Source organism: Cornus florida, unplaced genomic scaffold (genome assembly GCF_030987335.1).
Source record: "Cornus florida cultivar Cherokee Brave unplaced genomic scaffold, ASM3098733v1 CherokeeBrave_3.0.0_Hap2_Chr06, whole genome shotgun sequence".
Classification (NCBI taxonomy): domain Eukaryota; kingdom Viridiplantae; phylum Streptophyta; class Magnoliopsida; order Cornales; family Cornaceae; genus Cornus; species Cornus florida.
Window position 1 is genome coordinate 96,688,261 of NW_026775576.1, and position 60,948 is coordinate 96,749,208.

The 60,948-nt window shown below is 33.0% G+C and overlaps 6 protein-coding genes across 13 annotated transcripts; 4 read left to right on the forward strand and 2 right to left on the reverse strand.

Annotated features, from left to right (window-relative positions):
- Positions 1-7,539: 7,539 nt before the first annotated feature.
- On the forward strand, positions 7,540-10,611 carry LOC132314668 (type I inositol polyphosphate 5-phosphatase 8-like). Its single transcript, XM_059813500.1, has 7 exons — positions 7,540-7,553; positions 8,394-8,498; positions 8,898-9,351; positions 9,462-9,661; positions 9,781-9,892; positions 10,028-10,176; positions 10,395-10,611. Exons 2-7 carry the CDS (start codon positions 8,395-8,397, stop codon positions 10,609-10,611), a joined length of 1,236 nt encoding a protein of 411 aa, XP_059669483.1. The 5' UTR covers positions 7,540-7,553; position 8,394.
- Positions 10,612-11,945: 1,334 nt separating this feature from the next.
- On the forward strand, positions 11,946-23,783 carry LOC132313134 (uncharacterized). 6 transcript variants are annotated; one of them, XM_059811803.1, is made up of 9 exons: positions 11,949-12,085; positions 12,400-12,457; positions 12,530-12,584; positions 12,679-12,748; positions 13,629-15,134; positions 15,213-15,281; positions 15,372-15,570; positions 15,725-15,816; positions 23,455-23,783. In XM_059811803.1, exons 4-8 carry the CDS (start codon positions 12,746-12,748, stop codon positions 15,793-15,795), a joined length of 1,848 nt encoding a protein of 615 aa, XP_059667786.1. In that variant the 5' UTR covers positions 11,949-12,085; positions 12,400-12,457; positions 12,530-12,584; positions 12,679-12,745; the 3' UTR covers positions 15,796-15,816; positions 23,455-23,783. The 6 variants fall into 6 exon arrangements, with proteins under 6 accessions (XP_059667785.1, XP_059667783.1, XP_059667787.1 ...); XM_059811802.1 differs by lacking the exon at positions 12,400-12,457 and having other exon boundaries at positions 11,946-12,085; XM_059811801.1 differs by having other exon boundaries at positions 12,530-12,748.
- Positions 23,784-25,632: 1,849 nt separating this feature from the next.
- LOC132313135 (ras-related protein RABE1c-like) lies at positions 25,633-32,582 on the reverse strand. Of its 3 annotated transcripts, none has more exons than XM_059811807.1 (9): positions 32,423-32,582; positions 32,166-32,299; positions 28,592-28,664; positions 28,390-28,490; positions 27,705-27,770; positions 27,305-27,402; positions 27,135-27,197; positions 26,957-27,049; positions 25,633-25,918 (listed from the first exon to the last, which is right to left on the reverse strand). In XM_059811807.1, exons 2-9 carry the CDS (start codon positions 32,236-32,238, stop codon positions 25,838-25,840), a joined length of 648 nt encoding a protein of 215 aa, XP_059667790.1. In that variant the 5' UTR covers positions 32,239-32,299; positions 32,423-32,582; the 3' UTR covers positions 25,633-25,837. The 3 variants fall into 3 exon arrangements, with proteins under 3 accessions (XP_059667790.1, XP_059667791.1, XP_059667789.1); XM_059811808.1 differs by having other exon boundaries at positions 32,166-32,281; positions 32,423-32,578; XM_059811806.1 differs by having other exon boundaries at positions 32,166-32,575.
- Positions 32,583-41,561: 8,979 nt separating this feature from the next.
- On the forward strand, positions 41,562-49,140 carry LOC132313136 (soluble inorganic pyrophosphatase 4). Its single transcript, XM_059811809.1, has 10 exons — positions 41,562-41,699; positions 41,853-41,894; positions 45,169-45,316; positions 45,415-45,443; positions 46,661-46,726; positions 46,815-46,922; positions 48,015-48,080; positions 48,156-48,276; positions 48,397-48,478; positions 48,832-49,140. Exons 3-10 carry the CDS (start codon positions 45,178-45,180, stop codon positions 48,872-48,874), a joined length of 654 nt encoding a protein of 217 aa, XP_059667792.1. The 5' UTR covers positions 41,562-41,699; positions 41,853-41,894; positions 45,169-45,177; the 3' UTR covers positions 48,875-49,140.
- A 1,296-nt stretch (positions 49,141-50,436) lies between these two features.
- LOC132315049 (small ribosomal subunit protein uS8-like) lies at positions 50,437-53,090 on the reverse strand. The gene is made up of 3 exons (XM_059813810.1): positions 52,359-53,090; positions 50,984-51,196; positions 50,437-50,830 (listed from the first exon to the last, which is right to left on the reverse strand). Exons 2-3 carry the CDS (start codon positions 51,167-51,169, stop codon positions 50,732-50,734), a joined length of 285 nt encoding a protein of 94 aa, XP_059669793.1. The 5' UTR covers positions 51,170-51,196; positions 52,359-53,090; the 3' UTR covers positions 50,437-50,731.
- Positions 53,091-55,554: 2,464 nt separating this feature from the next.
- On the forward strand, positions 55,555-59,886 carry LOC132313137 (uncharacterized). Its single transcript, XM_059811810.1, has 2 exons — positions 55,555-56,228; positions 59,565-59,886. The coding sequence occupies exons 1-2, from the start codon at positions 55,648-55,650 to the stop codon at positions 59,569-59,571; spliced, it is 588 nt and encodes a 195-aa protein (XP_059667793.1). The 5' UTR covers positions 55,555-55,647; the 3' UTR covers positions 59,572-59,886.
- Positions 59,887-60,948: the final 1,062 nt, after the last annotated feature.

Genomic DNA, 60,948 nt, shown 5'->3' on the forward strand with positions numbered 1-60,948 from the left:
ATATCAATTCTTTTTATAGTTTTGTACCCTTAGTTTTATTGAATTGAGATACCACTCTCACATCCTCTTGATATAATCATATAACAATTGAGTTTACATGACATCAATTTTCATTGATAAATGATATCCGCGTTTCATTTTTCTTTAATTTCATTTTACTAGCTCTTTTTATTAGAAGAATATGACACAATTTTCCTTCAAAGAGCCATTTTTATATCCTTTTGCATTTTAAAATTATGAGAATTTTATATTTCATTTCTCTTATGTTATATTGTATCTAATATTATAATACATTTTAAAGTGTGAAAAATAATAATAATAATAATAAATCTTCTCAAAGGCTAATAAGGCTCCTAATTAATTTGTCACATCCTTTGCTTCATTCAGTAGTAAAGAAAAAAAAAATGAATGGAAGAGAAAGAAGAATGAATGGATGAGATCTCTTCAAAGAAGAGATTGTATATTTTACTCTTTTTTGTTCGGTTAGATAGAAAAGAAGATAATAAGTTCACAATTTATTATATTTATTATGAGAGATTAAATTATTTTTACCATTATGTCTAATAATATCTATAATATTATAATTCATAATTCATAAAGAATGATACTTAATTTAAAACTTTTATACCCCTCCGCCCATTTTGAAGTAATGAAAATTTGTAAAGAATGAAGAATAACACATCCCTACTTTTATGTTTTCTTTTCACACATCTTCTTTCTTTCTTTCCTTCCTCTTTTCTTTCCGCACATCTTTTTTCGTACTAAACAAAACATTACTCTCTTTTCAAAAAATAAAAATCAATCATAAATGTGATTGGAGCTGCCATTTAATTACACGCCCCCAAAACAAACATTCCAAACCAGATTAGTTGGTTGGACTAAAAAGGTAAAATTAAATTGGCAATAGTTATAGTTGAGGAATATTAGCCTGCCTAAGAAAGTGATCTGTACCACCTAATTCAGACATCTCTCATAAACCAAACAATCAATAATTGTCACTTAGACTGTAGCCCCTAAATGAGAATAAATGAAAGAATAATGTGAACATACCTCTTGTATGGATATCTAAGAATTAAAAAAGAAAGTAATTATAATAATAATTTTTCATACAAAAATGAACATGTTGTTATAAAAATAATAAGTTTATTAACGACAGTTACTGTCTCTCTCATCTTTCCATCCAACCACTCCAATCCAAAAGCACTTGACTTTATTTGATACCATAGGATCTAGCATATTTATATTTAAGGCTAAAATAACAAAACTCTCTATTTATTTAAATAAATTATCAACTAATCCCATTAATTAAAAAAACTATCCTATTATTTTTTAATATTTTTGAAAATCTATCTTATCACCTCACTCCCGTTAGTCACAGTCTAAAATAACGAAATCTTATCCGTGCAGCACTTGATAATTTTAACTGACCAACGTAGCCTTGTAATGATGTAATGACTAAACTACTCTTTTCCCACACCACAAGTGTTGCATGTGACCTCTTACGCTATTGGTTTTGATTCCTTTTGTGGCAACACTGGTTAGGGCAAAAGAAACGACTTGGGAAATCTTTGTATACCCAACCTAGGTTGATCAGTCACTCCATCCATGGGTTCATAGTCTCAATTCCATGTAACACCAATAACTGATAAACTTGACTCTTAGCGCCTCTTTACAAATTGAAGGTTCATAGATTCCAATGACCATGAAGTCGATTGATTCCGGTGACCGACCATGGCGACTATCTCATCGGCAACTATAGAAGCTCAATGGATACCGGTGACCGGTATCCATTGATTGATTCTGATAGCGATTTGTCATGTGTTTGAGGATGAATGGATTATGACGGTGAAGGTGAAGGCACAGTGTTGTGACGAGGCGAGCAGCGCTGGTCTTGGGTTCTCTGACTAGTTTTCGCGATCGGTTCGTAAGATTTGTGGGTATTCGATTTGAGTTTGGGCAGGCAGGAGGTGGGGTGGAGATGGTGGTGGTGGTTTATTCTCTTAAATAAACAATTATGATGGTGTTGGCGCCACTGATTATGGTGGCCGTGCCCTCAATTTTGCAGGTGGTGGTTTTGATGTGGAGGTGGTGGTTCATCTCCGAAATACAGTAGTAGTGGCGATGATAATAGGGTGGGGATGGTGGCGGTTGCGTAGGCAGTGCTCTGGTGCCAGCGATCCTTGCAGTGCTATGCGCCGGCGACCTTGTGGTTTCATGCGGTGGTGACCTTGTGGTGCTCTTCACCGGCGGGATTATGGCAGTGATGAAGTTCCTATTATACAGAAAAAAGATATATATATATATATATCTTTCAGACGAAGGATTTTGGAAAAAAAATTAATTTGATAAAATAATAATATACTAGCAAGGATATTATTGTCATTTTGCAATAGCTTAACTGTTCCACCACAGAAAAAGAGTAAGGTGATAGTTTTTGTTAGTTTAGGGGATTGTTTAATAATTGAAGAAGTTATTTGACATTTTTAAAAAAAAATTGGGAGTTTAATGATTTTAGCCCTTATATTTACAGTATAGTTTGGAATGAATTGAATATGTCTTAAATAATAAGTGATGATCATTAAATTTTAATTAAAATTTGTGAATTTAGGTATTGTTAGATTATTTAATTTGAATATCATTTAAAATGGAAGAAAATTTTAAGTGACAAGAATATTATTTATCACTAAATACTAAATACGAAAATTTGAAAAAAATATAAAAAAAATTATTTATTTTTTAATTATTACTTAAAAACTATAATACTTAAAATTCAACTCTTTTTTTAGTACTTAATTTAAGTTTTATAATTAAAGTTTTTATTATCTTGTATTGTAAAGTTTTTATATTTTAATAAGTTTTACATTTATAAGTTTTGAAATCTGGTTAAATTTTATGTTGATCTATGCACAGTAACAGTGAACTACTCCTTTCTTCTAATTTTGCTAAACTAATTTTTTCTGGATAAACCTTCTAAAAATACTCCTGAACTGAAGTAAATTTTTTTATAATACTTTTACTTCCTATTTAAAAATATATGTAAAAAATACTTCTATGCTTTTTAATTTATGCGAAAAGACTCCTTAATTAATATAATACCTATTTTACTTTTTTATTCTTTCAAAAATACCCCTACAAAACCTTACTCACCGCCCCAAAACCGCAACCACAGGGCAAAGCCTTCTTCATTGTCGTGGGGTGCCGCACCACCGTCGGCGACCATAATGGGTCTTGATGCACCGGTGATGAACTTGGTCTCGAAATCCTAGGATTAATTTTGTTCAAACGAATTCAGATTTGGATGTGTAGTTATATGTGTCGCAAAGGTAAGGAAGTCTTTAAAGGAATGGACCAGCCTCCAGACTTCAACTTCAGTATCCTAGGGTTTAAAGCTACCACCAGTTATTGCTGATTTTTTGTCTAACTATGAGAATTTGAGTGGGTGAAAGAAAGCCGAGGAGGTAAATATGACGTATTGGAATATGCAAAAGTATGGAAATCCTCCATAGAGTACCAATTTGAGGAAAAATCCAGAACTGAGCCTCCGAACCAGTCACGTCAGTCGTCACCGTGCCCAGATCCCCGCTCGCCGGCCGCCGTCAGTTAGCCGAAGCCGTGTCTCTGCCGTTCAGTCCTCGCCGGTCAGATCTCCACAGCGTCCTCTTCACCCACCGCTGCACCAGCCGTCGCCCACCACTGCACCAGCGAACTCTTTACAGCCAACCCCTCCATCGCCGGTCAGATCATCCATCGTTGAGCCGAGCTCATCCCACCCATCACCGGAATATCGACTTCTCTAGTCGCTACTGTCGCCGCCGGGCCATTCCTCCACCGTTTGCTCACTGCATCACCACATCACCGAGGTTGCCGTCCTCCAAGATCTCTGCACCGTCGGTTTGTCTCGCCAGATCCTTGTCGCCGTTGTGCCAGTCCTCCATCATCACTGATTAAATCTTCTTTGTTCGCCGGAATTTGTTGGATCGCCACCTAAATCCTTGCCGATCGTCGCGGCGTTGCTTTCTCTGGTAGCCGCCGTGAAACTTTCTGGCTTGTTGTCCCTTTTTAGGTTTTTTTTTTTTTTTTTACCGGCCATTTTTAGTCATTTCATAAAATATTAATTTTTTATATATATTATTAAATATGTAACTAAGGGCATTTTAGTCCTAAGGATAATTTATTTGCACAAATGTCATTTTTTTGCATGCAAAGAGTGCAATATGCACTTTAATCATGCTACAGGGTGTTTTTTGCGCGAAGTATATTCAATTACTCATCATCTTATATGGAGGAGTGGGTATATGAAAAATCACAACTGTCCAATCTCTTCAAATTAATGGGTTGTTAAATTCATATAAATGAATGAAATAGGTCATCAGAGATCCACTTGAAATTCATAAATAATTAAAATCTTTATGGAGAATTACTAACAGATGAATTGCTTGTGAAATTTTTTCATACATTCCACTTGAAATTCATAAAAATCAAAATCATAGTTGGGATGATTTTTATATGTACTCTTTTAACTAAGTTCACCATTACCGTTTTTTATCTCGTATCTCTTTGTAGTAAGGGCTCCCTCCCCGGGTGCTATATATATAGAAAAAAAAGGTACACCTTTATGCTTTTCCGAGGAACGCCCCCAAACTCCCTCGGCCTCCTCTTCACCGCCGAGTCATCTACCAGTATATATGTATGTATGTATCAGTTTCACGGAGCTCTGTCTCTCTCTACGAGGAAATGAAAGGTGGATGAAAGGGTTACATCTTCAAGAACAGTCTTTTCGTACCTGCACAGTCAAACCTCAAAACCTTTATCGATTCATGCAAGTGTATAGTCATGTTCTTGTTATGCTTTCGCAAGACAAAATAGACTGCATTATTAGATACTTCTCTGTCTGGTCTTAATCTATAATCATCAATGTGGTTCACACCTCAACACATTCCAAAAAAGGCCCTCAGTTTTGACATCCTCTGTTTCTCTGTTTCTTTTTTGTTCGTTACATGACCACCTCTGTTTTTGTCTATTGCCATATTTTCTTGGAATAATGTCTAGGTTCACAGTTCAAATACGTGCATGCATGGGTCATAAAAAATCATCAATATCTTTTGATTTTTGTAACATTGATCTCACTTTCAGAACCGATTTTTTGTTTTTGAGTTTCGATTGGGATTCATAAACTTCAATATCTCAATTTTTTTTTTTTTTTTTTTTTTTTTAAACTCCTCCTGTGATTAGGTACTTTTCAGTTTATATCTTTTGATTTTCTTTGCTTTCTTAATTATATATAGCTATGTGTGTAGTTTTAGATTCAATAAACTCAAAAAGGTGACCTTTTTAGATGTGGGTATTAGAGTTGATAAAGATCTAAAACCACTCGAAGCTTAGCTTTATTTGTGTAATTGTTCATCCTCCACTCTGTCCTCTTCTCTGTAAAGGTTCAAACTTCAAATGCAAAGCCAGCTTTCTAAAGACATTCTTCAAGGAAAAGGAACTATCCTCCACACACACACGTACACACTCTCTCTCACACACACACCCCCCTATACTGCTATACATACTATTACAACTCGTTTCATTTCTTCTATTTTGTTTCTTTTTCTCTTACCACCCTCCTGTCTCCATTTCCCCTGCTAGTGGCTCTTTTTTATTCTTTTTTTATGTACGATTTTAAGAAAAATACTTGATTAAGCACCACCTACGTTGTTTTACTTGAATATAATTTATTTCTTATATATATATATATATATATATATCGTATATGTTATAATATCCTATAAAAAATCTTCACCAATCTTGATATAATACCCTACAAAAAATGGTCACCAATCTAATCCAAATCTCTCAAAAAAAAAAAAAAAAACCAGGTCTTCTCTCTCTCGATCAGTTTCAGATACAAGTCTCAATTGGTTATTTGAAACAATGAGAACAGAGCCCTTGAAGAATTCCAAGGTTTTTATATACATATTTATTGTTATACACGCACATAAACATATATATATATGTGATGATGATGAAAGTGAAACATTTCATGCAGACTTCGTGGCCAAAATTGGTGGTGAGAAAATGGTTGAATATGAAGAGTGATGCAGATGATTTTCATTCTGATTATACAATAAGTGGTATGATTTGTATTGGGTTTTTGAATTTTTGGTTCAGCTGTTTCGGATTGATTTAGTTTTAGGCTCATGTTTTGGATTTGAAGTAGTTGGTGATTTTTTTTTTTTTGCCACCCAGCCAAGGTTAAGGGAAGTGAGAGAAGGAAGAAGAGTCGCTCAGATGTGGACCGCTACGTCGTCGTACCGGAGGAACTCTCAGGTACTTTTCGTGTGCATCAATCAGCATAACTTCATGTTTCATACTGCTTCAGCCATTTCTTTCTTTATTTGGTACATCTGATCTGAGCCGTCGGATTGACGACGTTAGGAGATGATTTGACTACGACGTCGGTGGGTTGGTTAGGGGACCTAGGGTCTACTGGTCAGGTTGGGATATTAGCTTGGGGCCCAGTTAGTTAGTTTTAAATAGGCGGAATTAGTTTGCCACGTGGAGGTTGGTCTACCACACATTTATTCCTAGGATGTTATTATCTTGTTGATTTTTTAAATTTTTTATTTTTTGTTATTTTATGGTAGTAGTACCACTAGGCACTAGTACCATGTTGTTGATTTTATAACAGTTTTAAATGTGTTTTGATTTACTAAGAGCAACCGGTACGAGACTCTTGTGGCTAGCTAGGAAGTCAGTGTTACTAGCATTTGGTTTGGTATAAGGCTCTCAATTTGTGAGACCCAGAATAAAACTGGCAGGGTACATCGCAACAGGTGGCAAAGCCTTTGCGAGCCAGACAAGGCCCACATGGCCTGCAATCCGTCACAGCATGCCTTTGCATGGCTTTTTTTTTTCTTTTTTTTTTTTTTTTTTTTTCTTTGGCCCACAAACAACGGCTCTTTTCCCTTTTCTTTTTTTTTTTTCTTTTGTTTTGTTTTGTTTTTCTTTTTATATGTAATTTATTTTTATTGTAAAAAGTAAATTTATGATTTTGATTATTTTATTTTATTTTTTATTTTGAAATAAATATTTATGATTTCTATTTCTTAGTCTTTTGAAATTTTTTTTAAAAAAATTTGTCAACAAATATATATGAATTTTTTAAAACAAAAAATCATATTGTTAGAAATGGTTTTTTTTTTTCCTTTACTATTTCCTTTTATATGTAATTTAATTTTATTGTAAATTTTTTTTTTATTTTATGATTTTGATTTTTTTTTTCTTTAAAATTTGTCAACAAAAATATAAGAAAAAAAAAATTGTAAAGTAATATTTTATTCATCACAAACATACAATATGAAGAAATACATTTTACTTAATATTAACGTTAAAAAATACAAGCAAACAAAAAATATATATATATATGTTTTTAATTTTTTTTACTCAAAATATTAAATGTATTAAAAAAGTAAAATAAAAAATAATAAAGTAATATATATCAATTAACCCATACCGTATAAATAAGATAGTAATATATTATTATTAGCCACATCAGCACAATTGCTAACGTAACTAACAATTCAACAAAACTTTGTTAACATGTATTGCTAATACTGTACCACCACTTGCCCTAAGGATGTTATTCTCTCTTATTCACTTTTATTGTCGTTTTTGGGAATTGTGATCTCATGGTCCTCAAAAGCAACAATTAAAATGTAGTGAAAGTAATATTATCTTGTTAATTTTTTTAATTTTTTATTTTTTATTCTTTTATGGTAGTAGTACCACTAGGCACTAGTACCATGTTGTTGATTTTATAACAGTTTCAAGTGTGTTTTGATTTGACTACCAGAAAGGTGGCTGATAGAAACCGGTGGTGGCATTGAACGGCCCATATTTGATCCGGAGTCGTTGTCTGTCACAGACATTCTTAGCCCCAAGTAAGACCACAATTATCCAAATCCTTGTGCTAAATTTGGTGCAGTTCATTAATTAAAACATTAATATTCAATCTAACTACTTTTTTCAGATGTCCATTTCAACTATTTTTGAGGCGGAAAGAATAACTAATTTAAAGTTCGGTTTGAAGTATATGAATGAATAATCTATATTTAAAATTAAAAAATATTTAGTCAAAATTTTGATTTTCAATTTTAAATTTAATATGTTGATTTATTGATTCCAAATACAACGTAAATAAATTAGTCTTGAGGGAAAAAAAAAATATTGCATTTAAAAATTTAGTTTGATCAACCATGATTTATTGGACTGATCAAAGAAATTTGAAGAGATCGGTCAACAAAGTATTCAGATTAAATAGTAATATTCTTGACAAACTAGTGATTGTTACCTTGAAATATTAGAAATTAACTAATATTATTCCACGAAATTTTATTGGGACTTGGTAGGATGTTCGTGGGGACTTGGAATGTTGGAGGGAAGTCACCGCACCAAGGTTTGAACTTAACAGATTGGCTAAGGACACCTGCCCAAGCTGACATCTATGTTCTTGGGTAAGCATGCCATCTTTCTCTCTCTATATAATACTGTAGTCGTATATATGTTGTGTATATCATGCTATTTTTATCATATTCTTATTTCTACCCACTGGCCCACACATAAATAGATGGGTGTTTTTGTCATTGTAACCGAGATGGAAATTTTATTTTGAACAATATTTTGATCCAATCCAGTTAGATAAATTTAATCCAACTTATTAATGTTTTCGAATAGATTTAAAATAAGTATCTAAAAGCAAAAGTTTGGATTTAAAACACATCTAATGCAATGCCTAATTTAATTTTAACACTTGTCGCAATTTTATTAACAGGTTGGATGAAGTTTATCTAACCTGAGTTGGACCCAAATATTGTTCTTTTATTTTACAGTAGTAACCTTCTGCTGTGAATCAGGTTCCAGGAGATCGTACCCCTCAATGCAGGCAACGTGCTTGGCGCAGAGGACAACGGTCCAGCCGCCAAGTGGCTCTCCCTCATTCGCCATGCATTGAACAATGATAAAAATGAACTAGAAATTCCACATTACTGCGACAATGCCATTTACCCTGAACTCAACGATGAACCACCACCACCACCACCAAGTCTAAAACCAAGAGTCAGCTCCTCTGATTTGCTCTCATTAGAAGATGAACATTTCCAGAGATTCTTAAGCTTGAATCTGAACCCTAATTGTAGCGAAGACGACCCACCGAGCCCAATTATGCAGCATCAATATTGCCTAGCAGCAAGTAAGCAGATGGTAGGCCTCTTTCTATGTGTGTGGGTACGCCGCGACTTGTATCGGCATATTAGCAATTTGAAGGTCTCATGTGTAGGAAGAGGCATCATGGGGTACCTAGGAAATAAGGTATTACTAGTATAATCTTCTGGCTTCATTTGTTTGGTCCTAAAATATTTTTTCAGAAAATATATAATTTGATCCTAATTCCTAACTAAATATTTTGGGATTATATATAGGGATCGATATCTATTAGTATGACACTGCACAGGACTACATTCTGCTTTGTTTGCACTCATTTGGCCTCTGGAGAGAAAGAAGGGGACGAAATCCGACGAAATTTGGATGTGACGGAGATAATGAAGAAAACAAGGTTTTCTCATTCATGTAGAGTAGTAGCCGGGAAGCCGGTTCCTCCGGAAAGCATTTTGGAGCATGAGTGAGTGCTTAATTCATATCTTAGAAACACGTAAATTAATGATTAGGATCAAAAATGAGTTTTCAGTTTCCACTTGATTAGTAACGTCAAACTCTTGTTCTGTTTTTTATTGAACATAGCAAGATCATTTGGCTTGGAGATTTGAATTATCGACTTGCATTTAGCTATGAGGACACATATGAGCTGCTGCTAAAGAAGAACAATTGGCAAGCACTTCTTGAGAAAGATCAGGTGAGGTGGATTCATGGAAATTGAATTGTTTGTTTATTTATATTTCTACTTATAACAATCACTATAATGTGACAATCACCAATTTGGGGTCTTCTCAAATCTCAATCAAAAAATGCGTATGGTTTTGTTTGTCAGTTGAGAATTGAACAAAGAGCTGGCCGCGTATTCAAGGGTTGGGAAGAAGGGAGGATTTATTTTGCTCCGACATACAAATACCTCGCCAATTCTGACAATTACGTCGTCCAAACATCTGCATCGAAACAGAATAGACGAACTCCTGCCTGGTAACACCCTCAATTTATTTTTATTCCCTCCATAAATTGAGAGGTTCAGATGAACAATTACTACTACATTCTAATATTCTCCATTCTAACCATATATTAAAAAAAAAAAAAAAAAAAAAAAAAAAAAAAAAAAAAAAAAAAAAAGAAGTCCCCATGATACACATATATATTATGATATTTCTCTAATGATTTCATCGCATAATTAATTGGAAACACAGGTGTGACAGAATATTGTGGAAAGGTGAAGGTCTGAAGCAAATGTGCTATGTGAGGGGTGAGTCCAAATTCTCAGACCACAGACCAGTCTATTCACTATTCTCAGTCCAAGTCAATGTGGCCAACAACCCCAAGCCCATTAGGCCTGACTTTTTAAAACAGCTCACAACAAGCCCACCACTACCTACTGGGTTCTTCCCATCAACATTGTGTGGCTAAAGTTGAAGCAGAAGAGTTCTCGTTCCTAACAAGACCACAAAGCTGTATTATACAGAGCCACACCCATGTACTCGGTCACACACAGCCCAAAAGTGACCCACCAATAGGAGTATCACATTCTGATAGGTTGACAGACTGACAAGGTGCACCAATTAAGAAGCAATGGTTCTGATTGAAGAATGGCAGAATCTACTTCAACTTTTGCGGAGTGTGTATATATATAAATATGTATTTAAATGCAGATTGAGAGAGAGAGAGGGGTTTTGTTATATTATAATTGGGGCTAAAAGGTAGTAGTTTGTAGAGAAGAGAGATGTTGGTGTTGGTCACTTTTGTTTGTTTTCCAAATTTTGCCTCACAAGCAGTTTTCTATATTAATAATTTGTTACAATTAAAATGGAAGGGCTTCATGGACAATGTTACTAAACGTCTCACTTAACGGACATCATTCATGATATTTATCATTTTTCTACATAGAATTAACTCCCGAGGACAGCATGAGTTACCAAAATTGAATGATACTACAGATTTGCCTTTGCCTTTGAACATTCAAGTTTAGGGGTCCTCCTCATTTATAAATATTTTGATTTAAGTAAGAAGAAAGTGAAAATATATATATATATATATATATATATATATATATATATATATATATATATATCTCAAGCCCATTATCGGCCCTCTAATTGATAGTCCTAGCATTTCTCCACCTGTCCAATTTGATCAAGAATAACCCAAGGTACAAAGCCCAATGTTTGATAAAAATCTGTAATGTAGCAGTAGTAGTATTGTGATAAAAAAATTAATGGTGGTTGAACAATTAAACTGATGGTTGTTTTTGTGATTGGGATTATAATTTCCTTTGTCAATGAAACTAAAATATGTTTTTTTATATTTCCTAACTTTAAATCAATAATATAAATTTTTTAAAATATATGTTTTACTTATTACATAAAAACACCCCACAAAAATAAATAAATAAATTTACTTCACTAGTGTTCCAAAGTCGTGATCACTCACATTCTCTGGTTAGACAATTATCACTTTGTTAAAAATTAAAAATTAAAAAATTAACATGTTCATAACCATATAGAGCCACATTTTGTAACATCAGACCCTAAACGGCCCTTAGATGGATTATCAAACTACCACCCTCCTCACGTGCCCCAAATCTATTCGTGATGATAGATTCAAGTTCGACTACAGTAGTTTTATGAAACATAAACGGCCTAGATGGATTATCAAAACACCGCCCTCCCCACGTGTACGGAGTAGATTAGGCCTCACAAACTGTGATCGTGTAGGACACCTTCTTATAATATATTCTTACTCACAAATAAACCCTTCTCTCCCCAATCCAATACTATCCGTCTCTGAGATCTCGCCGTTGTCCTCATCCGTACAATCGCCGGTGTACTTATCTCATCTCCGCTCGATATCCGTACGGTCACTGATGTTTCACTCTGCACCAGAGGTAAACACATACACAGTTACACACAATCAAATAGATCTCATTTTAGTTCCTTTTTTTAGGGCTATTTATTTATGTTTTTGGTTTTAACCCTGCGTTTGGTTGCTGAGAAAATGAAAGAAAAATATAAAAATAATTTAATCTCTAGTCCTTGTGTCTTCTGCTGCTCTAGTTCTTTTAATTAATGTAAAACTCGATTCAACTTAGGTAGTGAGTTGGAAACGAGTAAATTTTTTCTAGAATGTCTCGGGTCGAAATTGATGAAAAATGTATAATATAAAATTGTGACTTATTTTTATTTCATGCATTTTTCTCAGCAATCAATGAGCAAGGAGATGAATATTTTTGCATAATCAAGATCTATTATGATCCAAAGTAAGAAAAAGTTTCAGATTTGTTTTCTTAGTAAAATGTTTGATTTTTTTTTTTTTCCCCTCTTCTTGCTAGACGGACTCTGTGGGAAAAAAGTTGCAAGCTTGCCTTTTTGTGACGGCTGTTTCAAGTAAATTGAACTCTTCAATATTTGTTATTAGTCATCAGAAGCATTCAGTATAGCTGCAGATTCGTTTTGAAGGTCTGAGGACTTTCAATTGCAGGAAATATTACTACAACGGAAAAAGGGTGGAGAAAGCAAGTCAGTGAGGAAATATTAAAACTAGAGACATGGTATGTTTTGAAACCCTTCTTTGGAAATTTGGAGCATGTTTAGTTCAGGTATTTCAAAACTGTTTTCATCGACTCAAAACAGAAATAGGTTACAATCCTATTACTTCACAATTTTTCATGCATTTCAAATTAATGATAAGTTTGGGTTCGTTGGATAGTGCAATCCAACCATTCATATCACCATTATAAAATATTTATATTTGATGTAGAGAATCATGCTTTAGATGCTAAGTATTCTGTTTCCGAAAAAGTATGCAATCATCTGTTGCTAAAGTACAAAACTTTTTCCTGAGAACCCCTAATTGGAAAGCGGCTAGATGGCTATTGTGTTGGATGCTTTGCAACTTACTCAAACAAATGGAGTTTGAGTACCATACAGCATACAGGCATACATCAACAAATTATTGGTACTTTAAGCATATACAAATCGGTATATTTTGTGGTACTTTATATTGTCTTTGATTCTACTGCCTCAGACACAGAACATATTACTTAACATTTTGTTAAGGTCACATTTAATTTGTTTATTAGAGCGGCGGAGTTTGATTCTTATTCAGTTATTCAATTGGAGGATAAGTCATTAGTGCAAAGTTAGAAGTGTCGGTGTTCTTTTTCCATCTTTTTTTCACCCTTTTTGTTTAATGAACTGTGTGGTAAAATACGCAGTCCTTCGAGTGGTACCAGAGTTTTTGTCAGCAAAACAGCAATTAGGGAAGTAACACTGGAAAAGTAAAGAACAATTGGGGGAATAATCTTGATGCATGCTTGTGACAGTTCTATATTCATATAGGCATTGAAGATTGATGATCGTTCTTTCAATCTTTTGTAAATTGCTAAATGTTGACATTATTTGAGATATTATTTATGATTTTCATTCCAGAACAAAGGGTTTTGGATGACAAAGGGTCCCGGGGGTTTAACTGATGGTGATATGGCTTACGACAATACTTCCAGAATTGAGCCAAAGCGTTCTCATCAGTGGTTCATGGATGGCACTGAAGCAGAGCTATTCCCCAACAAGAAGCAAGCAGTCGAAGTTTCAAGCCACAATTCATTCACTGGACTTCTAAATTCAAATGTTTCTCCTTGGGGAAATGCTTCAGGTTTTCACTCATTTGCTGGTCAATATAGTGAAAGATTATTTGACCCTGAAGCTGCAAGGACCATCAACTTTGATGAGAGAAACATTCCCACAGTTGGAACAGATAATATCAATATGGGAAGAAAAGTAATTGAGGATCCACTTGTGATTGATTCTTCATTTGGTTTATCCATATCTCATACGCTGGAAGATCCTAGGTCAGGTATTAATTATGGTGGGATTAGAAAAGTTAAAGTCAGCCAGGTTAAGGACACTGACAATTTCATGTCTATGTCAATGGGTGATGCCTATACTAGAGGGGATAACAGTAACATGTCAATGCCCCATGCTTATCGCAAGGACGATGACAATTTCGTGTCAATGGGTCTTTCTTTTAATAGTGGAGATGGCAATGTCATGTCAATGGGTGACACCTATAACAGGGAGAATAACAATTTCATGTCAATAGGCCAACCTTACAACAAGGGGGATAACAGCGCTGTATTGATGGGTCACACCTACAAGGAGAATAATAATGGCATATCAATGGGCCAGACTTTCTGCAAGGATGATGACAATATCACAACTGTGGCACAAACCTTGAACAAGGGAGATGACAATACGATATCAATGGGTCATACTTTCAAGGAGAATAGTAATGCCATGTCAATGAATCAGTCTTTCAGCAGGTGTGAGAGCAATATCATAACAATGGGTCAAACTTTCAATGAGGGGAGTGAAAATACAATATTGATGGGTCATACCTTTAAGGACAATAATAATGATGTCTTATTCAGCAAGGGTGATAACAATAACACATCAATGGATCCAACCATCAAAAAGGGGGATGGCCATACAATATCAATGGGTCACTCCAACAAGGTGGATGACAATTCCATAACAGTGGGCCGTGCCTACAGCAAAGTTGATAAAAATAATTTATCAATGTGTCCCTCTTTCAGCAAGGGAGAAAGTAATATCATATCCTTTGGTGGCTGCCATGAAGATGATGATATTAATTCTTCAGGAAGGCTTATATGCAGTTATGACTTGTTGATGGGTCAGTCTTCAGCTCAAAGATCAGAAGTACCGAATGAAAATGGGTTGATTGAATCAAACAGAGATGCACTTGTAAGTGCTGCTCAGATGACTGCATCTGGAGTTGCAACTGTTTCTAAGAAGAAAGAAGAGCAAAAGGGGTCTAAAAAGGTTCCTCCAAACAGTTTTCCTTCAAATGTCAGAAGTTTGTTGTCAACCGGTATGCTGGATGGAGTACCTGTGAAGTATATTGCCTGGTCACGGGAGGTAAATTTTAGTTCTAATCCATTCATCTGTCAGATTACCTTATCACCCAGTGACATGTGGTTATTCTATGCATGTTAGAAGGAACTTCGCGGTATTGTGAAAGGTTCTAGTTATCTATGTGGCTGTCAGACGTGTAATTTTTCCAAGGTCAGTTTAAATTAACTTATTCATTACAACATCTAGGGAATTCTTGAACTTATTCTGTTGACCTAACGTCCAATATGTTGGTTTCTGTAGGCAGTTAATGCTTATGAATTTGAGCGTCATGCCAGTTGCAAAACAAAACATCCAAATAACCACATATACTTCGAGAATGGAAAGACTATTTATGGGATTGTTCAAGAGCTCAGGAACACGCCTCAGGATTTGTTATTTGAAGTTATTCAGACAATTACTGGATCTCCCATTAACCAGAAATCTTTCCGTCTTTGGAAAGGTAGTGCAAAATATATGATTTATTACTGTTGACTGTTTAATATCCTTTGTGTCGCACACCTTTCATTTTCATTATTATTATTTTTTATCTAACATTTTTATGAATTGTGATATGCAATATCTTTCTTCTGAGTGCTACTTTTCCTCCTCTTCAGAATCATTCCTAGCTGCTACTCGTGAACTTCAGCGTATATATGGAAAAGATGAAGGGAAACAATTGTCATAAAGCAGTTTGTTCAATTGTAAGGTCGGTTAATCTTTGTTTTGTGAACACAATTACATGTATTCTTGGCAATATTTTTTTTACACGTATAAGAGGTTGGACATCATTCTGGTTTAAAGGCATGGCGTTCTGGAGTTAGGAAACCAACTTCATACCACCCAGAAAAGAACCCTATTAGCTTTCATTTGATGGATGTCTCCATGTCATTCTTTATAATTTCCTAAAGGAAATAGAAAATCAAGTTATTTTTTTACTTATTATTGTAAAGGTTCTTGTCGATATTGTATCACATTTTCGTTCTTTCTGATTAATCTATATATGCCTCTTTTGCAAAAATCTGATCTCTTTAAGTATAAGATATGTATAGAGCCATATTTTTTTTAATACTTCTGTTTTGGCCCTATGAGGGATAGCTGTGCACTATGATCAATTTTTTAAAATAAATACTGTATTGAACTGGATGGATGCCATCTAAATCTTAATTCCTATATTTATTTTTTTAACCAGAACTTTGTTTTGAACTGGATGAAAGCAAGGCCCGTCCATTTACAAGGATCATGATTCAGCCATGCAACTGAATCACATATCAAACTATGATTAATCTAGGAATAGATATATGAAATGAAGATTGGTGTATTTTTCCTTTCTTACTTGTTCTTTTGTTCTCTCAATAATATATTTTTCTTTTTCTCAATCTGTCTGCTTCTCATTGTGTTTCATTTTGTTTTTGTGGATTCGCTCTTGATTTTACCCGAAGGAAAAATAGGACCGAAGCAAAAACACTGTTTTTCTTGTCACTATGTTTCTAGTCTGGTTTGTGTTTTCCATGCTTAATCCTTTTATAATGTGCATTACATTAACTCACACAGTTGATAGGACCTAATAAGTAATTATTGAGAGGTGAACTATTTACGCCACTTGTTATGACTGGGTCCAGTTATTTTAAGAAAGTCATGCATTTATAGTAACTAGAAAGCACAAGATAGTTGAGAATTTTCAGTCTATTTTGTGATATTATTATTATCTGTGTTATTAAAGGCCCAAGTTGCTAGAGGTCCTTTGGAGACTAGGCGCGAGGTGCTCGCCTGAGTGAAGTGTGGCGCACAATTGAAAATTTAAATTAAACATTCATATCTCATAAGTCATATCAATATTCGACAAATTAATATCAAATATGAAAAAGTAAATACATCAACTAAACAAGCATCCAACAACCATAAAATGGAGCACAAATTTGTTTTCTTGAAAAGCAAAGCATAATTTGTTTTTTTGAATGGCAAAACAGAGCACAAAAAGAAACAAATCTGTTAACAAAATATATAATTATATATATATATATATATATATTGCTAACAAGAAAAGAAAAGGCAGAGCAAAAAAAAACGACACGGAGAGACGGAAGAAGTAGATTAAGAGAGATAAGTAGATGAGAAGAGAGAGAAAGTGTTAAAGAAAAAAAGGAGAAAAAACCGAGCCCCACAAAACCAAAAAAAAATTAAAAAAACATGATTAGAGAGAAGAGAACTAGGCAAAGATAGAGATGTAAACAAAGATAACAAAAGAGAGGAGTAGAGGAGAAGAGAGGAGAGAGGAGAAGAGAGAAGAATATGAAAGAACTGACGCACGTCTCACTCTTTCTTTGTTTGGTTGACGCTTTGACTATTGGGCTTTCTTATTTGTTTATTCTTTTGAATAAAAGTTTCTTCTCTCGAACGCTTAGGCTTTCTTATTTGTTTATTAAGTTGCCAATAGTACCATTTTTGGCTTAAGAAATAGAATAATCATAGTTTTTTTTTTAAATCTGCGAGACGCGCCTCACAAACAGGACGAGGCACAACCGAGGCACGCGCCTAGTAAACATTAGTGAGTCTGGGATGACAATAGGCGATAGACCCGAGCCTCGAGCCCAGGCGCCTAGGCGCGCCTTTAACAACACTGATTATTATTATTATTATTATTATTATTATTAGGGTCTTACAACTGTTCACACCTCATATTATTAAAATCTTCAATTGCTCAGTACCCAATTAGAGACCATGTAAAGGGACATTCAGTGCTTTAATGCATTGCAGGGGGGCTATTAGTTAGATTTAGAGGGGGGGAGCTTCATGCATTGGGCAGCCCTTTATGAATTGTGTGATGCAATTCATACCCTGGATGCCTATGACCAATCACTAGTTTCTTTATCTGTCTGCTTTCTTTTTATTTTCTTCAAATTTTCTCCAATTCCAATGCTCTTTAGAGCTCTAACGAATCAGTCCTAGCTCTTTTGGACTTTAAGATCATACTAAACAAACCCTATCTTTCCATTTTCAGTTATTCAACCCTAGCTGACTAGAAAATATCGTACAGTCCCTAATGCTCACGAGTATTTCTCACAGCCTCCAGCAGTCCTAGAGTTTTGTTTCTTGCTTAATTTAAGCCTCCAATGATATTAACACATCCAAAAGGCTGTACACCTCCGCCACCTTTACCCACAGGAAATCAGTTATAATCTATCTTAAAATACCTTCTTTACTGCTGCCTGACATTCTTGCACTAAATATTGTATCATAGCTAGTAGAAGCATGATACTTGTATTTGTCGTACATCGTTTTCTCTTTTTGCTTAATTTAGCAATGAAGTACCTCTCACTAAACATTACATAATTTAGATGTCTATTTGGACATATGTACTTGGTTTTATACCAGCGAAGTATTGGTCGATATTCGTTTCACAAATTGCTATCCCTGCGGCCACAACAATTTAGCACCTCTGATAATGAACAATTGCTCAGTTCTCCACTATATGTTGGAACATTTTTGTAGATAATCATTTTCCCTGCTGCGTCATATTAGACGAAGTTCCCTGATGCACAAAAAGAGTACCAGTAATAGACATCACGCTTTTTAGAGGCTGCTATAGTGAAGTATGGATTATTTCTGTTTTTGTTTCTTTAAGTTATGGGGGGTGCATGGGACTTGAGTACTTGACCCTTTAACGAAAATTTAAAGCTAGGTTATCTAGTTCATTTTTGCATGGGCTTGGTCATCTCTGACCACAATTCCTTTGCTAGACTGATTGATGGTGATTGGTGCATCTGTTGTGGTGCTGCTCAGTCCAACTTGGTATAATGAATGAGAGATTGCAAGGAAAAATCTCTTTGTAACTCTAAAAATTGCTTGAAGCAGGAGGGAGAGAGAGAGAGAGATGACATAGGGCTGAGAGAGATATGAGAAGCAGAATTAGGGGAAATAAGATAATAAGTAGGGCCGAAGAACTGAATTTCAATATAACAATCTAAATCAATCCCCATAATATGCCCCATCCAATAAATCAACCTATATATATATATATATATATATATATGCAACTCACTATATACTGGTAAGTGCTGCCAAAATATATTTTAAAAATAAATAAAGAAAATCCCAAAAATACAAATACATAAAATTGGTCAACATCCATTTATATATGTGCCTCTAGGCCCTCTACCTAAAATAAGTACATATATCATGATTCACATAGGGCCCAACAGGATCTCCATCAATTCATTCCGACTTGGAAAGAATGTGGCACTTCATATGATCATTATCTACGTGAGATATGATTCTAGACGACCTTTTCATCGAAGGAGGTATCATTGAGTATCTCCTTAATGGTAAATATCACTCTCGTCAATAATATCCTCAATTTGATAGAAATGTTGTGGCTAAAAGGTCTAAAGAACTTGTGTTAACACTGTAGAGGATACAACTCCACCTGTAAAGAGCACATGATGACAAAATAGGCAACTCAAAGGTGCTTCGGAAAGGAAAAAGATACTCCAATATTGGAAATTGGAAAAGTACTTGTGTCCGATGGCAATTCTCAATGCATTTGGTCATAAATTATGAATAATGTGGACGATCTGGTAATTCGAGCATATAATGTATGTAAGGAATTCTTAAAATAAACTTTTGGTTGTAAGGGCTAGCTCAAAGCACAAGGCTCCTGCCACATTGCAAGGTCTGGGGATGGTCAGATGTACACATCCTTAAAATAAATTTTGGGTTGTAAACAAATTATAACATAATCACCTTTGTTAAATTCTTGATTCCTATTATAGCATGTGTAACAATGAGTAAACTTGTTTGTGATACTCATAACAGGAATTCCAATTCTATAATGGTAATCATGTTATAGTTCCTTTACATCCAAAGCTTTATCTTAAAAACTCCTTAAAGTAGTTACATGCCCTAGCCATAGGACCATTCCATATCATTTGTAATTTAGAACCCAATGCGTATTTACTTGACCTACTGGTGTAGAACATTGAAGTCAAAAAGATGTGCCAACATGTGGTGAAGAGAGAGAGAGTCAAAAACTGCGATGGTGTGTGCACACGAGTCATGAGATTGGATGTAGAAAGTCAAAAAAGGTGAAGACACAGATGGTGTGTGCATGTGAGGCCTGATATTTTGAATAGAAAAAGTAGGTAATGGCACGAAAAACAAATAAACAAATAGTTGAAAAAGCTTGTGTAAAAATGCCATAAGTGGAGCATGTAGGTCGGTTGTGATAAGTCTTACTCATCAATTGATGCCCGCCTTTGAAAATCAGAAGTGATAAATAGTATCACATTCATCTATTAGTTGTTAAAGGTTCATGGCGCACTAAGGCTCCAAATGTCTCCTGGAGCCTAAGCAGAAGATGCAGTATAAGACACGAGCTTGATTGAAGTAAGGCGTGTTTGTAATCATGCATAGTAATTAAGTATATGAAGAATAATTAAGCTATGCAACACAAACTTGTCAATATCAAAATAAAGAATTTTTTCAACATATTAATTCAATGAATTAGCTAAATCAACATGCATATATCTTTTCTATTTACAAATGTATTCAATAACGTTAATGTACAACTGGAACAATTCAAGATATGCAACACTAATAATAATGGATTTTTTTTATTTATCAACTAAGAGGATCAAGTAAATTAATGCTCTTAAATATTTTCATATGTATATACATTAAGTAAATTAAATGTGAATACAAATTATTAAATGTGATTACAAATTTGAAGCAATTAAAAACTTCAATCATGCAAAGTTTAAACATATTTATCATAAATATTCAAAATCAAGCACTAAATGCAATTACTATCAGTGATGAACCATAAATCTATGAATTTTGTTAATTATTTCATAAAGTTGAACAATATCATCCATTAAATAAGATCATGATATTATGTGGAACATTTTAATTTAACAGTCATTTAATTAAAAAGTAATAGAAAATAAAAGCCACGCTTTTTTGTTTTCGAGCCTGGAGCCTACTAATAAGCACGAGCCTGAAGGCTTTATGTGGGCCTGACTGAAGGGGGCTGGTCTATACTAGGTCGAGGCACCCCAGTCGAGCCTTGACGAGTCTGGGGCTTTTTTGGAGCCTAGGTGTGCCTTTAACAACTATGGTTTACCTGGTTGCAACTCAATGTGAAAAGCTGTAAATCTGAAGGGCAAAGCAGCAGGGAATGTGAGTTATGGAAGACATATGGTGGTAAGAAACACAGGGTGAGCTTCTGCTTTGGCAATTGCTCACTTTTGATTTTCAAAGGCAAGCAACAGTTTGAGCCAGCCTATTGCAACCGACTTATGTGCTTCAATTTTACACAAAATTTTCAACCATATGTTTACCTGTTTTTCATGCCACTATATACTTCTATTCGGAACCTCACGCCTCACAGGCACACGCTATTATTGTTTTTGACTCCCTCTTTCTTCTATTTTTCCTTCACTGTGTGATGGCACATCTTTTTTACTTCAATATTCTACATCACTTACTATCAACTATGGGTATTAGTTCAATTCTCAAATTGAAGGACGTATTCCCTTACCAAGATTACTTCAATCCTCCCACTTTGTCAGCAAATTTATCTAAAGGTAGAGTTGCATCTTCATTCAACACCAGTACGCGTTCCTCCACCATTTCAGTTGTAGATCGTGAATCAAATTAGGTATGTGTTATACTATCAAAGTATTGCTTCTCACTAGAGTGATTATCAACATTATCTTACCTGCTGGAAAGGTTGACCAGATACACATGACACATGGATTACATGTAGTATATATCCAAACCGATTGGAGCAGTACTACTAGGTTTACTCTCGGAAGGCGAGTACTTTTCGACGTTGGAGAATTATTGGAGATCATGATGGACCCTTGTCACATGTTATACCTACTTATTTTAGTGTAAGCGTAGAGGATAAATTATTTGGATTGTTTTCTGTACTTGTATTTTTGGTAAATTGTATTATTTTTTACTTATTTTTGGCACTATATGTTAGGGTTTCTTTTAGGCTAATGTACTAAGATTGGGTTAGATTTTTGGAATGAGATTGTTTGATGAAAATTAGTGTTTCCTCTTTCATCTCTCTTAGCTTCATCTAGGGGTGGCAATTTGTGTCGCCGTGTCGTGTTGTGCCATGGGTATCATGTTATATGTGTTGACATGAACATGGCACGATAGTAATACGAAATGACCCTCGTAACCTGTTTAATAAATGGGTCAAGACATTAAATGACATGGCAAGACACATTTAATTAAAAGTTTAGTTAAATGGGTCATTTCTAATATGAACACAACACCTTTAGTTAAACGCGTCATTTCTAACACGAGCATGACATGTTTTGTTAAACATGTCTAATCAGGTTATAAACGGGTTCGCGGGTCAAACACGGCATGGTTAATTAGCGTGTCAATTCATATCGACGCAATTACGACCCGAACAGGATTAAACCAAACCCAAACTCACTTATTTCGTCGTGCTAGCATGTCATGTTAAGTATTGCCACCCCTAGCTCTATTTCATCCCTCGCTCTTCACTGCATCATCGCTCCAATAAGTTGAGGTCACCTTTAATTACCCAAGAGAAAGATTTGAGATCACCTTTGGCGTTGTATTCCCTTTTATAATTTGCTGTTTTAATCACTTCTATTAGAACTTTTTATGACAATGGTGTGTGGTCCAGAATGACTGTGAATAGGACAATGATAATGATGCAATTTCATGGCTGTAAACAAGAAGTACATAATTGCTCACCCCCTCATCTAGTGCGACCTTAGAAAGGACTTCCATCTCTGCAAGACCCAAAATGTAAAAAAATGACAGCGCTTGAATGCTTCACACTTTTAAACAGTTACCTGAAAGATCACTTGATATGTCATCTCTCACTATTGATCTCTGTAGACAAATAAAATGATTGAAGGGATTTATTCTCAACAAGATCATCAGAATTTAAACAGTCGCAATGTTCTTGTTTATAAAAAGGCCGTAGTCGGATAATCTTCAACAGGCTCTCACTTCTGAGTATTCCACACATTAATTTTAAACTCCATCATTACTTTAAAGTCCTTGTTACCAAAGATGAGATGAGACGTCTTTTGTCACTTTGAACGTATTGTTTGATCCACCTATAACCAATGAAATGCTTGAAAAAGCTTTGATTCTTGTGTTTTTTTGTTTGCTATTTTCTGCATGCGAAACCTACTAAGTTTTGAATACTAGCCTGTTGGAGTTCCTTTAAAATGTCCATTGATTGGTTCATCATGCTTGTGGACCATTGTAGTATATTCAGTAGAATTAAAGGCCACTATATGTGTATGTATCTTTTCTCTTTTTATTTACTTTTTTAATACATTTGCAGGATTGGATCTCCATGGTGCATCCGCTTAGCCTTCATATCCAGCTCCAGTAGTCTTGTGATCTTGAGCAAAAAGAGATACAGCTGCACCTAGGTCCTCAGTGAGTTTTGTTGGGGAAAAAATTCTGTAAATTTTTGTTTTTACTTAATGGCTGTAAAAAGACGGTAGCAAGAAGGTTTTTCATCATGTTTTTAATCAATGCTTGCATTGAAGGGTAACATAATATTGATGAGCAGAAAGTCCCCTTGTTACTGATTTTGCCCTCTTTTTGGATTTTGTTACTCGAGAATGTTTTAAAGAAATTCAATATATTCTTGGTTGTTTTTCTTTATATGCATGAAACTAAGCCTGCATACTGTGGTGAGTGTTTAAACTAATAATTCATTCCCCACGAAGAATGGATTAACTTGTTTTGCAGATATAATTGGTTGGACCAACAAAATGTATATGTGCTAGGAAAAAGCTTTATGGGGCACTTTAACCGTTCAGCCGCTGGAGGACATGCTCATAGTGAGAGCGTTTTCATGATAAACATATTCTGTATTCTCTCTTTGGATGCCAATCCCTGTCCATCGGAGGAAGAATATAGGAGTGGTGCGTATCATCATCATATTTGGTCTTGGTACAATCCATCCATCCCAATTCCTTTGATTATCAGGAACCTTATACTAGGATTCTCGGTGATTTCGTGCCATGATCTTTTCACATGCTTTGTTGTTTTGGACTTGAAAATATACCCGCGCACAGGTGCACATTCGCTTGGTCGAGTGATGCTGTTAGTCTACATTTCGTATCTTAAATCTCAGTACAATGCACGGGTTCTTGATGTTGGTTCTTGTGCAGTCTAGTTGATTTGCTTGTTAAGGAGTCTACCTACCCTCTTGAATTTGAGTGGTGGTGATTCGTGAAGGTTTGTGGTGTTGTATTTTGTTATGGTATTTCGGTATTGAAGGATTGTGTGCTTTTATGTAATGGTATTTCCTCTTTTTTATTGCATGATGAGTAACTATTATGTCTGTCATAGGACCTTGTTGTGGATTCATTGCACATTTTTGTTTTCCTGAAAAAGAAAAAAGAAAAAATGCATTAATGGATCTGAAATAAATGTCGGCATTGATTCTAACTTGCACATGAATATGAATAAATTATACTATCTTGTAAACTTTTGTGTCCATTTAATTGTGTGTCACTTGATACAACTAAAACGGTATGATTTAACCATAAATTCCTTCTTTTCGGTAGTTGTGCTTGCATATGTATTTATAACTTGAACATTCATTATGCTCCATAACAAAATGGATGAAGGAAATCATCTTGGCTTCTCGAACTACTTGAAAGCTCAATGCCTTGATGGGCTGTTTGGTTTTAAACTCAGAAAATACAGAACATTTTTCAGAGAATTATAAAAGATTATTCTCTGAAAACAGACATTTTTATAATTAAGTTTTCAAAAACAGTTTTCAAAAAACTGAATCAAGACAGTTTTTTTATACAGTTTTTTGTTTTCAGTTTACCGAGAACATAAAAACTATTTTCATAATTATAAACCAAGTAAGTCAATTTTTGATGAACTTCATGGGCTTAAAAATAATAAATTTCAAATTATCTTAGGATTTACCCTCGGGTGAGCCTTGGTAATTACTTTTTCGTGAAGAAATCCAATAAATTTTGATAAAATTATGGACATGCAAAAAACAGTCCAAGCTTTTGGCTACCTTAAAATAAACCACTATATATAAAATTAAATATAAGAGATATGACTGGTAAAGAAATTATAAAATAGAATGAAAAAGAAAATTTATGCGGCCTCTCATTTTGGTACAAAGGCAAAGATATGATGCCGATAATAAATCACACTACCTATTGGTGTAACAGAAAGCTTCTACTGATCTTTTCTCTCATTTGTCAAATGGGCTCAAAGGATATGTGTGAAAGAAATTATGTGGAACATGGTGGAGTCTGCTTTATCACATAATCTGGGGCTAATCTCTCTCTCTCTCTCTCTCTATATATATATATATAAAGACGCACCCACAAAACATCACTTCATCAGAATACTTTGAATGAGCAAAAATTAAGCTGCTTTGTCATCGGGACAAAAAGGTCAACGGATGGGTGTAATACGGTAGTGCCAAGTGCAAGAATTTATAATAGTAACATAAAAGAAAAGGAAAAAAAACAAAAACAAAAACTTATATTAGATTCCAAAATAAATAGGAACTATGATTCAAAATTAAAATTAGTAGCTGCCAATAATAACAGTGATAACCATACAAGCAACCCTGATATTGTCATAGCAAGATTAGTTTTTCCCACCAAAATAGTTAATAAGTTGAGGAGGATATGTATTCTTGCAATCCTATCTTCAATCCATGATTATACTGCTTAACCACAGCAAGCTGATTTCTGTGCAGCTTGTGCAGCCCCCGCTGCTTGGTCTGGTTGGTTGATCCTGATGGTTTGAGGCTGCAACCATCAATTAAACATCTTAAAACCTATGTTCTAAATTTTCTAGAGTGACATAAATGATAAAACAATTATCCATGTCAAACACTCGGCCCCAAATCTAATATAAAGACATTCAAGACTCAAGAATTATTTGCAGCTATGAATAATTTGAAGTACAAGATGTTCTCGTTTAAACCAGAGAATAACAAAAATAAATTTGTTTTTTTCTTGGAGGGAAAAAAGGATAATAAAATATGAAGAAAAAATTAAGGATGGACTCACAAAATTGTGGGACCATGAGTCACACAAAATTGTAAACAAATGTAAAGATATTCGAGCACGGAAACAAATTATTCAGTTCTGCATGAAAAACTATGAAAATATCAGGTTTCATGTGTCATCCTGATAATTGTAGCTATGTTATTAGATTAACCAAAGGTGAATAACAGAAATTGCCAATTTGGTACCATATGGGTAAATTCAAGATTAAAGAGTTAAATTTCAAGATGCTAACCGTAAGATTTTAAATCAACAACTGATTTTTGGAATATATATATATATATACACACACACACACACAGAATTGTTCATTTGATCCCTGGTGTGCAGGAAAATGTATGCACACCTCAAGTATTAACCATCAGATTTCATTGGACAGTTAAAAAGTAGTTTATGCTTTTATATCCAACGGTTAAGATTTAATTCGTGCATAAATTCCCTGCACACCATTGAGAAGGTGAACAGTCCTATATATATATATATATATATATATATATAGAGAGAGAGAGAGAGAGAGAGAGAGAGAGGGAAGAAGAGGAACACGGGGGGATAGGTTGGCTAATAATGCTACAAGCCAGAGTAACAAAAAGAAAACAAATGCACATTTGATTGTACACAATAATAGAGTTCAAAATTCTACAGAATATCAGGTGGAATTGTTGAAACGTTAATGAAAATAAACATATTATTTTGTTAAACATAAACAACTAGGCCATACATATTCACGAAAACATTAGGTATAATTTGGAACTTATTTGAAAGTTTGAAAACTCGTACCTCAGCCTTAGTGTCAGTTTCTGCAAGTCTTTGCTTTATATCCCTTGCTATTGAAAAGAAAACTTCCTCCACATTCAAATTTGTCTTGGCACTCTGTAACACATTAAATTTGTAAGCATATGCAAAGATTTGAGTACTTCTAGAAGTAATTCCAACATCAGCAATAAGTTCCACTTACAGTCTCAAAGAATTTGATATTATATTCATCAGCAAGTGCTTGGCCCTTCGAGGTCGGAACAGCCTACAGAAAAAGGCTCCTGTTAATTCAATGTTTTAGACTGCTAAAGCCTAAGACAATTACAAAACACACAAGAACATATGCACATGTCAGAGAGAGAAGGAGCAGACCCTTTTGCTTTCGTCCATGTCAGCTTTGTTACCCACCAATATCTTATTGACATTGTCAGAAGCATGCTGCTCAATGTTGCGAATCCAATTCCTAATGTCTAAGCAGGAAAGAAGTCAGGTTCAATAAGAATCTAATATGAGAACTGGAAATATTCCATGCTGATGTATAAGGCTCAATCAACCAAAGGAAAATTCAATAACCAAGTGTACAATATATGCATCGTGAAAAGTAAGAAGGAGTACAGGATAAATTTCGTCAAAGAAAAGAAACAAACTGTCAAATAAGGTGGGATAATGATCCTTCCTTGGGCAAAATGAAGGCAACAGTTTTTTTAATTCCACGGGGAACAAAAATTACAAAATCCAAATCCTGAATGATAAGAGTGAAGGAAGAAATTACTGTTAAAAGAGGACTCATCAGTTACATCGTATACCAGCAAGATACCCATTGCCCCGCGGTAGTAAGCTGCATAAGAGGAGAGTCACAGAAAGGACATGATTTTTATATGCAGAGATACAGAACATATGACAAAAAATAATATATCAAAGTCAATCTGATTCTATAATTAAACATCAAATTTTAATTTATAAATTACACTAATGAATAACTACTTATGTGGCATACATATTTCATTCAACATACATGAATGGGTTCCAAACAAAGGGAAAAAGACTGCTCAAATAGTACTTCAAGTCAGGTTTAAGTAGGAAACAGGCCAAAATGATCTCTCCTCAAGTGTATATTATAATACCTATTTTTAACAACTCTCTTCACCAGAGCGGTATGGGGTCTGTGCAGGTCTATTTCAATCTGTCCTAATGAGAAATGGCACCCTGTCCAATTGTAATAATGACCAAGAACTTTATACTCCGAGATAAGTTAGTCACCCTTGGACCTACACTGGTAAAGGAATCAACATTTCTCCCAGTTCCAGACAGTTTTAGAGAAAAGATTCCTTAGACATTTTAGAAATATTTGAACATTATTCTGAAGAAAACATGAATAAATGAAATGCAATGCCTTAAAGCACTATTTTATTTTGTGTTTAAAATTAAAAAGGCAACATGATGCATTGGCCATATACCAGTAGTGATTGTTCGGAATCGCTCCTGACCAGCAGTATCCCATATTTGCAGTTTGATTCGTTTTCCATCAAGCTCTATGGTCCTTATCTTAAAATCAATTCTGCATATGAAGGAACAAGGTAGTGAGATCAGAAGCAGTTATGCGAAGAAACCAGAAAAGAAAAGCTGCATCACAGCACTTTAAGATTAAGATAAACCTACCCAATGGTTGTAATAAAACTAGTGGTGAAGGACCCATCTGAGAAACGCAAAAGGAGGCAGCTCTTACCCACACCTGGCAAATTAAGAAGACAAGAAAAATAAATATTATAAAATTTTGGATCCAAATTGAGCACGTAAAACCCAATCTTATAAGTTTTCACATCAAATAGTGAACAAGAAATATACCAGTCCTGAAATATATTAAGAACCCATCATTAATGCATGGTTATAAGTATTATTCATAAATCAGGACTTTCCCACCAGTTATGATCATGATGGATTCAGGACTTATGATTGCCACACATAGAAGGCAATTAAGCGAAAAATTGAATCTTTAGCAAATATCTTGTACTGGATGTCATACCATACAAGACTACAAGTAGCTTGTAAATTAAAGGAGGATTTATATACAAAGTCTTCCATGAAATCGTGAATTCTAGTAATGAAGGGGCTGCTGAGGAGTTGGGGGTTCTACTTATTCTAAAATCAGCAATTTGTTCTTCAATTCCTAAGACCCTTAGATTTTCTAGATATCTAAATTTTTTATACTCGCACACACAAAAGTTTATATATAATTTCTAATTACTAGAAAATTGAACATACAGCAATAATTCAAGGAAGAAAAAAAAAACTTATAGTTTCACAAATTTGTTTGCTTAAAGTCTTCAAGACTACTAATTCAATATTAAAAAATTTAGCGCATAGTTTTCAGGATTTTATCATATAGCAGTTTTATAAGAGGTTGGAAATTTAATCAACCAGACACAGTCTATGCCATGTAAGCCGCAGTACGGTTATAAATCTCACACTTTTTAAATTTATTTAATCTAGGAACAAACTTGAAATGAATAATTTCTTGGTGCAAAAGTAAAAGCTCAGACTGACAAGTGCTATGAATCTATGATGCATTTTAAGTATGAAAGAAACAACTTTGTGTAAAATAATATCAAATATTAGGTTTACATCCATCTTTACCCTCCTAGCACCCCAGGTTTGAATAACAAGGTTGGAAGCCACAAATATTGCAATTATAAATACAAATAAAGAACAAAAAATTGCACCCATAGTTCTCTTTTATCAAATTCCCTTTAGTATATCAAATAACTAGAATCCATCATTTTGTTGTGGGTGCACATGGTTCGGTTCGGTTTCAAGCTAAACCAAAACCAAACTGATCCCAACCGTTCCTAAAAAATTAGAACCAGAAACAGAATCGCTAAAACTATGGAACCAAACCGTAAAAGACCAGTTCGGTCCGGTTCTGATCCATGGTTCTGGACATACATATATGCATGTCCAAGAAATGAAACAATATTCAATCTCCAGGAAACATCAACTTGCTTGAATTCAATTAATTATTTAGACAGCATTTTTCCCTTCGGTCTGTTGGAGGTTATGGAAATGAAGATATAGCTGGACTTGTGACTAAGCATTCTAATAATCCTCTTGATCCTGAAAGGGTAATTCTTTATGAGACTGCTGAACGTGAAAGAGAGACTCTATTCAGTGATGTATGCATACATATAATCACCAATTGAATTGAAAAAGATTTGTGACTATAAACATTCTAAGAATCAATAAACCAAGCTACATATATTCAAACTTAGTGTTAACGGTTCAATTCGGTAACAATGAACCCCAAACCAAAACTGAACGTAACGTGACAGTTCTCTATTTTTGGAACCGGAACCAAACCATATGGTCCAATTTGGTTTGGAGTTTTTTGGGCACCCCTACGAAACACAATAGAAATTTTGACAAACAAACATGAAATTTCATATCGCAAACCCAAGAGTTAGAAAGCTAAAATTGTTGCAATGTGTGAATCTAAGGGGGTAAAAAAACAAAAGATCAAATGTCAATAACAGTCAAACTCACTAGTTAAAGAATAACTGGCAATTTCAAAGTTGCAATAGCTATTGAAACTTAATTTTGAAGCCAAACGATAACATAAAAAAGCATGGATAACAACATGAAAAAAGAGGATAAATTAAACTCACCTCCCCCAGACTTAATTACATGGACCTCCCCTGTTGATTCAAAAATCACACCGATCTTCCTGAGATTGGTACTTTCTCATAGATTCGTCCACAATTTTAATAGTCAACATAGTTAGGGGTTGGCAAAGTTTCACGAACAATCAACATGACTCGATCCCAAGATGGAATTGGCAGAATTTGGTTGACTTATCAAACCCAATTAACCCAATAAAATAAATAGTCTTGCTTGGTTTTAGGGACTCAATTCATTTAATCTGATTTGATTAGTTTGTCTAATCGTGTCATGATCATGTTAAGTCAACTTGAATCAACCCGCAATCTGTTTCAACCTATATAATAGATAATATATTTAAATTTGTATAGTATTACAATAAACCCTTATGTTATTTGTGTAATTTATTGAGAAAAATTGAATATGTTAGTCACTCTATTTGCAGTTTATAATTAAGAAAAAATAGTAAACAAATTATTAAATGAGGTATGGGTCGTGTTTTTGTTAAGGGTGCTTGACCACTTATCAACAGAAGTTAAGGGTGCTTAACCCACATAATAAAAGGGTCACACTCCCTATTAACATGAATTGTCACTCATGTACATAGTTAAAGGATGAAATATGCTTAGGTTAGTAAAATTAAATTTTGAAAGAGAAAAGTTTCCCTTGTCTTTTCACTTTAACTCTACTTTTTAACTAAAATAATAAAATAACGTTTGAGGACGAAAAGGAAAAATCACACTCCCTCCTAACGCTGTCCAATGAAAATGTCTAAAGATCAGTGTAAATTTTGAATCAACGGATGAGGCCGTGAGGTAAGTATAATATATCAGAAATAAAATGTTATTCAAGCAATAGAAGTTCAATGACACAATTTTAGCACAAAATGTCCAAATTTAATAAGTACCAAGTATAATTTATTCTCAAAAACAGAGTTATGAAGAGGGAAAAAACTAAAACAAATAGCAGTTCATAGACGGCATGCAAATATATAGACTATATAGTGTAATGCTATATTGTTTCAATCAAGGGTATGAGAACCTGTTTGTTTAAAGTGGCTCAACCTGGTACCAACCCATTTGTTGACAGGCATAAATGGGCTAAGTGACAATTGAGCAACGACCAAAAGGTCTCCATCTGCTAGCAAAAAGCAAGCAGATTTGGCAGCCCATGTGTTTGGATTGGGACAATCTCCGATGCCTAACGATATTAATTATTATAAAATTAACTAAAGAATAATTCCAATTGTAGCTAAACTATAAAAATGTGCATCTTACCTCAAACTCAAACTGGACAACATGTGCTTTGAAATAACTATAACATGAAATCGCATAAAAATTAGACCTCAACAACATTTTCTTTCATAAAAAAACTGAGTGTCACAAGACAAATCTGGAAAACAGCGTGCATATTCCGTCATTGTAATTGGAATAAAAAACCTTAATTTCCAAAAAGGAATTATAATTTAACATCAAGATCGCATATCAAGACCACATTGATTGATGTTATATCAATATTACATCAACAACATATAATATATAAGCATACATACATATATATACACATATGTATATATACTTACCACTGTCGCCTATCAATAGGAGCTTTATGAGGTAATCGTAATCGGCTCGAGCTCTAGCGGGTGGAGCGGCCATTTCAATATATCAGGTGATTACGAAGAATATAGAGAAAGAAACCCTAGAAACAGGTACTTCTCTGATTATACGCAATGAACAATACACGATTAAAAAAATAAAAAATTAAAGGTTAAATACATTTCTGATACATAAAATTAGTGTGAAAAACTAATATATATTTCGATGTGTTATATACACAAACCAGATCGGAGATTTGTGGGAGTTCTGATAGTAAATGGGGAAGAGAAAAAAGAGGAGGGAAGCGTCTCGGGTACGTCAGCACCGGTCGGCCGTTGAAAATATATTTAGAGAGGGAGAGAGATTGACATACGAGCGTTTACGAATGTTTGGGTGGTAATTGGTCCTAATCGTTGGATTGGTGTGCGCATTTAAATCCGTCTCATTCTTTGACACGTGGAAGACATCAGAAAACGCAAGCCCTTGATAACATGGACACAAAAGAACGACACCGTCTAGTGCCCTCTAAAGTCTAAACGACGCGGTCACTCCCATTGGTTTTCAGTCTCGTCAAATAGTCGGTACTAACCAAAGCGCCTTTGGTCCAAGATATAATCTCTCAATTCTTAAAGGAGAGGGGAGGGATTTGAGTCTCCACGTAAACCCAAAAAAAAAAAATATGTATGTATTTGCTTTATCATTTTAAAAAAAAATAAAAAATAGTCAGTACTAAATGAAATGGCATTAAAAGAGGCCAATGTTTTAATGCCCACATGAACTTTTATTAATACTAGAGTATCTTTTGTGTGTGTGTATATATATTTTGTTTGTAAATATGATGTATCAAAATAGATTTACACATAAATTTTGAATTATTTATTTTATATATTTTGTGTAAAAATATATTTCCAATAACAACTAACCAGTATTATGTCTGAATCCCACATAATTTTTACAAATCTACTTAAAATAAGTTTGATTCGTTAATGAAATTAAAATATGTTGATATGATTGTATAAAATACATAACAATTTTACACACTATTGACGTGATTGTATATCTTAACAGATTGTTGAAGATATAAAAAATTACACATCATAATATATTTTACTTTTAACAGACTGTTCTCTTTGGTTTTAACATAAAATTAGTGGGTCTTTTCTTTTGAAATTTCTTTGCACAGGTGGCATGATTTTATTGGATTAATAAGTTGTGAAAAGAATTAACAAACATGTGGTCTATTGGTAGGTACTCTTACTACAAAAGCAAACTGTGAATTAAAATTTGTTTTGAATTTCTATTTGCAAAATGTGTACAGTGTGCATAGGATTGGAGTTTTGAAATTAAAAATTGTAAAATTTTAAAAAAAATTTATTTCAATTTTTAAATTTTTTTTCAAATTCCACAAATTTTAATTCTAAGGTCCAATTCTATGAAGCTGAACACACCCATAACTTAAACTAGGGTGTTTTTTTTTTTTGCATTTGCCTAGTTAGTAAGTAAATAATAAGATTTAAATATAAATGATTTTTATCACTCATTAGGTGATACGAGGTCATGTGATTCTGACTTATTAAGAAATGACATGTAACTAAAGATATGACACATTTGATTACGTGGCGTCTCCTGATTAACCAAGAATTATGCAAATAATCTCGTAATATGCACAAAGTCTTGGACCACACTCTTGCACTCTTCTTTATTTTTAAGAAAATAAAATAAGGTTCAAAAGTACTTTCACAATCTATTATTATTCCAAAAACGAATTTCATACACTTCACTTATGAATTGGAATTCTACTATTGAAAAAAAGTAGAGCATTTGTACTTGTACCATAAATTGATCACAATCCATAATTATTCCAAAAACCAATTTCATACACTTCACTTATGAATTGGAATTCTACTATTGAAAAAAAGTATAGCATTTGTACTTGCCATAAATTGATGGGAAATGTCAAAACGCTTCTTTATGGATCTATTAATTATATCACACCCAATTTAGTTTTCGTCACGAATAGCATTGCTCGAACCGATTTATTAATTTGATTGGCTAATTTCTTTGTTGAAAATAGACTTGTCACACTTAAAAAGCATTCAATTTTCACCGACCACGTCCCTCTCTCGAAAGTATAATTGTGCATAAAATTCTCTGGACAGGGACATTTAATGCCTAGTAAGTCAGTCACGTGTATGAAATTATGATGAATACATGCTCTATCGCGTTGGGCTCCAATGTGGGCCTTCTATGCGGATGTTAAGCCTTAAATCTGATCCCACACTTTTTAGTACTAAGGGCCCCTTTAAAGCCTCATAAGAAGACCATGAGCTTCAAATACTTTTCTTTTTTTTTTTTTTCATCATGAGCTTCAAATTCATTCTCAAATATATTGATAAATCCCCAATATATATATATATATACTAGTAAAAGGCATGTGCGATACACGTGATGAATGTTTTGTAACGTATCAAAATTTTCTTTTCATATATTTTTTAATTATTTTATAGAAATTATTTTATTTTATTTATATATATCCTTGTCTAATTAGAGTTTCTTTTATTAAAAAAACTCATAATAAATAGGTAAATACAAAAGTTATATGTGATAAAGTTATATTTTAAAATCAATTAATAAATAGTTTTTATATTAAAAAATAAATACCGAAATACTAAAACTCTTTACACTTTAATATTTTATTTATATGTATTATTATATTATTATATATTTTCTTTAAATATATCATTGTCTAATGTGATAGAGTTTTATAGAAAATAAAATAGGTAATTTGTAGTAGAGTTTTATAAAATAATTTGTCATTTGTGGTAAAGTTTTATATAAATTAATTTATTTTCTTTAAATATATCCTTATCTAATTAGATTTCATTTTATTAAAAAACTTATAATAAATAGATAAATACAGGTTATATGTGATAGAGTTTTAAATAAAATAAAATAGTTAATTTGTGGTAGAGTTTAGGTAATTTGTATTAGTGTTTTATATAAACTATTTTAATATATCCTTATTTAATATGATAGAGTTTTATTGAAAGTAAAATAGGTAATTTGTGGTAGAATTTTATAAAAATTATTTATTTTCGTTAAATATACACATCCTTGTCTAATTATATTTTCTTTTATTAAAAAATTGTAATTTGTGTTAGAGTTTTAGAAAAATTATTTTATTTTTTATATCAATAAATAAATATTTTTTATACTAATAATTCTTGTATAATTATATTTTCTTTAATTAAAAAACTCATAATAAATAGATAAATCGGTAATTTGTGTTAGAGTTTTATATAAACTCTTTTAAAAATTTATTTTATATTCTTTAAATATATCATTGTCTCATTAGATTTCCTTTTATTAAAAAACTGATAACAAATATATAAATACAGGTTATATGTAATAGAGTTTTAAAGAAAATAAAATAGATAATTTGTGGTAGAGTTTTATAGATATTATTTTCTTTTCTGTAAATATATTCATAATAAATATATAAATACAGGTTATTTGTGGTAGCGTTTTATATAAATTAAAATAGCCAATTTGTGGTAGATTTTTATAAAAATTATTTTATTTTTTAAAATAGATTATTGTCTAATTAGATTTTACTATATTAAAAAAACTCATAATAAATATATAATGTGACAAAGTTTTATAGAAAATAAAACCGCTGATTTGTAATACATTTTATAGAAATTATTTTATTTTCTTTAAATATATTACTGTTTAATTATATTTTCTTTTATTAAAAACTCATAATAAATAGATAAATTAGTAATATCTGTTAGAGTAAATCTTTTAAAAACTCTTTTTATATCCATTAATAAATATTTTTTTATATTAATAATCCCTGTCTAATTAGATTACCATTTATTAAAAATAAATAAATAAATAAATAAAATTCAAAATAAAAAATGGTTTGTGGTAGAATTTTAGAAAAATTATCTTATTTTTTATATTAATTAATAAATATTTTTTATATTAATAATTCTTGGCTAATTAGATTTTATTTTATTAAAAACTCATAATAAATAAATAAATAGGTAATTTGTGTTCAAGTTTTATATAGAAACACTTTTAAAAACTCTTTTTCAATAAATTAATAAATATTTATTTATATTAATAATTCATGTCTAATTAGATTTCCTTTAATTAAAAAAACTCATAATAAATAGATAAATAGGTATATTGTGTAAGAGTTTTATAGAAACTCTTTTAAAACTTCTTTTTTATATCAATTAATAAATATTTTTTTATATTAATAATACTCGTAAAATTAGATTTCATTCTATTAAAAAAACTCATAATAAATAAATAAATTAGTAATTTGTGTTAAAGTTTTATAGAAACTCTTTAAATGTATTTTTGTCTAATGTTATAAAGTTTTATTAAAAAAAAAAAAGGTAATTTGTGGTAGATTTCCATAGAAATTATTTTAGTTTATTTAAATATATCATTGTCTGATTAGATTTATTTTTATTAAAAAATTATAATAAAAGGTAATTTGTTGAAGAATTTTAGAATAATTATTTTATTTTATATATCTATTAATAATTTTTTTATATTAATAATTCCTGTCTAATTAGATTTTCTTTTATTTTAACTCAAATTAATAAATAGATAAATAGGTTGATTTAAATTTTATTATGTAGATTTTAGAGTTTTATAGATTTTTTTTTTTTTACATAAAAACACTTTTCATATCAATTAATAAATATTTTTTATATAAATAAATAAATACTGAAACTCTTTACACCTTTAATAATAGTATGGATAAAATATCTTTTTATAAATATTTTATATTAATAATTCTTCTCTAATTAGATTTTATTTTATTAAAAATTTATAATAAATAAATAAATAGGTAATTTGTGTTAGAGTTTAATAGAAACTCTTTTAAGAACTCTTTTTATATCAATTAATAAATATTTTTTATATTAATAATTATTTTCAAATTATATTTCCTTTTATTAAAAAACTCATAATAAATAAATAAATATGTAATTTGTGTTAGAGTTTTATATAAACTCTTTTAAAACCTCTTTTTATATCAATTAATAAATAATTTTTTATATTATTAATATTTGTCTAATTAGATTTTCTTTTATTAAAAAATTCATAATAAATATAGAAGTAGGTAATTTGTGTTAGAGTTTTATAGAAACTCTTTAAATATATCTTTATCTAGTGTAATAAAGTTTTATTGAAAATAAAATTGGTAGTTGCTAATAGAGTTTTATAGAAATTATATAATTTCTTTAAATATATCCTTGTCTAATTAGATTTATTTTTATTAAGAAACTCATAATAAAAGCTAATTTGTGGTAGAGTTTTAGAAAAAATTATTTTAGTTTATATATCAATTAATAAGTATTGTTTATATTAATAATTCTTTTCTAATTAGATTTTCTTTTATTAAAAATTTGATAATAATAAATAGATAAATAGGTTAATTTAAATTTTATTAGGTAGATTTTAGAGTTTTATAGAGTTTTATTTTTTTTATAAAAACTCTTTTCATAGAAATTAATAAATATATATTTTATATCAAAAAACAAATATTAAAATTCTTTGCACATTTAATAGTAGTATAGATAAAAACTATTTTTAAATCAATTAATAAATTTGTTTTATATAAATAAATAAATACTAAAACGTTATATAAATAAATACTGAAACTCTTTGGCAGAGCTTCTATATTTTACTCTGGAATTAATAGGATGATGACATGTGTCCTCTCCTGATAATGACAAAATCATAACTGGGCCGGGCCGGTTATATTTTGATAATTATCTATAAAAAATAACTATTTTTTTATATTAATTAATAAATATTTTTATATATAAATACATAAATACTGAAACACTTTGCACATTTAATAATAGTATAGATAAAAACTCTTTTTATACCGATTAATAAATATTTTTTTATATAAATAAATAATACTAAAATGTTATATAAATACTATTTGGTAGAGATTCTGTATTTTACTCTAGAATTCCAGATTTATAAATTTCTCAATTTCTGTACCCCTTCATTCTTTCTCAATGCCTCTATTTATAGGCTTGTTGGATTAATAGGATGATGATACGTGTCATCTCCTGATAATAACATAATCATAACTGGACCGGACCGGTTATATATAACTATTTTTTATATCAATTAATAAATATTTTATTTATATAAATAAATAAATACTGAAATACTGAAACACTTTGCACATTTAATAATAGTATAGATATAAATATAAATATATATGTATGTCTGTATGTATATATATAGACACAATTTTTTACTCCTATAATTTTTTTTTTCATAACTTGTCAAGAAATTCACATAATTACTTTATCTCTATGGATCTTAAGGCTTCATTCTTCTATTTTTAAAGGTGAAGAAAAAACACTAAATTATTATTTTTTTTCTTTTTCTTATGGTGAAGGGACCAATATCTCTTCCCCCTTGAAAGGGTATGTTGTGCATGGTATTGTGCACTGCAATTTCATCATTTTGGTATAGGATACAAATTTTTTTTTTTTTTAATTGATACTCAAACACTTGTCTCTTTTGAGACTTAAATTCTGACCTTCATTTGAAAGATGAGAGGCTGATACCCTAAGCCAGTGACCCGTTAATGTGTAAAATGAGCCACTCGAAATTCTAACACATAGTCTACATTATGCTGTTGTAAATTTTAGTATTTAAAAATAATATTACTTTATTATTATTTCTATATTTTCCTGAGAGACCAAGTCGTGTACGAGTCTATTAGTCATTGTACAAGTTTACACGACTAGGGTTCTATTGTGCGCTTCTCACTGAAAATCTTCCTGTAGCTTCTAACACTATCTTTCAACACACGCCACATAAAAAAATACACAACTTTCACTCCTGCCTATACTCTTAATCCTTCTTAATTCTTTCAAATATTATATTACCAAGAATGTTCATTCCAAATACTATCAGTGTTTGAGTGTTCTGTCCAATGTTATTTTGAGGGCTCCATTCATCGAAGGAACAAATTGAAATTGTTCTACTTCATCTACGTTTGCAGTAAATTTTTGTTATTGTATTTTGAGGGTGGAACGTCTCTGTTATACCGAGATATCGTCTCAAAGTGACGAATTTATTCTTAAAAACAGTGCATTCACACTCTTGAATTAAGTACTCCGTTCTAATCGTATATTTATTTTTCTGTTAATTCCTAAAATATATGATGAGTTGTACATGTAGCACACATAAGTAGATAAACGAGATGATAGTTCAAAGTAAAAATTTTCAATTTGTGATTTAATGTTTATTAGAATAAGAAATCGTATGATCTAACAAAATTAAAATGTATCAAATATGAAAAAGATCATAAAAATTAAAGGATCTCCTTATATGAAGTAACAAAAAGAATTTTTATGTTGCAAAAATGTCTCACATATGAAAAGGCTCATACTATTAAAGAAAGAATCTCCATGAATAGCTTTTTCGTTTTCCTGTCTTTTGAAAAGTAGAATAATACACAAGTATAAGTCACTTAAAATATTGCATGGGAATACTTCAAGTGTTATGCGGTGCAATATTTTAACAACTTTATACTCTCTCACACACACACACACAAACACAGTCGGTTCACCCACTTTAAAGTTTAAACAATTCCTTTCAATGTATTCGATCCCAAGTGAGAGTTGTCTTAATTTTTTTATTATTTTTATTTTTATTTTTGGGCAACAAATAAAATACTATTTTTCTCATCAGATTGAATACCAAGTTGCTTCACCGAATTATATGCATACATACATACATTGATATATATATATGTATGTATGTATGACATTCCAAATCAATCTTCCTAGAAGCAACATCGGCCAGTCAACGCTGTCCAAGTCAATTAGAATAAATAAGTTGAAACAGTCCATACCATGGCCTTTGGAGTTGGCCCTTTGATTTCCTTCAAAGTTAACATTTGGAGACTGGTAGGTTCATAAAAGTTAAACCAGCCTTAGGTATATATGGTGGTGGTGCCACTCATTTACACATCTCAACTTATCACCTGCCAGAAGATAACCCTTGTGTGGATCCACGTTGCTTCAATTCCAAGCTGCCAACTCAGCCCAACTCTTTTGCAACTCACATTATCTCCACCGTAACTCATTTCCCTATATTTCTTGGGTAAATATTAGGTGTCACATGTATTTATTTATCAAATATATATATATATATATAAAAACTTAGCTTCTATCAAATTTTATTTGATTTTATCAAGTGAGACCTGTCATGAATCAGAGTGATAATACTTGGGCTTAATTGTCTGGCCTCGGTTTTTATTTATTTGATGTAGGAGAGAAACTCGAGTATGGATTTTATTTACTAACATCAATGACTAAAAATACTTAGGTTACTCAAATTAGCCTAAGAAACAGGTTTTAAGATATCCTCTTGAAGTCAGAAGATGCTAAATGGAATGTGAGTAAAGATATAAATTCCATCACACGATATTTTAAATGATGCCATATAATGCAACTCATGCTTTCACTCATGTACCTGACGACTGGCCTCATTTTTATTTTACCAAAGAAAATCAAAATCATGTACCATTTCAACACCCCCAAGCAATATGATGAGATAAGTGCGTCTTAAAAAAAATAAAAAATAAAAACTATGATTAAAAAATAGGGGTAATATAAAACTACAAGTTTCAAATGTTATAATTGCATCAAAGGGTATATTCTAGTGGGGTCTTTGAGTAAAAGTTTTGAGTCTACACAAGCTAAATGAGTATGTAAATTATTTATTTATTTATTTTTTGTTTTTGAATTGTCAGTATGTGAATTTCGTGCTAATGAAAATAAATTATAAGATAAAATTTGTGTTATTTGAGTAATTGGATTGCTTCTCAAAGAATCTGTGTTTGAGCTTGTACCCTCCTCCCTCTAACTGTTAAGTCTTAACATTTTTACCATAAAAAAGTAAAATAAAATAAAAAAAATTATAAGTGAAATAATAATAATAATAATAAATAAATAAAAAAGGTATGTAAATACCAATTAAGAAAATAATAATAATAAATGAAAAAAGTATGTGCATAAAACAAATTGAAATAATAATTATAATAATAATCACAATGGCAATATACATCGGAAGGGGTCCCATAGGATCGAAGCATATGAATTTTTCTCCCCCCATTCCTCACGGTTTAGTACGTAACCGAGACTTCTCACCGTCCGTTTCAATAACGCAAGTTGAAGAGAGTACCGCACGACCGTTAGCTATTCCGTCTCCGTCCCAATCGGGTCCACTAGACTCACCAATCCTCCCTACTCTGGCCAATGAATTTTTAACACGTCTCTTACCAAAAACTGGTTTCACGTAATATTCGTTTTTTTTAAAGAATCTAAATTGATTCCAAATGCCAATTCACAGAGAGAAACGTCAAGACTTTTTTCCGCCTTTAAAGGGGAAGCTACTAAAGCAGAGCGGGAACGCGTACACCACCATAGCTCCAGCCCTTACTTGAGCGCCTCTTCCAGGTTTCTCTCTCTAAACTTCTCTTTTCGATACATCTGTTTCTCTCTCTATATTATACATATATCTATACATATATTAATCATTCACTTGCTTTCATTTGTATCTTCTCTCTCGTCTCGAGATCTGAGCTTTTCCTTTCAGTCTTTGTTTTGAAGAAGGTCTTCGTTCGGCTTCGTTCAGAGCTTCGATCGTTTGAGGTACGTTTCAACTTCGTTTGCAAAGTAGTAGATCGATTTTACTGAGCTTTCTAGTTTTCATTTCGAGTTCGATCGTCCGATTTGACGCTGTTTTGTATGTATAGGCATATATATATATATACACGAATGTTTATAGGTATATGAATTTATGTATGTTTGTACTTGTGAATCGTTCGAATTTCATTTTTTCATGTTCGACTGTGAGATCAGTTGAGTTGATGGCGGTTTTTGAGGAAATTACTTCTGATGTAATGTAACTAATTGAAATTTGTGTCTCCTTACGAATGCTTTGGAAGTGTTGATTAAATAGTTGGAGACAATTCAAATTCGTCAGAGTACTACAGTTGTTCATATTTAGATTATAAATTTGTGCATACCCATTGAAGAACCAAGTGTATTGCGACACAGGAAAGAAGATTGAAGTCGATGCGTTTCAATTTTAACCTATACAGTGGTATTTTGGCCAACCTTTACCCTGTCCATTTACTATGAGCGCTTTTCACATCTTCACTGGAGAAATGTTTTGAGAAATTAGGTTGTTCCATGAAATGTTTGACATCGATTTTACTTCTTCATCTCTCTGTGTGTGTTATATGTATCATGTATGTGTGTGTGTGTATATAAATATACACTCAAGAGTCTTGAGGACAAGTTGGACAGTTACCATCTAGATTATCCATAGATCTAAATGGAACATGCTAGAAAGTGTTTGTTGTCTCTTCCCCCTTTACATATCAAATTAAATGGACTGCATGTTAGGGATTACATTATGTAATGTCATGTTAAGCTCCACAATAATGTGATCCAGCTTTTTTATGCTTTTACACTGTTTGGGATAATTGTTGTTGCTTCATTCTTGTTGTGCTATTACACATTGTTTAAGTGCCCTGAAATATTGATCAACAAAACAAAGTTTGAATACTCAAAATCTTGAGGAATTTCCATGAATCAAAGTTTAGATGTGGGGAACTCCTTATTTTTATTTAGGGTTAAAATCAAAATATCCCCTTCGATGAAAAATTTGAGTCATTTAAACCCCTTGTACAATGTTTTTGTCAAATAAATACATGAACTTGTGAAGGATGTATCAAATGACCCCCTTCCCGTTAATTTGATGTTAAAAAGTTGCAAAAAAAAAAGTGTTTAAAGAAGAACATTTGCCACATCTTTTGCATTTAATTACCAAAATGCCATTTTGAGAACGAAAACTACATTTGCCAATTGCATACATATAAAATCAGTCAAAAGTCAAAACCTATATTCCACCATAACGCCAAAGGCCATGTTTTTATTTCATTTAATGGTGTGAATCTGTGATTGGTGCAAGAGGGATTGCATTATGGATTGCATGTTAGGGATTACATTATGTAATCTCTTACTAAGCTCCACATTAATGTGATCCAACTTTATTATGCTTTTACACTGTTTGGATACTCGATGCTGGTTATCCTTGTTATGCTTATTACACATTGTTTAAATGCCCTGAAGTCTTGATCAACATAACAAAGTTTGAAAACTCAAAATCTTAGGAATTTGTAATAGTTCTTATTATGCATGAATCAAAAGTTTAGATGCAGGGAACTCATTATTTTTATTTAGAGATAAAATCAAAATACCCTTATCTTCATTAAATTTGTGTCATATAACCCTCTGTACAATATTTTTTTCAAATATGTACCTGAACCTGTGAAAGATGTATCATATGACACCCTTCCCGTTAATTTGATGTTAAAAAGTAACAAAAGAGTGTCTAAAGAAGAACATTTGCCACATCTTTTGCATTTAAAAACCAAAATGCCCTTTTGAGAGCAAAACTACATTTCCAACTGCATACACATAAAATCAGTGAAAAGTCGAAACCCATTTTCCACCGTAACGCCCAAACCCATGCTTTTAGTTAATTGCTCTGGTAAAGGTCAATTTCATCTCTCTCTCTCTCTTCCCCCTCTTGCACCAATCACACCATTAAAACGGAGGCCTTGCTGCACTTGCTTCCCATCCGGTTTTTCACAGCCATAGAGACTCCAAAACTCTCTCTCTCTCTCTTTTATATACTGGGACTATTTTTCCTTTTGAAGAGAGAGGTTTACTCATCAAAATAAAATTATTAGCTCTTAGTCATTTCTTGCCCAGTTTCTAGTTTTTTCCTATTAAGTTTTATCTTCTCCAACTATGCCTTCTTATTTTTCCCAATTGCAAGGCGTGGCTCTGAATCTGGCTGGGACAGCAAACTTTTAGAACAAAAAATTGTCCCATATTAATCCATTATGTGTTTCTGACAGCGGAAGCGCCATCCCTTCGAGTGAAAGGTTAGTGAGTCAGAGAGATTTGCTTTAATATGAAGTTGAGAGTGAGGGTAGTTTAAACCACGCTGATTCATATGTTGGGTTATTTTTTGTTGCTTATTTTATTTAAATTGAATAGAGCATAATGGTCATTTTATATTACTATTAGTGGTTCTTTCAGAATTGTACTACTTTTGATCATTTTTTTTTATAGTTTAGGGGCTTATATGACCTTTGAGGAGGGTTATATTAAAAACATGTATATAGTTCAAATGGTTTTATGATTTCAATTTTTAACCCTTTTATTTGTTCCATCCCAAATCAAACTTTCATTTACACACACACACACACACACATATAATTATGTTTAGTTTCTGACTCTATGCATTTGTATTGCCAAAGTGGGAAAAGGACAAGTCATATTTCAGGTTCTTGCAGTTGTAAATCTTTTGAGTTGAGAAATAATTTTTTCCATGCAATTTGAAGCTGTATGATGGAGCATTGTGCTCGTGTTAGGCATTAGCACAGGTATTTTATTAGATTACTGTAAAAAGGGAGCGGTGGAAGGGAACAAAGAGGAAAAGATAGAATTGGGAGAGAGTGTCTCATCCCATTAAACTGTTTTTTGTACACTCATACCCCTTATGGGGACTGTCAAATCTCTTGGTGCTAGAGCAGCATGTTGGATGGGACATGTAAAATGTTAACTAGCAGTTTCTGATCTTATTTGTTTATTTAGTTGTACTTTGCATGCTATCTTGAAGTCTGTCACTGTTGAAAGTTCGATTGAAATTTTTAGTTCTCACATGGTCTCGTTGTCTAATTTTCTGTGAAATATATGCTCTGCAGAAATCTCATTCAAAATTGGAACTTGGATGTGTTATAGTACTTCATCCAATAATATTTCTCAATAATTTCATGAAAATGTATCACTGGTTCTAATTTTGAAAAAGGGTCTTATTTTGTATTTATTGTCATTGCATTTGCAGCTTGCAATCATGACTCCACCTATTGAGACTACAGAAAAGAAGGTTTCCGACTCTCATCACTCTTCACATCCACCTCTTAATGAAAGAATTATTTCATCAATGACCAGGAGATCAGTTGCAGCACATCCTTGGCATGATCTTGAGATAGGTACGTAATTTTGTCATAAACCATGGATAGTGAATTCCGGCATATACCTCTCTGCCTTCCAATTGATTGATGTGTAACTTTCTTATAATTGAACGCAGGACCTGGAGCCCCGACAGTGTTCAACTGTGTAAGTATACAAACTTTGTAACATCAAAGTGCTAATGGACTAGTTTAGTTTGCATGAAGATCTGTTTGTGCTGGCATATTTAACTAATTGTAAAACAATGGCTGAAGTTGAAAAATGCTGTCATTAGTGATTGTTGAAACAATGCCTTAACCAAATTCAATATATGAATCTTATAATAAATATATGGTCAATAAATTTTTGAGTTGCCTAAGGTCATGTCAAAGTAAGCTGGACTTGCATCTGATGATCTACACTGTACTTTTGATTTGCACATCTTATTATGGAAATTTGATGATTGTGGTACTATATAATTACTATCCCATGGTCGCTTGTATTAGTTTTGGATGGTAATATATTTTTTATTGATATTTGATTCTTAAGAAAATACTTGGACATACTTCTAAAGTATCTTACCAATCTTGTGTAATGTAGTACATGAGGTCCTGCAGTACATAGTGGGAGCATGTAGAATGCAGTTTAGCAATTGAATACCTTTAACCATCTGATCTATAGCATTTCCTTGAATGGTTGTATTTGTCTTGGTCTGTTTTTGGCTTGAGATAATTTTGTACCATGTCCGTGCAAATATAACATTGGCAGTGATCTGATCATGTACTCAGTGAGATGCTTGCTTTTTTTTTTTCTCCCCCAGATGCTGGCTTGGGTTAATGGTCGATAGGTTACTTTGGACAATTAGAAGAACTGCATTTTTTATCATAACTACAACCATCAGTTTTCATGTGTTTTTATAATATTTTCTATTAATTTTATTCTCTAGTCACTAGTCAGTAACCTTTTCAATGTCACGTTTGCTGAAAGGCTCCATGGAACTGCTTGAATCTATTGATTTGCAGAGAACACAGAATTTTTGCTTTCTGCACAACCTGACATGATATATTCCTAGGCAATGTATGCTTTGATACACCAAACCGTTCTTTCTATCGCATCTTATAAGCACATAATCTGAACAAATAGTTGGTGATCTGTTAGCACAAATTCATCAATTTTCAATATGAATTTCAATCTCATTGATTAAATATAAATTTGCATTTTAATTTTATTCCAGATGCCCCCTTTTGGAATGCAACTGTTCTAATTTTGAGCTGTCGAAGTTGAATAAATATTTTCCAAGAAGAATGTCACAAATATTACACCTATGAATAAATAGTGAAATATCTAGCATTTTCACTGGACAAAAACCTTGTTTATTTTTGCAGGTGGTTGAAATTGCTAAGGGCAGTAAAGTGAAGTATGAACTTGACAAAAAAACTGGACTGATCAAGGTAATCAAGCATGCTGATTCCCGAGTCAATTACCTTGAAATTGTATGTTGATTCATCACAGGTTGCTAAAATCTATGTGAGTGTGCAGGTTGATCGTGTACTTTACTCATCAGTTGTGTACCCTCATAACTATGGATTCATCCCTCGTACTCTTTGTGAGGACAGTGACCCCCTGGATGTCTTGATTATCATGCAGGTATGCTGTTTGATGTACATTTCTCACACTTGCACATTTTTTGCAGATTATGCATACATATGTATAGGCATTGTTGGTTATGATCTAATGGGCGCATTCAAAGACTTACTACAAATAAATTTTGCAAGGAATGTTTCACACATATATAGCTTGTAATGTGCAACTAGTTTTCAACACAAGGTCTCAAAACTCTCAATCTTTGGGACTTTTAGAAAACACCTAGGTACCGAGAAAGAGGTATTTGGGTCTGTTTCTTGTTAAATGTATTCTGAGCTTCTCTTTGGTGTGTTTTAAGTGATGTATGAACCCAAAGTCCTAAAATCCCATCTCATTTAGTAGTGGCCATGATGGGCTGTTTTAAAACTCAAAACACAATATGAAATTAATTGAAACTTTGAATAATTAAAGCAGTAAAACAAAAGTGGAAATCCCCTGTAAAAATAACACATCATATTTAATTCTTACTGCTCTCTAATTAATTGGATGTTCAACAACAGAGTTGTGAATGAATTAAGATATCTTGTTATCTTTCAAGGATTTCATTGTATCAAGTTGTACCAAATTATCTACTTACGGTATAAAAAATAAAAATAATAAAAATGTTATGCCAAATTATCGAATTTCATGCATTCCAAATGAGTTGTGTGATTTTGGCAAAACCTGCAGTTTGTATTTGAACTTTGAACCAACATTCAGCGCAGAGGATGACCACCCTATGTTTTGCCTTGTGTTCCAACAATCAAGCATTGGAAATTATTGTCAACACAGTGATCTGGCCCACCTATTAGACGAGCGGTATGCTGGCTACTTAGTTTTCTTAATCTTCCAAGGACAGTGTTGGAGGCTTAGGACCTTTAACAGAGTAAATCGGAGGTTCTGTTCCACTTTTGTGACTGCAATATACTGTTTAGGCCATCTTGCTTGACAATATTATAAGCCATTGGCACATGAGGACTGGATCGGCCAATAGTTATTCATACATCTTTACCTTTTCTGAGTGTTAATTGTTTTTGAATGTTTTAGTTCTAAGACAATGTCATAAGAGGAGAGTCTCAGCTACTGATACTTGCAAGCCTTTACAAACATATACAGGAACCGGTTCTTCCAGGATGCTTTCTTAGGGCTAAAGCAATCGGCCTCATGCCCATGATTGATCAGGTATATATGCCCCAACAAAAATTATGTTTTTTTATCCTTATCTGTCAACTAGTAATAACCGCGGGGGCAACATAGGGTGAAAAAGATGACAAGATAATTGCTGTCTGTGCTGATGATCCCGAGTATCGACACTACAATGATATTAAGGAACTCCCTCCACATCGCTTGGCTGAGATCCACCGCTTCTTTGAAGACTGTATCCTTCTAAAAGTTATTTACTCTGCATGAAATATATACATTTTTACAGTTTTTACTTCTTTTTTCATGACTGCAGAATTGAAGAATAAGTAAATTATTTTTCTTAACAAATAATCAGACAAGAAAAATGAGAACAAGGAAGTTGTAGTGAATGATTTTTTGCCATCCACAGAGGCCTATGAAGTAATCCAGCATTCCATGTAAGTGATAATTCTTTCCCTCATTTTTGCTCACATCACAGCATCATAAAAATCATGTGAATTGCTGAATTACTAGTAAGCAGCGATGGTTGACCCATCGTTTTAGGACTGGTTTACAGGTCCAATCCTGACTTTAATTTTCTCAACTGTTCTTTCTTTTGGACCACATTTTGTGAAGAATCAGTCTCGAGTCATGTATTTAGTCATCTGCCCACGGACAACACACAATCAACACGATTACTGATCAACTTTTAAGGAGTTTTCTTGAACTTGTAATTTTGCTTATCAGTAATCGTGCTTGCATGGATTGTGTGGTCTTAAATCTCACTGTGTATTTTACTTCTACTGTGAAGGAATCTCTACGCAGACTACATTGTGGAGAGCTTGAGGCGGTAGTTTGTGTGCCAATCGCGCCACACAATTTGGATGGACTTTTGCGATCAGTTGAATATTGTGGAGTTGCTGTATTACAAGTCTTTTTCATTTATCTTACTGCATTTGCACACATTGGGTCTTCTACTGATGCGTGCTTGTAGTACATTTTCCGTCGAATTGTTTCTTATATGGTTGATGATGGCGAAAAGAACTCTGCATGTAAGGAGCTTATAGCACTCATGCTTATATTACATGTTCTAATGAATTGTTATATTTTTCCTCCCTTACTTTGCTTCTTTTTTATTAACTTGCTTTGTGAGTTTACAAATTGGATTTAGTAAGATTAGTACTTTCTCAGTGGCTATTTTCTTCTCAAAATCAATTGCTTTTAAGTAGGTTTGGCTCATATCTTTCTCCAAACTGGACTCACTGCTTTTACTGATATCAAAAGTTTGGGACGGAACTTAGATTTACACTACGTATTTACATCCTTCGGCAGTTTGCATATTCAATTTGGTTGTTCTGTTTACAAATTTATGAGAAAACAGAAGCGCAATATAAAGAAAATCATTTGGAGTTATAATGGAAAAGAAGGGGATAAAAGATGATAATTATAAGAATTTTTGTTTTCAACTAATTATTATACTTCATCCTCCATGGAGATAGAAAGCCTCTCTACTCTCTTGTGGTGTAAACTTGAACACTTGGCTTAGAGGAGAATTTGAACACTCAACTTAGAGGAGATATCTATTTGAAAAAACTCCGCATTACTTGTATGTCGTGGAGTTTACTCTTAACTGTGTATTAAACACAATGGGGAACGTTTCTTTGTTTTTTCATTTCTACAATTATTAAATTTTCCCCCACGAAAAACCAACAAATCTGGGATGCAAGTACCTAGTTGGTTTTAGGTTTTAGCCTTTTTAGGATTGTCGGCTTTACAGGAGGCTAGCTGTCAAGCATACTTGGAAAGAATAATATGAACAAAAGGACCATTAAGTGCATCAACCATTAGAAAATGCACTCGCAACAGTCCCGTTGGTCACTAATTGAACAAGTCTGGGTCACTCCACTTTCTAATGCGTGATTTCCATCCGTTAAAGTTAATTCATGTTAAGTCACATTAAGCAATTGGAAGTCATTTTCAATTCACAGTGGGTGATGGAAAGTGGACAATTTCAAAATCTAAGCACCTCAGATCCTTCAACAATAATAACAGCCGGACCAGCCCGATCACTTGACATTATCTTGAGCTGACATTAGTAGTCTGTATGGCACTAAGGTTCTAGAGTTGTGTAGCATTATCTATACTTGTGGTATATACTTGTATAGAACACTCTAAATTATAGACTTCACTTTAATGTAACCCAATTTGGCAACGCCCCGAGTATAAATAGGGTGGGAGGTCTTTAAAGCATTCTCCAAGAGAAATGTAAGCTACGCTCACTCAAACTCTGTCACTTGTCAACTTCTCTTACTCAATTTGAGCTTAAATTATCTAAAAAAGAAAAAGTTAATTCTTAAAAACAAGTGGCATCATCTTAGGTCAATCATGTGCATTAAATTAAATCTTTTATCCAAAAAGGGTCTTGAATTAAGAAAAAAATTAATTCCAGCCATTAAACAATTAACTGTATGCAAAAAGGGTCTTCAATTAAGAAAGAAATTAATTCCTAACAAAACTGAAATTGTCCTACAGAAACATAGAGATGTCGTTCAGGTACACAATTAACTGTATGCAAAAAGGGTCTTCAATTAAGAAAGAAATTAATTCCTAACAAAACTGAAATTGTCCTACAGAAACATAGAGATGTCGTTCAGGTACTTGATTCTGCATAATAATATGCAATAATTACGGATCGATCATGTAAAAGCTTACTAATAAAAGAAGCCAAGAACTTTGCCACCCACGTTCTTCCTCCTAGCCTCTTCATGGTCCATGATGCCGGCAGAGGTTGTCAGCACAATGTATCCAAACTGCATATTTCAACCATTTGTTACTCACAAAGCCATGCTCAAGAGTAACCCTTGACAAACTTTTCACAAACATAATTTACTCCATAAACAATTCCATTCTACCAGGGGTGGGTTTTCTTTAAGAATAAAGATTCTAAAGCCTTGCATGCTAACCTGTCTTGAGGGAAGCAGCCTAGTGGTCCAGGGTTCAATCTCCTTGACACCAGCATCAAAGCGTGGGCTAATGACCCCACACTTGTTCAACCTTCCATTCAGTTCAACCATAACCTGTCGCTTTCCCCGCTTCTCCACATTGTACATGCTCTTTAGAGCATCATTCAAGACACTGACCCTCACCATCCTGGCAAATGCAGATTGCTGCAAGGACTACAGCAGCCGCCAAACAAAGAAAAAATAGTAAGCAAAGCAAAACAAATACTAAAAGTCACTTGATGGGCCATCCATTATACGAGAAAAACTTCATTGCGACTGCGACCGTTGCACTGTGCAACGGGCGCATCCGAACCGTCCGTGTAATACACGCGCCAACGGTTGGATGTGCCCGTTGCACGGCGCAATGAAGTTTTTCTCCCATTCATTATACAAGCATATATGCAGGAATTTCAGATAAGAATAAATTTGATTAGATAAACCCAATAATAACATAACTAGGTGATTCGGTAAATTATAGACAATTAATTAATAGCATGACTTCATCCGTGTTACATGGACTCTCATATCTCCCTCCACGTACCTATGTCAACATAACATGGATATGTGTATGAGAAATGTGTCCACCATACCGTACGGTAGAACATGGATATGTGTAGGAGAAATGCGTCCACAATACGGTACAACATGGATATGTGTATGAGAAACGTGTCCACCATACGGTACAACATAGCAATAACTTTTCTTCAGATGAAAAGAAAAATGTATCTAAAAAACGATAATTTTGAAGTATGATATCATATTGATCAATCATCATTTATAATTTGAAACTCAAACCCAAATCGAACTTAAAACCCCAATTTCTTTACCACAAAACAATTGAATCCAATAGAATGAAGAGCTTTATTTAGCAACATAAATCAAATGTGCAATGCATTCACTATGTCAAGTGTATTATCTTTTACAACAACATTTCATCTACTTTCATTTTTTTCATAATTATTGTTCTCTTGAAACCATAATGATTGGAAAATGGCATAAGAAATTTTATGTTGATGTATTAAAAGAGTATCTTCAAAATGTATTGTTCCAGTATCAGTATTTGAACTTCCAAGTATTGTCCCCAATCAAAAGAACAAATATAAGTTTTTTTTTTTTTTTTTCATAATGGTATTGACAATCACAACAGGTGATCCAGACAAGTACGATTCCAATGCATGGCTATATAGTATATATACATCAGCTTGAATATATTCAATTCAGAAAAATAAATACACTTCACAGAGAGTGCGCGCGCGAGCACACACACGTGTGTGTGTGCGCACATTTGCAAAACTCTCTCTCTCTCTCTGCGCCTTAAGGATGACTGAGATCGTACCTCAAAGTTCCTCGATTACGGTCGCTCCTGTGCGGAAGAACAACAAAACGATTCAGAGATCACTGAATAGGGTTTGGGGGCCTTTTGGTTTCGAGTATTGACCAAAAATCTCAAAATGACGAAATTACCCAAATACATTTCTTTTTTCAGAAATTATTATTATTTTTTATTTTGTTGTGTCTACCCAATTGCATCAGTTTAATCTTTGGTTTATCAAACTAAAAACAAAATTTCAGTACTCATAAGTTATCAACATTTATGACCTATCAGACTAATTGCATTCGTTATATGACCGGGACGGAATAAATGAAAAAGAAAGAAAAAAAAAGATAAATAAATAAATAATTAAAAGTAGGGATGCCATGTTTTTATAGTCTAAAATCGAGGATAAAATATGAGAGAGAGAAAAAAAAAAAAAAAAAAAAACTATCCTATGAATATATAATATTAATTTTCTTCAATTATTTACAATATCGGCTATTGAAATTCTCTCACACAGTCAAAATACTAATAATAATGAGTGTATATTGGTAAAAAAAAAAAAAAAAAAAAAATTATAAAACACTCCTCTTATTCCATTCAACGAAAAAATATATAAAAAAGGGATAATTCCATAAAAATGAAATTTTGTAGGTAAAGACCAAAAAGATGAAGTCAAACTTTCATATTTCAAATAAAAGGAGTTTTATGAAAGACTGTGGTGGACATAGAAATGTATTGCGAAAAGACCCAACTACCCTCTCTCTTTTCATCTCTCTTTGTGATTGCTTGCCCTTTCAGTCAAAGCTTTCTTTGCCTGTCTTTATAAATCTCTTCATACTTGAAAATTTATGATAAACTGAGTTAAAAGCAATGATGATGGCGACGATGGAGTGTTCTTATCGGCGACAAGCAAGGATTATAAGCAAGGATTAAGCAAGATAGGGGTTGTACTATTTGTCCAGCTTGGAGATGATCATATACCATAAAAAAAGCTTTTCTGTAAATGTTTGCTTTTATTAGTAAATTACAAACATAAAAAGTGTTGTTACTTTCTTCTATCTATTAATTTTCCAACCTCTCACCTTCTTTTCATTTTCAACACCAGTGGTGTGTGTTTCTTGGAGATCTGATGACCAAATCAAATTATGACAAATGAATCACAAAATTCAATTTAAAATCAACAAAATCAAATCCATATACAACTAAATATTTGGCAGTCCATAAATATAGTTCGTACAATAACTGGATATGTATAAATAAAAAGGTGAAACAACTAATCGAGAGAGATAGTACTGTATATTCATTTTCTCTAATCGAGAAAGATGGGAGTATTATACACACTACCCACCGACCCAACTATTGCAAACATATCAAAAACACATGGCACGTCTCTCTCTCCATCACCGTTCCTGACAACATCTCATGCGACCACACCCATGCTGTTGGACCCAACCATGCTGCATCGCCGTTGTCCAGACCAAGCTCAGACTCGCGTCTCACTGGTAAGTTCAATCCTTGCTTGTCGCTGGTAAGAACACTCCATCGTCGTTATCATCATTGCTCTTGACTCAGTTCATCATAAAACTTTCAAGTATGAAGAGATTTATAAAGACAGGCAAATGAAGCTTTGACTAAAAGAGCAGATAATCACAAAGAAATACGAAGAGATAGAAAGGGTAGTTGGGTCATTTCGCAATAAGTTTCTATGCCCACCTCAGTATTTCATAAAACTCCATTTATTTGGAAAATAGAAGTTTGACTCTATCTTTTTGGCCTTTGACCTACAAAACTCTATTTTTATGAAATTATCCCTATAAAAAATGTGTCTTGATTATCTATTTATTTATTTTTTTTAATTGACAAAAACACGTACAGTTACTTATTTTTACGAGAACTTAAACCATTATCATGTGATCGACTATCATTCATGTTTGTCATTCATAACCAAGATTTTACAAGACGGAAACGTGTGTTTGGAGGGAAAAGAAAATGTCAAAATACCTCTCATGCAGTGCAATGGTGAAAATGATATTTTACTTTTAATTTTATTTTTTACTTTTCTTACCCTTTAAAGAAAGTAATAATATAATTATCGTTTAAAAAAATACATTCACAATCACAATTATTAAAAAAAAAAAAAAAAAAAAAAAATTTCTTATCTTCAGCTATAAGATATTAAAAAAAGTAAAATATTATAATAGATTACAAGTTAAGAAAAGTAGTCACCTCTGAAGTTATCGAATTACATGCCACGCCACGGTCTTTGACTAATTAGAATCTCTTTTTCTTTTTAAAGTAAAGATAAAAGGTTCTCATCTTTTAGAAAACATTGAAAAATTTCTTTGCCAGAAAAAGAAAAAGAAAAAGAAACCAAATTACATGCTAATAAATTTTATAATGCCAATTGAAAACTATTCTTATACTAAAACATTTGTAATATAAAAAGTTAGATGGTGGCTTAATATGATAAATAAACAAGATTTCAGATTGGCGAGGCACTCTTTTAGGTATTAAAATAAAATTAATTATTAAATTTGATATCTCCTAGAAAAAGCCACATGAAAATACAATTTAAATATATATACACGTGTGTGCGCGCGCGCCAATGATAGAGTCAAAATAGCGACAATTCCACTTCAAATAGCATTTTCACGGGTGACTTGGATAGGATATACACCAACTCCTCCAAATATAAATATTGTATTTAAGAGCACTCAATTACGATAAATTAATATTGTAATTAATTTTCTATCTTTTTATCCTAATTTTATACAATTACAAAGACATATTATAATAATTATATATTCAAAATTTTATATCAAAATACATTTACAGTAAATAACGTTAATCAATTAAATTTTTATATACTTTTTTATTTGACATCATTTTGACCAAATAAAATTATAAGTGATTTTCTTACTAATTACTTAAATATCACTCTAATATTGACTAATTTGTGGATTATTTTGTTTGTTCAAAATGTACTTAATTTAAAGAAGAGATTGTAACAACAATTATGAAGTGAATCTCACACACTACCATTACACATTTATCACTAATCAATAAAGTTTTTTAAAAAATTAATAAATTCATTATTATTCCTTTGTGCCAGTGTTTCAAGGGACACGTGTCTCCATTTGACGTGCATAACTGTAATTTCATTCAACCACCAGTCACTCTAGACGTCAAGCTTTAATATCTGGTGCAAGCATAAACCCTTCCGCATTTTCTCTTTATCATCAACCCTTTCCGTTTCTAAAACCCTCTCTCTCTCAACCAAAAACCTTCCAATTCAATCCACATAACCATGAGTTCATTCAACAGCACACCCAACTTCGACAACCTCCTCCTCCAAACCCTAATGGGCAGGCTCCAAATCCGCCCACCAAACCTTCACTCACCACCAATCCTCACCCAAACCCTAGAAGACCTCCTCTTCGACATCAACAACCTCTCCGACGGCGACGAAGACGACGACAGCAAGCCCCAACTCGCAAAGGAAGAAAGGAAGCTCGAAAAGGAGATTATTCGAACAATCCTCAGTGGAAAAACCGAAACCCTCAAACCCAATTCAGGTCAGGCCGTTACAATTGGTGAGCATCATATATGTGTTGGATTTCACGAGGAGACCGATTCGGATTATCGTGTTTGGGAGTGGCATGGACATATAATGCTGTTTGATGAAGAAAATGGGTATACACCTGAGTATATATATGGTAATTACTTTGAGAGAGTTCCTGTGAAGCCTGTTGTTGCAAGGGATGATGAAAAGAAGGGCGATGAGAAGGAGGAGAAAGTGGGAAATCTGGGATTGAGGGAATTGATCGAATCGGGCGACTCCAGCAGCAGTCGAATTCTTCATCGGAATGTCAGTGCTGGGTCTCCAAGGTTTATATGAAACCCTCTCATTTTCACATAAGCTTGCATGCATTTGATATATTCCTAGTAAAACTTTTGAGTGTATGAGGTCTTTTTGAGATTATGTGGTGGTTTTGGTATACCTGTGATTCACACTGTGCCGTTATTGTTTATGGATGTTTATGTGGTGTTTTTGGTGGCTTGATAATTTTGAAGTCTGAAGCAGCCTGATGTTGTGGTACTCATTGTAATTATGTTATTTACATGTTTGAATAGGATATCTATCAATCTTGTTTATGTTTGTTTGGCACTTTTTGTTTGTTATAGAATTTTATGATTGAATTGCTGCTCAATATATACATTGTTTAGTTATGCTTACTCAGAGGTTCCTTTGAGAAGCAAGATATACAACAGACAAGCTTGTTTGACTGTACTGAGATAAAAAGGATTTCTGTTTCCTGCCATGAGAAATTGATATTATAATGAAAATATGATAATAATGTGTGACTGATTGTTAGCACTTAGCAATTGTTTTATTGGCAACTTATCATAGTGGTAGTAGCGTTTCAGAAACAAGCTGGGAATGATGGCGCAGCAATGGTGTTACCAATACCAAGTTTGTGATGGTTGATAATATGTTTATGGTTGGGCAACAGCAATATCTGTAGTAGTGGAAGCAACATCACTTTTGTAGCACGTATCGGGGTGATGGGTTGATTGATGTGATGATGATGATATTGGCAGTAATAAACTGTTCCTAATTTTGTGCGAGTACTTTTGAGATGCTATGTAGATGGTCACTTGGTGATTATGATATGTATAATGCATATTGGAGGGAATTTTTGTGAAAACACGAGTGATGCATACTGAATTAATTACTGGAATAGAGAAATATCCGTATTTAAATTTGATCTAATACTGATTATTGAAGCAACTGTTTTACAATATAATGGCAGCTTGACACTACTGCAAATTGTGATTTTATACCTGCTAGAAGTATAATAATTTTCAAATATATATTCTTTATTCCAATCTGATTAGTAAAGATTTTATTTCTGGGAACCATTTTATATTTTAAAAAATTGCATATTCAACAAGGAGTTGACAGTATGAAAGTTGGATTATCCTGCAGAGGCTTACTTGATTGCTTTCTTTCGTATTTACTTCTTGAGATTTTTTGTTTTCTGGCTACATTTAGAAATTGAAATTTAACACTGGCTGTACATGCCAATTGCCACATCACATGTATCAACTATCAAGGATAGAACATACATAATAGAATGCAAGAATTTTATAGTTGACTAGGTTTTTGTGATGCTAAAAGATAAAAAGCATTTTTGGTTCTATAGGGCTTATGGATTGAAAGTGAAACTGAAATGCTGATAGATACTTTCTGAAAATTTTATTAATGGTTCAGGGAACAGATAATTTACCAAATAATAGCTCAGATTAGTAATGAAGTTATGTTTAAAGGACCTCAAGGTATTGTCACGTTGTTTTAAATGTGTTTGTATGATACTACAATAAAAACAGGATTTGCTTTTCTACACAAGATCCCTCTTCCAATTACCAGGAGATAAAATTCAAATGATTATTGACTGCTCCTATCAAAACTATGATCATTGGAATCTTTTACTTGTGTGTTTGTCCTGCCTATGCATAACATATATGAAAGTGAGAATATTGAAGGGGCAATTGGCTTTTGTGGTACCTGGAATTATCATGGAAGCAAGTCAAAGAACTTCTCTAATTGAATTATCTATGTGTTAGCCGTATGATTCACATGTTGCATATCTAGTTCTGGAACCTAATTTTGAAATTAGTTTTGCAGACTGAGCTTGAGTCCTGTGGGGAATCTTTTTGGAAAGATTGAAAATGCATAAAAATGGTTTTATATACAAAGCATTTGAAAAACTTTCAAATCTATAAGTAACCAAATGGTATAAATAACTTGAACATGGGGAAGAAAAAGAAACTCTTTTGGTCTTACTGTTTTATCTTTATATCAAGCATGCTGCCTAGGACTATGAAGACTGTTATAAAGTAGTTTTAGTATCAAATCCAAGAGCTATTATTTGACTGGATATAGTCAAGATAACATGTGTACTTGAAGATTTGATTGATCGTTCCTTCGAAATTTAATTGTCAAATCATATTATCGGCTTAGCACCCTGTAAGAGGTCTCATCTGCTACCCTCTGAGAAACAGTCTTAGATGATGAATGAAGAATGTTCTAGTGTCTTGCTGTCCCAATTATGTCAACATGAGTGCAGGAATTGTGTTGGACATGCCAATGAGATGTTGAGACCCAGGTGTTACATGTTAAGAAGAGTGTTTTCTATAACTACTATGGTTTTAACTCAACCCAATAAACCACTAGTCCAACATATAATTGAAGGTGAAAATGTTACTGTAGATTAGGACCTAATTGTGCTGTGATGAATGGAGACGTGGCACAATCAAGAGGGACTATATGACAATCAGACGGATCAACATTCAGAGAAATGTTAATTATTTGTTTGATAAAGCCAGAGATTTCACCAACCACGTAACAAGCACCAATGATATTAAATATTAAACGCCTGAAGGTAGCGTTGATACTGTTAGATTGTCATCCGGACATCTGGATCCGGTGGCCAGTAAATAAAAAATATGTTATTTTAGAAGTCCTGCCGAATACTAAACAACAATTATTTGTATTTTTGAAATTTGTCTATACTCAAGTTTCCATATGTTGAGAGCATCAGGGAATGAATTGTATTCCATTTGCTTGGATCTTATTGAAAATGCATTGTATGTTCTTATGGTTGGCAATTTTTTTCATCTGTGGATTTAGTATTGAAAAATGTCCAACTGTGATCCATGCGGGTGTTATATCTTCATGGTTCTTTTCTCTTTCTTGTTATTCTTCTTGCTTTTCCTTTTATACTTGCAAGAACTTCATAACCTTCCTCTCACATAAGCTGTTGGCATTGGACCCATAGAGAAAGCACACATTGGTTCATTTAGCTAGCAATGTTGTATATGGTGATCCATTTGTAGACTGTAAACTAATTTCACCTTTTTCCACTAAATTTCTTACATTTTTATGTATTATTTGGACACGACGATCCCACAGGCTACAACACGAGTTATTAATGCAGTGGACACGGTCTTTCATTTTCTGAAAGATGTTACAATACTAGTTCTATTACCTATCACAACATAATCACACCATTATCATTTCTCACTCTGAGCTAGGGCAGCATGTTTTTCTGTATTTGTGTGTGTGGGTGTGTGATATCATGAATTTTCTACACCGTGCAATGATGCCTTAATCCTGCATCTTTGTATTGATCCATGTTTTTTCCATTAAAATTGTGCCAGGGTTTAGTTGAGGTTTGGCAGATTCAGTGAAGGAGCTCTGGGTTTTGGAGAGGGAGACTGCATCTCTCTGTGGAGATTGAAATTCTAACTTCTACTGAGCGTCTTTCAGCGGTTTTCAAGGGGCAGATGGCATCACTTTCTTGTTTTTATGCTTGAATTCAATATAAAATGAACAGTCCAGAATTGGACGAAAAGACGTTTGTAAGATTGAACCTTTTCTCAGCAGTTTCTTTAATGGAGCAGCAGAACGAATAGCTGTCTCATTTTGTTCATCATCCCATCAAAATCTTTGCAGATTAGTTTATTGGTTTTCTTCCTCTTACATGTTATTTTCTGTGCTTGGATGGAAATTTTACATGCATTCTATATAAATGGGCCCGATCCTATATCTTCTGCTGCTGATACCACTTTTGAGAGTTACTTTTAGCTACATGTTTTGTTTGTTGACCTTTTGCCCCTCCTTTTTTTTCCCATTATATGTACCAGAGATATTGAAATGGTTTAGTGCTTTTAAGGGATTTCATAGTTACTCGCGCAGTGCCTAAAATTGGCTTGAAGGTTGCTAGCCCAATTACGAAACTATTCTACACACTGCTATGTCGCATGAATGCTTTAAGTTCTTTCCATTTGTAGAAGTGATGATTGTTCATTTGTTTGCCATCTTAAAGTGGATGGTGTTGGGTTGCTTGCCCTAGATAATCCCAAATGCATTGTTGGAGTTAGATTGGAGAAAAGCGAAAAGAAAATGGTTTTCATTCTTTCCAAACATGACAGAATGAGAAAGAGCAATGGAATGCAAAATATACACATTCAAGGTGTTGAAGCAGGTTCATCACTTCATCCAGATATAGGTATATAGAGCAAGGCCATTGGGATCATGAACATCTTCTTTGAGAAGCTCTTTCGGGAGGCTTCGAGACTGGTACAGCAAGAAGCCAATCGTCATGTTGCTGTGAGGTTGGTTTTGCCCAGAGAATTGGTGAAGCATCCGGTGTCAAGAGGGGAGAAAGGCAGTCACCATGTTCACCAGTTCTTGTTGTATAGAGAGATGAATGATGAGGTGTTGGTGGCTGATGGTGAATTAGGGCTCTATTTATTATGGTAGTAATTGATTGATAACAGAGAATTAAAAACTACTGGTGTTGGCTTCAAATGCTGTTGATTTGGCAATGCAAAGTCTGAGTTTTTAAATGCATTGGCTTCTCTTTGCGTTCTTAGAAGACGTTGTCCAAGAAATATTAAGAGAGTGCATTTTCTTATGAAATAACGTTGTCTTTCAGATTTATCATAAATTTTTCGTACCAACCAAACACAAATGAGAAAATTCTCTTCAGTTTCTCTATTACTTTCACTTTCAATGTGATAAAATGACAAAAGCTGACAC

Bases quoted from the DNA above. Each gene is read 5' to 3' on its own strand.
- LOC132314668 (XM_059813500.1), top strand. From the start codon at position 8,395: ATGTTCGTGGGGACTTGGAATGTTGGAGGGAAGTCACCGCACCAAGGT. The intron at 9,352-9,461 runs GTATTACTAGTA...GATTATATATAG, and splicing joins TGGGGTACCTAGGAAATAAG to GGATCGATATCTATTAGTAT. The intron at 9,893-10,027 runs GTGAGGTGGATT...TTTGTTTGTCAG, and splicing joins CACTTCTTGAGAAAGATCAG to TTGAGAATTGAACAAAGAGC.
- LOC132313134 (XM_059811800.1), top strand. The intron at 15,135-15,212 runs GTAAATTTTAGT...TATGCATGTTAG, and splicing joins ATATTGCCTGGTCACGGGAG to AAGGAACTTCGCGGTATTGT. The intron at 15,282-15,371 runs GTCAGTTTAAAT...TGGTTTCTGTAG, and splicing joins AGACGTGTAATTTTTCCAAG to GCAGTTAATGCTTATGAATT.
- LOC132313135 (XM_059811807.1), bottom strand. From the start codon at position 32,238: ATGGCCGCTCCACCCGCTAGAGCTCGAGCCGATTACGATTACCTCATA. The intron at 28,491-28,591 runs GTAGGTTTATCT...CTTCATATGCAG, and splicing joins AGTTTTATTACAACCATTGG to AATTGATTTTAAGATAAGGA. The intron at 27,771-28,389 runs GTATATGGCCAA...CCTCTTATGCAG, and splicing joins ATTCCGAACAATCACTACTG to CTTACTACCGCGGGGCAATG.
- LOC132313136 (XM_059811809.1), top strand. From the start codon at position 45,178: ATGACTCCACCTATTGAGACTACAGAAAAGAAGGTTTCCGACTCTCAT. The intron at 46,727-46,814 runs GTAATCAAGCAT...GTGAGTGTGCAG, and splicing joins AAAAAACTGGACTGATCAAG to GTTGATCGTGTACTTTACTC. The intron at 46,923-48,014 runs GTATGCTGTTTG...AAACATATACAG, and splicing joins ATGTCTTGATTATCATGCAG to GAACCGGTTCTTCCAGGATG.
- LOC132315049 (XM_059813810.1), bottom strand. From the start codon at position 51,169: ATGGTGAGGGTCAGTGTCTTGAATGATGCTCTAAAGAGCATGTACAAT. The intron at 50,831-50,983 runs GTTAGCATGCAA...TGAAATATGCAG, and splicing joins GGCTGCTTCCCTCAAGACAG to TTTGGATACATTGTGCTGAC.
- LOC132313137 (XM_059811810.1), top strand. From the start codon at position 55,648: ATGAGTTCATTCAACAGCACACCCAACTTCGACAACCTCCTCCTCCAA.